This window comes from Sciurus vulgaris, assembly GCF_902686455.1.
Source record: "Sciurus vulgaris genome assembly, chromosome: 14".
Lineage (NCBI taxonomy): Eukaryota > Metazoa > Chordata > Mammalia > Rodentia > Sciuridae > Sciurus > Sciurus vulgaris.
In genome coordinates this window covers 726,796-787,101 of record NC_136475.1, presented here as the reverse complement: position 1 = coordinate 787,101, position 60,306 = coordinate 726,796, and the positions used below count along the sequence as shown (strand labels likewise).

The 60,306-nt window shown below is 57.9% G+C and overlaps 2 protein-coding genes across 3 annotated transcripts; one reads left to right on the top strand and one right to left on the bottom strand.

The window, feature by feature from the left end:
- The first annotated feature begins 4,248 nt into the window (after positions 1-4,248).
- SMYD1 (SET and MYND domain containing 1) lies at positions 4,249-39,344 on the top strand. Of its 2 annotated transcripts, XM_079111269.1 has the most exons (10): positions 4,250-4,448; positions 22,720-22,896; positions 24,470-24,683; positions 25,733-25,863; positions 27,296-27,334; positions 30,823-31,012; positions 34,804-34,896; positions 36,726-36,889; positions 37,601-37,769; positions 38,929-39,344. In XM_079111269.1, exons 1-10 carry the CDS (start codon positions 4,312-4,314, stop codon positions 39,085-39,087), a joined length of 1,473 nt encoding a protein of 490 aa, XP_078967395.1. In that variant the 5' UTR covers positions 4,250-4,311; the 3' UTR covers positions 39,088-39,344. The 2 variants fall into 2 exon arrangements, with proteins under 2 accessions (XP_078967396.1, XP_078967395.1); XM_079111270.1 differs by lacking the exon at positions 27,296-27,334 and having other exon boundaries at positions 4,249-4,448.
- A 5,663-nt stretch (positions 39,345-45,007) lies between these two features.
- FABP1 (fatty acid binding protein 1) lies at positions 45,008-50,094 on the bottom strand. The gene is made up of 4 exons (XM_079110802.1): positions 49,917-50,094; positions 48,338-48,510; positions 46,948-47,040; positions 45,008-45,129 (listed from the first exon to the last, which is right to left on the bottom strand). The coding sequence occupies exons 1-4, from the start codon at positions 49,981-49,983 to the stop codon at positions 45,079-45,081; spliced, it is 384 nt and encodes a 127-aa protein (XP_078966928.1). The 5' UTR covers positions 49,984-50,094; the 3' UTR covers positions 45,008-45,078.
- Positions 50,095-60,306: the final 10,212 nt, after the last annotated feature.

Sequence of the window (60,306 nt, the reverse complement as noted above, 5' to 3'; positions counted from 1 at the left end):
CTTTCCCTGGCGACAAGCAGCAGCCGTTCTCAGAGGAGGCAAGTACACCACAAGGGCAGCGTTCAGAAACGTGGCACGGGTGAGCACAGTGACCCGGGTGCTAGAGGCCCGGCGCTGTCCGGGTCAGGGCCATCGGGAAGGATTTGCCTCCTGGGGAAACACCCCTGGAGGAGCAAGGGGGTCAGCCAGAGCAGGCGGGCACAGACTCTACCGCCAGGTCTGTGTTCACAGGCCGTGTAGCCGGGCCCTGTGCCTCCTTCCCACCGCCGGCCCCGGTGCCGTCCGCTGTCCTGTCTCTGATGGTGGGCAGAGATGCTGGCTATCCTGGAAGCCAGGGCAGCCTTACATGATGGACAACCTCAGCCTGTCCTGCAGAGGCTCAGGTATCCAGATGTGCATCTCCAGCAGGTGAAAACCCTGTTTGTGATTACCCGAGTGGAGAACCCTGCTTAGTATGGAATCATAGAGTAGTTTTTAAAATTCTTAATATGTACCGAACTTTATAGGAAAGTGATTCCTTGTGAAGCAAAGGAAGATTATACCAAGAGACAGTCCCATCTCGGAACTCAGAGACAGGCAGCAGTGCCCCATGTGGCGCTGGTGGCCCCAGATCAGCCAGCACAGGGTCCCTTACAAGTGCAGAGTTCTGACCACTGGGCCGTGTCTCTGCTGCAGCTGGCCGGACCCAAGCACATGGACAGTGAGCAGACCTGCGTCCTACCTACAATCAAGGCAGATTTGTAATAGCTACCGTTCATTTTCTTCCCCCTTTTTAGGGTAGGATAGCAGTTCATCTTTTTTAGGTGTAAGAGCTAGTACATTGTACTGTGTGGGAATCTCACTCTGGAGTAGCAGAGGAGACATTCGGTGACTACCGTGAGGAGAGACCACGAACAGCACTTATATATTAGTTTCCTGATGCTGCTGCAACAAATCGGGACAAACTTAGTGGCTTAGAAACGTAAACGTGTCATCTTACAGTTCTGGAGGTCAGAAGCCGGTCGCGGGTGCGCAGGGCTGGGGGCAGGTGGTGGCAGTGCTGAGCTCCCGGCTGCCTGAGGACCCGCCCCTTTGCCTTTTCCGAGTCTGCCGCTTCGTGGCTCAGGCCGGGCCCTCCATCCTGGAGATCAGGCACAGCACCTCCACATGGCCCTGAGACTCCCGTCTCTGACCCTGACCCTCCTGGCTTGCTCTTACAAGGATCCCCGTGATCACACTGGCCCCACCTGCTAATCTAGGATGAGCCGCTGCCTCGAGATCCTTAATTCAATCACACTTGCCAGGTCCCTTTTGCTGTGTGTCTTGGTCCCTTCTCTGATGCTATCACTGAATGTCACACCCTGAGTCGCTCATGAAGGAAAGTCTTCTGGCCCGTGGTTCTGAAGGCTGGGAAGTTCAAGAGTGGGCGGCTGCCTCTGGTGAGGGCCTGGCGCTGGTGGGGACGCTGCAGAGACCCAGGCGCTGCAGGCGTTGCTCAGTAGTCTCTCCCCTGGCACCTCTCCTCCTACACAGCCACTCATGGATCGGGGCCCCGCCCTGCATCCTCCTTGAGCCCTGGTGGCCCCGGCAGCCCCCTCAGACACCATCGTTGGGCCATTAAGCTTCCATCCTCCACTACCGCACTGTGGGGGTCATGTCGCCACATGGCTTTCTTGTCGGTTTGTGTTCTGTGGTACCTGGGGTTGAACCCAGGGGCACTCTACCACTGGGCCACATCCCCAGCCCTTTTAGAATCTTTAATTTTGAGACAGGGTCTTGCTAAGTGGCCATGAACTTGAATCCTCATGCCTCAGTCTCCCAAACTGCTGGGATTACAGGTGGGCACCACCTGCCTGCCTGGGCATGAAATTCAGGGGAGACGGTCAATCCATGTACATCGCATGTGCAGTAGCATTCGTAGCTCTGGGGTTTAAACCTGGATGCCTTTGGGGCCATTGTTCTGCCCACTGCATTTTAGCCTCGCTCTTGTCTGTTCTGAGAAGGTCACTCCCCCGGATATGACCAGGCTCTGGCCTCGGTCTCCTCTTGCCTTCAGTCTCAGGGCAGGTTGACTTTGTCCTTGACGCTGGCTTGGGCTGCGCCCGTTCCAGTCCCGTGTCTAGAGGAGAGCACAAGGGTCCCTGCCGGGCTGAGCTGCTGGCCTCTGAGGGAGGACCAGCTGTCAGCAGGCCACGCGGGTGTGGGGACTTCACTGGAAGCCCACCAGTCTCCTCTGTAATGTTCTTCTCGTGGGATCTGTGATGTCTCCTTTCGAGGCACCAACTTCCAGTGTCGTGAGTTGCCTTGCCCTTTGGATTCGTCTGGAGTTGCTGGGCTGCTGTCCAGCCGCAGTGGGTTGCGCATGACCTCAAGGTCAGTATATGTGGTCTCAGAGGATCTGGGGGCGCCTTCAAGAATCAAAGGCGTGTGGGGAGATGCCATTTGGTTGAAGGTCCATTAGAACTTCTGACACATCTTGGGAGTCCGGCCAGGAGAACGCGACTGGGTAAATACGACATAGAGCCAGCACCAAATGTCGCGTCAGGAGGGGCCACGAGCCAGGCGGTGTCCTCACACGTAGGCGCTCACTTAACTCCCACAACAAGCTGGCCAGCTAGGAATGGTCACCTTGCTTTTAGGTTCCCCATCAAGGCGACAGTAACAGGCTCAGAATCCAACTCCAGATCTCTCTGGCTCGGAAACCCGTTCTCGTGAGCTACCACACTCAGCAATGCAGGACCCAGAGTCCCATAAGCCCGTGAGTTTTTGTGTTGGTATTACAGAATACCTGAGAGGGGGTAATTTTCTTTGTTTGCTTGTTTTGTGGCACTAGGAATTAAACTGAGGGACCCTTTACTGCTGAGCTACATCCCCAGCCTTTACATATTTTTTTTTAAGATTTTGAGACAGGGTCTCCTAAGTTGCCCAGGCTGGCCTTGAAATTGTGATCCTCATGCCTCAGCCTCCCGAGTAGCTGGGATTACGGCGTGTGTCACCATGCGGGGCTGAGCCTGCCCGTAATCTGTGACAGAAAATGTATTGACTCATGGTGCTGGAGCCTGTGAAGTCCAAGCTTGACGGGCCACGTCTGCTGAGGGCCTTCTTTCTACCCTGTGGCAGGTGGCAGGCATCAGAGAGACAGAAAGAGGGAGAGAGGCCAAGCTTTTATCAAACCTTTCATCAGAAACCCACTCCCCAAATAACCAACCCACTCCCTTGCAAACACAGTGATCTGCTCCCGAGGGCGGAGACTCTGTAAGCCATGCCCTCCTACGAGTCCCGCCTCTGCACACTGTGCATTGGGACCTAGGTGTCCAGCATGGGGACTCTGGGGACACATAGAGACCACAGCAGGACACATCCAGAAACTAAAACTAGTGGGGGAAGGTGAGACAGCTCCAGCCTCCGTGAGGCCTGCCTCTTGGCTGGGGAGAGTGGCATTTAGTGCTGGAGGATTTCAGAGCCGTCCCTCCAAAGCCCTGGGTGAGTGAGAAGGACAGAGCTCGTGGGAGTCCTAGCAGCAGGAGGTGTTTAAGGGGATCTGATGGGAAGATGGAGACAGGGGTTGGTGTTTGTGGAGCCTGCCTTGCCTCCATGTGCCCGCCTGCCTCGGGCACAGCTGCATGGGCAGCAACACAAGAACAGGAAGCCCTTGGCCCTCCCTGTCCCTGGGTGTGGGTGCCCTGAGAGGCCCGGTGACGCTGGAGGGAGCCACCTCTTGGAGCCTAAGCAGTTCTGTTAAGCAGTGCCTGTCGCGTCCTGCCAACATCCAACCATGCGGAGAGATGGGTGGGGGAGAAGCCGTCCGTCTGGCTTGAGAGAACGTGACCTGACAGCTGAGGGGTCCCAGAGCAGCCAGCCACCTGGCCTCTTCTCTGGGCCACTCTGGAGGTCTGCTTCTGATTGACAGAGGCATCTGGCTGCTAAAAATACCCTCCTGACCAGACTCCCTATTCCAACTCCTGCTGAACGCGAGAGCACCCAGGACTCCGCACACGCACCCAGCACCCAGCACCCAGCTTCATTTTGCAAAGGAACTTTGCGAACTCGTCAGGCCCCATCCCAGGGCTGCACTGCCCATGGCCTTCTCTGCCCTCTCCACTTGGCTGGGTGACCAATGAGATCCCTGCCAGGCCGCTGTCCTCTCGCCTGTCCTACCGCTGCCTCCAGGACAGGGGTGGAGGGGGAGGGAGGGCCCGTGGCTGAGGGGGCAGGGAAGGGGAGGTGGCCTGCCCATTTATAGCCCTGCTCTTTGGGATGCCAGAGGTGCTGAAAGAGCAGCAGACAAGAGCTTGGCCAGCGTTAATAGCCGGTGCTGCCCGCAGCTCGGAGATGACAATAGGGAGCATGGAGTACGTGGAGGTCTTCAGCTCCGAGGGCAAGGGCCGGGGGCTGAAAGCCACCAAGGAGTTCTGGGCGGCAGACGTCATCTTCGCCGAGCGGGCGTATTCTGCCGTGGTCTTTGACAGGTATGGGGGTGGGGACTTGCTCCCTCCTCCCCGCTTGCTTTGGTTTCTGCCAAACTTTAAAATACGCGGCTCGCAGTCACCAGGGAGGGGGTGACGTTCATGGGGTCCTTTTTGACGGAGGGGCCCTGCTGCCAGTGACCCGCATCTGGTGGGACCTGTCCTTGCCTGAGATTCGCTGTGGACTGGGGGCTGCGGAGGCCAGCAGAGGCCCTGGGCCCTTCCTCTGACAGCCTGCCCAGGCCCAGCCTGTGCTGTGGAGCAGACTGGGCCTGGCCCTGCCACCGGGGCCTGCTGGCAGAAAAGTCCTCTTTTAAACTTCTCCTGAGACCGCAAACAAGCCAGAAATTCAGAAATATATCCAGGAATAAGGAATCGCTGAGACTTCAAGAAACTAATTAAATGTGGAGGTAACAGGGATCCATGTGCCCTTCAAGAGTCTTGTCCAACTCTGGGTGCCTCTCTCCTTCCTGAGATAACCTGTGTGAAGACTCCCGTGCATTTCTTTCCAGAACGTTCTCGGGTTATCACCTACGGTTGTGGGCACTCACCAAAGTCTCCGTTCTTTTCTTTTTATGGGAATGGTCTCTTCCTTCAGATGGCGTTAGGCAGGCCTCCTTTCCCAGGCGACACAGTTGGTGTCTTTGCAATTCTCTAAGATCTGTTGGCTCCGTGGTGCCCAGGGCTGTCCCTGTGGATCCAGGGGCCTGTGGATCAGCGCTCTTAACCGCCAGGGTCGCTCCTTGCGCAGAGGCACGGCTTTGGGGGCTGTGGTGCCGCGGCACATGTGCGAGACCGGGTTTCTCCTGCGCTCAGGCGGAGGCCTGCGGAGGCCCAAGCGTGCGGGCTGGTGGTTTCTCCAGGGTGTGCGGCCGCTGCTTTCAGTTTTAGTAGCTGCTGCTGAATTCACATTCCCGCCTCCCCACGACCCTGTGTCCACGCGGGTCTACCACTTTTCTTTCTTTCTTTTTCTTTGGTCCTGGGGATTGAACCCAGGGGCACTTGACCACTGAGCCACATCCCCAGCCCTTTTTCTTTATTTTTTATTTTGAGACAGGGTCTCACTAAGTTGCTTAGGGCCTGGATAAATTGCTGAGGCTGGTTTCGAACTTGTGATCCTCCTGCCTCAGCCTCCCAAGTAGCTGGGATTGCAGGTGTGCACCACGCCCAGCACCACTTTTGTTTCTTTCTTTTATCGTTTTTTGTGGTGCTGGGGAGTGAACCCAGGGCCTTAGGCTTGCGAGGACTCTACCAACCGAGCCGCGTCCCCAGCCCCCAGGTCCACCACTTTAAATCAGTTTTGAAATTCGTTTTAAAAAGCCCTGCACGGTAATTAAATGGACATGCCGTGTCTGAGCCCACAGTTGGTCTGACCCGCCTATATGTACCTGGCCCGGCTTCAGCCAGCCGCCGTGATTGGCTGGGGGCACCCGCTGTCCTGGGCACTGCTCTCCAGAGACCTTGCTTGGCATTCAGCCTCTTTTCTCCCTGCTGCAAGCCCTCGGGAAGGCAGAGAGCAGGTGCCCAGCTCCCGGTGCTCTGGGGGGCTCCAGGCGTGGGGCGAGGTGGCAGCGATGGCTGCTGGGGAGCTGCTCTGGCTTCACTGGTCCGTGTGTGAGAGTGAGTGTGTGTGACTGTGTGTGTGTGAGTGTATGTGTGTGAGAGTGTATGAGTGTGTGTGTCAGTGTGTATGAGAATGTGTGAGCGTGTGTGTGAGTGTGTCAGTGTGTGAGTGCATGTGTGTGAGTGTATGAGTATGTGTGTGAATGTGTGTGAGAGTGTGTTTATGTGTGTGTCAGTGTGTATGTGAATGTGTGTGTGTGTCAGTGTGTGTGTGAGAGTGTCAGTGTGTGAATGTGTGACTGAGTGTGTGTATGTGTGAGTGTATGTGTGTGTGAATGTGTGAGTATGTGTGAATGCATGAGTGTGTGAGTGTGAGTATGTGTGAGAGTGTGAGTATGTGTGTGAGTGTGTGTGATGTGAGTGTGTGAGAGTGTATGAGTGTGTGTGAATGTGTGAGAGTGTGTATGTGTGTCAGTGTGTCAGTATACGTGTGAATGTGTGAGTGTGTATGTGTGTGTGAGTGTGTGTGTATGTGTGTATGTGTGTGTCAGTGTGTGAATGTGTGAGTGTGTGTATGTGTGTGTGAGTGTGAGTGTGTGAGTGTGAGTGTGTGTGAGAGTGTGAGTGTGTGGATGTGAGTGTGTGAGTGTATGAGTGTGAGTGTGTGTGATGTGAGTGTGTGAGAGTGTATGAGTGTGAGTGTGTGTGTGTGAGTGTGAGTGTGTGGGTCGATGCAATAGGGAGTCAGCTGCGTCCGCAGTTGAAATGCAGAATCCAGGAGCGCAGGGTCTGGGACGGCTGGTCTTGGTTCTGCTGCCAGGTTGCCCGACCCTAGAAGAGCACCTCATTGGTGCCTCGGGCTCCCCAGCGCCCATCTAGGGATCCGTCTCCTCCCAGGGGCGTTTGGAGCCAAGTGAGTTAAATTGTTCCTCGTTTGGAGAAGTCGGAAAGGAGAGAGCACACGGTCACACCGAGGGCCGCTCCCCGCACGCCGGCATTTCACCGGGCTTGCTGTGGCACTCGGTGTCAGTCATCGCGGCACGGTGGGGCTCTGCCAGCTAGGTGCTGTGATCTTTCCTTCAATGACTTGCGTATACAGCCGTACACTCTTCGTAGACGCAGTGTTTACGGGCTCTGTGTTCACCGTCGCTGCCGTATCTGCTACTATAAAGAAGGCATTTCTAATTCGAAGTAGTAACTGCAAAAACAGCTTTAGTGCAGCTGCAGATAACATGCCACACAGAATATCATGTTGATCTTACAGGAGTAACAGGAGGACGAGGATAAGCGATCTTGAAATGATCAAAAGAGGGGTGGGGCCGAGCTCTGCGGCAGGCACACGGTCAGTGCACACACCGCCCTGAGGTGGATGCCCAGCACCACACACACACACACATACACACAGAATGAAGGGCAAATGTGATAGAGAGAGTGTTCTAGAGCCAGTCACCCAAATTCCTGGCTGCACAGACTAGGGAGCTGTTTCTTTGGGCGTCCTGTGCCCAAGACAGCCTGGAAAGGTGTCAGAGGGAGACTTTGCCCACTTAGGCTCCTGCCGAGGCTGAGAGACTGTAGATGAGGAACTGGGCTGGGCAGTGGGGCTGAGGCACCTGCGGAAGTCCCTCTGCAGAATGAGCTCTTCTAGGCCACAGCATTGCAAGACGGGCTTTCCGCCTTCCCGCTCGGACGTGAGGGAGAGCTTACTTTTAGTTGAGCACTGTGCTGAAGGAAAGTTCATTCCTGTAATATCCTAAAGCGTGACGTGAGCAGAGAGACCACCACCTGCTCAACTGCTACGGCATGCTGCCCCTCCCGCCGTCCTCTGTCCCGTCTGCCGGGCGTCCTCAGCTTTCCTTACGCATTCTCCTGCCTCTCTTTCAGTTTGATCACGGAGCCAGGGAGCTCTAAGCCGCGTGCACCTTGGTTCTATGTTTTGTTTTCAATCAAAGGTTCAGTGGTGCATGTGGCTTTGTGCTGATTGCTTCTTTCACGAGTCTATTTCTTGTCCACGTGGCTTTGCATGCGCAATAAGTAAACGAGCTGTGCGTTGTGTGCACACGAGTCCTCTCCCGTTCTCCCGCGAACGGTCCCGCGGGCCTGTGGGCCTGTCTCTCAGAGGGCAGACACACGAGGGGGGCCCTCGCTGGCTTTCAGGCTGCTGCCTGTGCCTCCACTTTCTGACCCTGGGCCGACGTGCAGGTGCGAAGTGGGTCTCGCGAGAGCGGCTGAGCCTCGCACTCACAGCTGCCCACCAGGTCCTCCACCGCGGTCCTCAGTGTGCCCAGGGTGTCTTCTCTGCTGGCTGGAAACATGGGGGGCTGCTTAGAGGTCAGAGGGCACAGGAAAGCTGGAAGGTTCTTTCAGGCCCAGGCAGTGTGCAGCGCGGTCCCCATGGTCCCTGGCAGGCGTGGCCAAGCCATCAGGCACCGGCCTCCCGCACTTCGGCCTGGTCTCAGAATCCTGGCCAGCAGGAGCTCTGGTGGCCACTGCCTATCATCCCAGGAGTGGGACCGGCTTTGGGGTGAAGTCCACTTGCCCCAAGCCAGGCGCTGGCAGGGAGGGAGGAAGTGGAGGGCGGCGACTCTTGGACCTGCCTCCTTAAACACGGAATTTCAAAGTGGTGAGACGCCCGGTGGGGAAGAGCCAGGAGAGGCCTGTGGCCGTCCCCTCTGAGGACCCCAGGTCTGGGGAGGACAGTGGCCACAAGCCCACGGTAGCTCTGCCCCGAGCTCTTGCTGCTCCGCCACAGGCACATCGGGAATGGGTGATGTGGGATTTGTTGTTACTCTTTAGATCTTTTTCTAGGTCATTTTAGAAAATTTATAAATGGTAGAAAAACCAAAGGAGGGAAATTAAAACGATCTGAGTGGTCACCAACGTTCCGATGTATCTCTTCCTGGTCGCCTTGGGCGTGTGAGACATAGAACATCCTCCTGTTCCCAGTGTGGCGAGGGGCGGGGAGGCGCACGCCCTTGACCGTGGGTACTCAGCGGGAACCTGACGGGAAGGTGTTGCGTTCCAGGTGGTAGAACAGGGGCAGGCGTCCACTCTGGAGTGGAAGGAGTGCGGTAGGCGTGGTCCGCCAACCCCAGGACGGGTACTCATCTTAACATCTCCAGGATCGTGATGTGGGCGGGGGGTGTAGATCAATGACAGAGTGCGCATAGCGAGCCCGAGCCCCGGGTCCAATCATTAAGATCAAGCAAATAAATAGACAAAATTAAGCAAATAAACTCGTGATGTGCACTAAAGCAGGGAGCTCACTATGGTTGAACTGGCAGACTCTTTCTGTTTCTTAGTGGTAAATACTAATGGTGTGTTTAATAATCATTTAATACTTCTAATAACCTAAGACTATTAAATGGTGCACTTAGTAACGTTAGGTTCGATGTAATGAAGTTGTCTCTTTTTTTCTCTCAGAAGGATGAGATAATTTTGTGTCCTGTTTTCTTTCCTTCACGTTATGTGGCGACATTCCACACCATTAACGTCCTTCGACACCGTTTTGCACACCTGGGTAGTATTCTGTTGGTGACTGGTGTTTATTGACGTAAGCAGATGTTGCATTTAGGATATGGAGGGTGTGTCCTACGCTTTCCTGGTAAATCTTTCCAGAGGTGCCTGATTATTTACTGAAGATAAACTCTTAGAAATAGAAATTTTTGACTTCAAAATACATTTTTCAGGCTTCGGATGTAGATTTTCAAGTCACCACCCCAAGGGAGGCCATGCTGTCTGCCTACCACCCCGGTCCTGGTAAGCCCAGTTGTCAGTTACTTTTTCATGTTTTCCAACTTAATCTGGAAAATCTTACCTTACTATTGTTGCAATTTGAATTTTTATTATTAGAGGAATGAACTTCTAAAACGTGTGTTAGTCATGAACATGTGTTCCTTTATGACTTGGTTTTCTTTGGATGTCCTCAAGTTAAGGAGAGGGACCCCAGGACCGTTCTGCTCAGCTTGTCAGCTCTCCATGGTGCGTGGGTAGTGGCACCCAGTGGGAGCTGCACTCTGAGGTTGGACGGGGGCTTCTCCTGGGCTAGTGATGGGCAGCGGCTGGGCAGTGGCAGCTGCCACAGCCTGCAGGCAGCCCAGCTGTCCCTGGGTGAGTGAGGGACACCCCCAGTGCGCAGTGTTGGACGGCCAGGTGTATCACGTGCATCTTTGTCTTTTCTTTTGTGGTGCTGGGGATGGAACCCACCACCAACCACCACCACCAATGGCCACCAGTCACCAATTACTTTCAAACAATGTCCGTCCCTAATAACTCTGGGGCCAAATGGGAATGAGTTCAGGATCGAGCAGGTGAAAATCCGGAACATAATGTACTTCAGATCGTTTTCAAATAATGTTGGAGGATCTCTTCAAATAGCCATCTGCAAATAATGAGCTGCTGTTTGGAAGAAAGAGGGGCTCAGTGTTCTGTTTTATTTTTTAATATGTATTATATGTACTTTGGTTGTCGAGGGACCTGTATTTTATTTGTTTATATGCAGTGCCGAGGATTGAACCCATGCCAGCGCTCCACCCCGAGCCCAGCCCAGCCCTGAATGTCCTCTTTCAGTGGAAGGTCAGGACCTGGCACCACGACTAGAGGTCAGAGGCTTGAGTCAGGCCAGGTGGGAAGGGGAGCAGGTCCTGGAGCCCCACCGAGGCCTGGCGCCTCTGCTATGGGCACCGCCTCACCCCTGTCCAAGGCAGTTTTGCCAGGGGGATGGATTTGCCGAAAGGGTTTTTATAATTTCGATTTTGAAATTGTTATCAATTTCACTTTCTTTTGGTTTGAGTTTCATAGATTAAAAAACTAGCACTACTAAAAGACGCAGGCCGCTAACTTTTTTGCGGGACACCGGGGAGTCCTGGGCCCCTCGGCACCCGGCCTCCCCCGCCCGCGGCCGGAGCGCCTGGCGGAGCCCTGGGAATGCCGGTCGACCTCCGCCTACCTCCCGATGGAGCCGCTGCGGAGCCGCAGAGGGAAAGCAGTGGGGGAGCGCGAGGCGTGGTCTGCGGCTCCCGCAGCGGAGGAGCTCGCAGGAGCTCGGAGGAGCTCGGAGCTCGGAGAAGCGGGGCCTGGGAAGCTCAGGCTCGGGAGAGGGATCCGCAGCGGAGGAGCTCGGAGGAGCTCGGAGCTCGGAGGAGCGGGGCCTGGGAAGCTCAGGCGCGGGAGAGGGACCCGCAGCGGAGGAGCTCGGAGGAGCTCGGAGCTCGGAGGAGCGGGGCCTGGGAAGCTCAGGCGCGGGAGAGGGACCCGCAGCGGAGGAGCTCGGAGGAGCTCGGAGGAGCTCGGAGCTCGGAGGAGCGGGGCCTGGGAGGCTCAGGCTCGGGAGAGGGATCCGCAGCGGAGGAGCTCGGAGGAGCTCGGAGCTCGAAGGAGCTCGGAGCTCGGAGGAGCGGGGCCTGGGAAGCTCAGGCGCGGGAGAGGGACCCGCAGCGGAGGAGCTCGGAGGAGCGCGGCCTGGGAAACTCAGGCGCGGGAGAGGGACCCGCAGCGGAGGAGCTCGGAGGAGCTCGGAGGAGCTGGGAGGAGCGGGGCCTGGGAAGCTCAGGCGCAGGGGAGGGCAGGGCCGTGCTGGGCAGCACTCCGCGACACTCCTCCTGAGCAGTTCCAGCGTCTGGGTCTGGAGTCCGTCTGCTTAGGGGCCCCTGACTGGGATCCATGGATCCTTTGCTAGGAAATACCTAAAACCGGGAGGTCCAGGTTTCTGTGCTGCGCATACGTGCTTCTGTTTCTGGGGGGAAAGTCCACGGCTTTCGTGGGTTAAAAACGGTTCCTACCGGATGAATGTTGAGACTCACGGGCTTCATGCCATCTTTTCTGACATATGGGGAAACTGAGGCTTAGAGAGGGAATGGGTCTCCCCTGGTCCCACAGGAGTGAAGCACAGGACAGGACTGAGCTGTCCAAACCACTGCTTCCCCCCCCCCCCCCCCATCAACCCGCAGGGGGCTTTAGGCACTGCTCACTAAGCTCTCTGGTGTCCTCTTCAATGCAATTAATAGTATTTGCCTTTGGGGTTTGTTTATTTGTTTTGTATTGGGGATTGAGCCCAGGAGGCACTTAACTACTGAACCACATAAGAAGTCTCAACCCTTTTTATATTTTATTTAGAGACATGGTCCCTAAGTTGCTTAGGGCCTCGCTGAATTGCCGAGGTTGGTTTTGAACTCGAGATCCTCCTGCCTCAGCCTCCCTAGCCTCTGGAATTACAGGTGTGTGCCACTGTGCCTGGCCAGTATATAGTTTTAATGAAAGAAAAAAAATCCATCAATTTCAGAAGAAGCAAAGGTGATTATAACCAGGTGCACTGGCACGTGCCTGTAATCCCAACTCAGGAGACTGAGGCAGGAGGATCCCAAGTCCAAGGCCATCACGGACAACTTAGGGAGACCCAGTCTCAAAAATAAAATAAAAGGACAGACTGAGAGTAAAGCACTTGCCTAGCATGTGTAAGGCCCTGAGTTTGATCCCTAGCCTTGTAAAAAGGTCACCTGCTCCCAGGTCCTGGGAATTAGGCCATGAACACCTCGGAAGGCCGATTTTGAACCTACCACAACCAATAATATGAATTTTGTAGGTCAATCAAGTTCATACGAAATGCATTAAGAAGCAGCAAGGAGCCAGGATAATTTGGGGGACTTTTCCATTCATCGTTATGACTATTTTCTGTGCTGGAGATGGAACCCGGGGTCATGTAGGGACTAGACGAGGGCTTGCCACAGAGCTACGTCCTCAGTAGCTTTAAGTTCTTCAGATAAAAATGCGTCTGGGCCTTAAGGGATTCTGGGCGGGAGCTGAACGTGTCCAGGAGAATGTGCGGAGACCTGTGGGTACAGAAAGCGTCAGGGAGAGCGCGCGAGGACAGCTGAGGGCTTTTAAAGGAGTCCTACCAGCCAGGCTGCTTTTGAAAACTGAACCAGTGAGGAGCTGCTTCGGGCCCAGTGGGGACAGCTGGGCCCCTGGCGGGTAATGCTGCGTGAGCCTGTGGGAAAGCCAGGATTAGCCCCGGCAGACGCAGGAACATGTGGCCTTTAATCTGGGAGCAGCTGGTGAGTGGGTGGTGGAGGGTGGATGAGGCTATAAACAGAAACAACTTAATAAAGGGATCGGAGAAATTCCTGGACAATTAGCTCAGAAAATGCAGGTCTTCAGGCTGCAGGCTCCCTGCCTGCGCCTGCCGAGGGTGCAGCCTGCCTGCAGCTGGGCCTTGCAGCTGTGGAGGGCCCTTTCCATGGAGTTCCTCACGGTCCTCACGGGCAGAATCGATCTACTGCTTCCTGACCCAGGCTCCTCGCCTCTCCTGTGCCTCTGAGGGCTGGGCCCGGCCGCAGGTCAGGGCCAGGACCCGCTGAGCAGGTGTGGGCCGTTCGGGGGCCTCGTCTAGGGATGCCATGCTGCCTGACGCTCGCCTGGGCCACGGGGCGGCAGACAGGAGCAGGGACGTCCCATACAGCAGGACGGCCCGGGGAGGCCACAGCGGCCAGCTCTGCCCACGCGGCTCCTTCCTCACACGCCCTGTGTGCCCTTTGCCTGTGGGACGGCGTGTGCCACTGCGAGGGCACCCACCTCCCCTGTCTGCCCGCTCTCCCCGCGTCCCTCCTGTGCAGGGCCTCCTGCCATCTCGCCAGGAGCTACCACTCCTGTGTCCTAGGCACCAACCTCCCGCTTTCCCAGGAGACGCCTGGTGGGCAGACAATGCCTCCTGGCCTCCCAGGCCATGGCCCCCACCCTGGTGGAAGTCAGTCTCCCTTCCGAACCCCCCAGCCTTATCTTCTTCCTGTGTGTTTGTGTCCCAGCCCAGGCTGGGGACGGCAGGAAGGCAAGAGCTGTGTCTTCTCTGTGTTTAGGTCCCGCCATTACCTCTTACTGTGCAGCACATAACAGATGCTCAATAAAGACCTGGGGAGGGGAGGAGGAGGAGGGAGGAGGGAGGAGGACAGGAGACACCCAGGTGTCTGGGCCCTGGCAGGGCCTTCTGTAAGACCCCCCACGTGTCCAGGAGACCTTCCTGCAGGCTGGGTTTGTGAGCAGCCTGCAGGGGCCTGAGGCTCTGGCTGCTTCAGCGGGCTGCCCTGTCCACCTGCAGTCTGTCCCTAACTATTTCCATACAAGGAGCTGAGCCGCAGCTGCCCCTGCATGGCCCCCGACTGACAGATGACAGAGCGCAGGGCAGGCTGCGGGTGAGGACCGAGTGGGGCCAGCCCGCCAGGATGGCCAAGCCGCCCGGCTGAGGAGCATAGGGGGTGGGGGGCAGCAGGCACTCGGAGACCCTCCGGGGGTGGCCACACTGCTCCAAAGGCTCTGGGAGGACTTGAGGAGGAAACACCCTGCACCCTCTGAAGGCCGCTGCTTCCTGTGTGAGGAGAGTCCTGCCCAAGGGCCGCTGGGCAGGCTGGGACCCTCTCCCCGCACCCAGCAGTGGCCTGGGCTTTGTGTCTTTGGGGCACTGTCCTGTGCCAGGGAAGGAATGGGGTGTTTCCGTCCGGAGGGCCCGGCCCCACACAGGGGCTCCCACGCCCCGCGCCCTCCAGGGAGTGTCCACCCAGTGCCAGGCTGTGCTGGCTACTTCACACCCACTTCATTTAATCCTGAAAATTACTCGGAGGGTAGTGGGACTTCAGATTTCTTTGTGATTTTCTTCTTGCTTCAACTTAAAGGCAGTAGTTATGATTCTTTCTAAAGTAACTGTCCTTAGCCTAAAGGATATCAAGGTGTAGGTGTTGCCATTCCCATCTTCACGTATGGAAACAGCTCAGAGAGGTTAGGGGACTTGCTTAAGGTCACACAGCCAAAAGATATTGGAGTCAGGAGTTGAATTCAGCTCTGACTGACTCCAGATTCAACCTTCCACATTACCCATGCCAGCATGGATGAGGAGCGATGAGAACCACAGGGCAGGTGTCTTCTCCTCCTCCTCGTCCCCCTCCCCCACTCCCTCCCCCCCTCCCCCTCCTCGAGTGGTTGGAAGGCTCCCCCAGCTCAGCAGGGTGAAGGGTGAGGGCTTCCTTGCAGCACCCAGGGCTCTGTCTCCCACTTCTCCCAAAGTGGCTGCTCGTGACCTTGAAGCCGCATGGTCCATCCCACTGGGATTTATTTTAGGGACAATCTGGCTACAGTGCATGGCGAATGGCCTATTTTAAACTCAGGCCTTGTGAGAAGCGAAGTAGGTCGGCTCACTGGAGGCTGGGGCCAAGTGCCAGCCGGGAGAGCACACCCTAGGGCACCACGGGCAGGGCGGGGCCGGGCTGCAGTGGCCCGGCGTGGGGGACATGGAGCTGCAGCTCCGCCTGTTTCTCCTCCCACCCAGAACCTGCCATCCTAGACCTCAGCCGCGGACTGTCAGAGACCCATGTTCTGAACAGTGGCTGTTACGAACTTCACAGTAGCACATTTAAGCATTACTTGTCTCTGAGTGGACGTTGTCTTTTGCCCGGGGGTCAGCTGGACAGACTCTCGGTGGTACGGTTGTGCCCTGACACAGCGGGCTGGGCGCCGTGTCTGTTTGGAGAGCTAGCTCGAGCACGGAGGGCCCAGCTCGGACTGGCCACGTCTCTGATCCCTGTGGCACTGTGGAGGTCAGGCCCAGCAGTGACTGTGAACGTCAAAACATAGAACTTCTCTTATTCCAGGAGATCGCCTAGCGCTATTCACTTTTAAGATTCATTTAACTTATTAATTTTTTTTGTACCTGGGATTGAGTTTAGGGGCACTTACCCACTGCTCCACATCCCCAGCCCTTTTAAATATTTTAATTTAGAGACAGGGTCTTGCTGAATTGCTCAGGGTCTTGCTAAGTTACTGAGGCTGACCTCGAACTTGAGGTCCTCCTGCCTCAGCCTCCCGATCCACTGGGATTGCAGGTGTGCACCACCATGCTTGGCTAAAGATTTATTTTTATAAAAAAATTAAGTAAGACTTTGGGGGTTGTTGGGGATGGAACGCATGGTCTCCCTCATGCTGAGCATGTGCTCTGCCATGGAGCTACGCCCCCAGCCGCCAGTATTTAACCTTTAAACAGTGAACACAGTGAGCGCTATGCATTGTAATATTTTAATAGTCTATGTTTTTTAAATTTTGGAATCTTTGTAAATTTTAGTGTATCTGTGAAATATGAACATATATGACTGAAAACGTGAGGCTACACTAGATGCTCTAAAGATGCCCATTTGGGTGAAAGGTGTTCCAGAGTCCCAGAGTGGGGTGCCCTCTGGTGGACATCCCTGGAGGGACAAGCCGCGAAGGCCCAGTGAGGCTGGCAGGCACGACTGCAGCTGCCTAGGTCCTCCGGTCCGGTCCTCTGGGTCCTTTCCTGACTGGCCTCCCTCTCTCCTGCCTGTGTTTCTGTCCTGTCTGGGCCCTGATGCCCCAGGCCTCTGCTGCTGCTCCTTCCCCAGCCTAGGAAAGGCTCTCAGCCGAGCTGATGACGGGAAGCTTGCACACCAGTATGAACCAAGACAGAGAAAAGTTCAGGGTGATCTCCATGGATCGGAACGCCATGCCTGAGACAGCCGGGGGCATAACGGTGACACCTCCGTCACCCGTGAAGCAGTTCCGGCTGGCAGGGAACTAGGGGGTGAGGTGTGTGTCCACCATCTTGGTGATGGTCTTGTGGAGAGATGCGTCCTCAGAACCTGTCTAAGGTACACCCGCAGGGACCGCCTGAGCTCACGGGTGGGCCTGGTCGCACACCCTCGGGCCGACCTAGGCACACTTTGCTTGGGGAGGAGGATGTGAGCCTCTGGGGGCTGGGGTGAGTACTACAGTTTGAATCTTTTTTGGTACTAGAGATTGAACCCAGAGATACTTTATCACTGAGCCACATCCCCGGTCCTTTTTTACTTTTTATTTTGAGACAAGCCTTCAACACATGGTCTTTGGAGGGGCATTCAAAATTCAAGCTATAAGCCAGGCATGGTGGTGCACATCTGTAATCCCAGCAATCTGGGAGGCTGAGGCTGGAGGATTATGACTTTGAGGCCAACATTGCAACTTAGACCCTCAGCAACTTGGTGAGACCCTGTCTCAAAATAAAAAATAAAAAGAGCTGGGGATGTAGCTTTGTGGTTAAGCACTCAGGGTTTGATCCCCAGTATCAAAAAAAATTTAAGTTGGTTATCTCAGGAATATTATTATAGTAACAGAAAGGTGACTAATACATACATTTGGGGGAGGGGTGCTGAAGCTCAAACCCAAGGCCTTTTACATATTAGACATGTGCTCTACCAATAAGCTACACTGGCAGCCCAGAAATAGGTATTTTCAACGTGTGACTGTGTATCAATTCTATCTCCATAAAGAACATTCAGTGCGGTATGGATAGACAGAGATGCAGACTGGGCTGGTAGCTTTGGGAAAGCTTGGGAGGGTCTGGAGACTGTTCATAGTTTGATCTTACACGAACATAAGTATTTTTGTAAAAGAAACGAAGCGCAATGTCGAGATCCAGGAGATGTAAATGGGACCACATTCGGGTACTATTCTCTGTTGTGGACACCGTGATTGCAAAGTGTCCTCACGTGGAGTGGCCAGAAGATGGCATTTGGGGCCTTCTTGGGATCTAATTTGCTTGAGTTCCTCAACAAGCCAGTCCCTAGTAATGAACTTCAAATTCCTGTCAGAGCATGCGATCCTGACTCAGAGAGACGTGGGGACACACAGCTCCCCATCGCCAGGGCTTGGGGATTCCACCCTGTGGCCAGGTCCTGTGTCAGTTCCGGGCTTGGGGATTCCACCCTGTGGCCAGGTCCTGGGTCAGCTCCAGGCTTGGGGATTCCACTCCGTGGCCAGGTCCTGGGTCAGCTCCAGGCTTGGGGATTCCACTCCGTGGCCAGGTCCTGGGTCAGCTCCAGGCTTGGGGATTCCACTCCGTGGCCAGGTCCTGTGTCAGCTCCAGGCTTGGGGATTCCACCCTGTGGCCAGGGTCCTGTGTCAGCTCCAGGCTTGGGGATTCTACTCTGTGGCCAGATCCTGTGTCAGCTCCAGGCTTGGGGATTCCACTCCGTGGCCAGGTCCTGGGTCAGCTCCAGGCTTGGGGATTCCACTCCGTGGCCAGGTCCTGTGTCAGCTCCAGGCTTGGGGATTCCACCCTGTGGCCAGGGTCCTGTGTCAGCTCCAGGCTTGGGGATTCCACTCTGTGGCCAGGTCCTGTGTCAGCTCCAGGCTTGGGGATTCCACTCTGTGGCCAGATCCTGTGTCAGCTCCAGGCTTGGGGATTCCACCCTGTGGCCAGGTCCTGTGTCAGCTCCAGGCTTGGGGATTCCACCCTGTGGCCAGGTCCTGTGTCAGCTCCAGGCTTGGGGATTCTACTCTGTGGCCAGATCCTGTGTCAGCTCCAGGCTTGGGGATTCCACCCTGTGTCCAGGTCCTGTGTCAGCTCCAGGCTTGGGGATTCTACTCTGTGGCCAGATCCTGTGTCAGCTCCAGGCTTGGGGATTCCACCCTGTGGCCAGGTCCTGTGTCAGCTCCAGGCTTGGGGATTCCACCCTGTGGCCAGGTCCTGTGTCAGCTCCAGGCTTGGGGATTCCACCCTGTGGCTAGGGTCCTGTGTCAGCTCCAGGCTTGGGGATTCCACTCCGTGGCCAGGGTCCTGTGTCAGCTCCAGGCTTGGGGATTCCACCTTGTGGCCAGGTCCTGTGTCAGCTCCAGGCTTGGGGATTCCACCCTGTGGCCAGGGTCCTGTGTCAGCTCCAGGCTTGGGGATTCCACCTTGTGGCCAGGTCCTGTGTCAGCTCCAGGCTTGGGGATTCCACCCTGTGGCCAGGGTCCTGTGTCAGCTCCAGGCTTGGGGATTCCACCTTGTGGCCAGGGTCCTGTGTCAGCTCCGGGCTTGGGGATTCCACCCTGTGGCCAGGTCCTGTGTCAGCTCCAGGCTTGGGGATTCCACCCTGTGGCCAGGGTCCTGTGTCAGCTCCAGGCTTGGGGATTCCACCTTGTGGCCAGGTCCCGTGTCAGCTCCAGGTTTGGGGATTCCACTCTGTGGCCAGGGTCCTGTGTCAGCTCCAGGCTTGGGGATTCCACCCTGTGGCCAGGTCCTGTGTCAGCTCCGGGCTTGGGGATTCCACTCCGTGGCTAGGGTCCTGTGTCAGCTCCAGGCTTGGGGATTCCACCTTGTGGCCAGGTCCTGTGTCAGCTCCAGGCTTGGGGATTCCACCTTGTGGCCAGGTCCTGTGTCAGCTCCAGGCTTGGGGATTCCACCTTGTGGCCAGGTCCTGTGTCAGCTCCGGGCTTGGGGATTCCACTCCGTGGCCAGGGTCCTGTGTCAGCTCCAGGCTTGGGGATTCCACCTTGTGGCCAGGTCCTGGGTCAGCTCCAGGCTTGGGGATTCCACCCTGTGGCCAGGTCCTGTGTCAGCTCCAGGCTTGGGGACTCCACCCTGTGGCCAGGTCCTGTGTCAGCTCCAGGCTTGGGGATTCCACCCTGTGGCCAGGTCCTGTGTCAGCTCCAGGCTTGGGGATTCCACTCCGTGGCCAGGGTCCTGTGTCAGCTCCAGGCTTGGGGATTCCACCTTGTGGCCAGGTCCTGTGTCAGCTCCAGGCTTGGGGACTCCACCCTGTGGCCAGGTCCCGTGTCAGCTCCAGGGCTTGGGGATTCCACCCTGTGGCCAGGTCCTGTGTCAGCTCCAGGGCTTGGGGATCCCATCCGTGGCCAGGTCCCGTGTCAGCTCCAGGGCTTGGGGATCCCATCCGTGGCAGGGTCCTGGGTCAGCTCCATGTGCTCTGATCTGCTGGGCACGCAGGCAGACGGCCTCCACCCCAGCATACCCTCTGTGGCTTAGCGACAGAGGGCGTGGATTCTGTGCCATTCTAAGCATGCTGGGGCAATTCTACTCCTTCTGTGTCACTGGGAAGGCTCATGGGGACGCAGTGTCAGCGTAAGGAAGACACTGTCATGGGGTAACCTTGAATCTTCCCTCGAGGTAAATAAGCCCTGACTTTCCACGCCCTGGAGTACTGAGGGTCATTAACAGATGACCAGCAACACACCTCCATGGGTCAGAGCGGTGGGCTGAGTCTGCCGTCCCGAGGCTGGAGATTCCTGCGCTTTGGGGAGCCTGGGTCCTCCCCGCGGCAGATGCCCGTCAGTGCCCTCTGTTGGCGCAGCGTGTGTCTCCCCCTTCCTGATGCCACTGTGGGGCCCCTGGGCCTGGCCCTGGGCTAGACCCCGAATCTGACCCCTAGCAAAGTTCCCTGGACCTTGCTCGATGGCATGGCCATGCCCACCTTCCTCTGCAGGGAACGTCAGAGGCCACCAGAGTGGAGGGAGGATTCCAGAAGCAGGTTGTGCAGTGTCCTGCGAAGGCGCTACAAGTCTTTCCCTCGTAGCAGGGAATCTGGGGAGGCGTGGTGGCCGAGTTCCCATTCTTAAGACCGACCCCAGCAGGCTTGCCTGAGGGGCAAGGACCCAGTGAGCCACCTGAGGAGGCCTGTGGCCGTTTCAGCAGAGGGAGGTTCAGGCTGAATGACTGCTAGACTGGCCCCTGATGGACGGTCCTTTCCTCCTCGGGAACTAGAAGATTCGTGGTCGTGGGGACACAGGATTTCTCACTGGGTCTGTGGAGCTCCTTCCCACTCAAGACGCCCCCAAATGCGCATTTCCTCATCATTTTGAGATCCCAGTGTAGACCACCAACTCCAACCCGAGAGTCCACATCTGCTGCCTACCATCATGGGAGAAGAGGGACCAGAGGAGGGTCCCGGGGGTCTCAGAGAGGGGGGACCCCACCCCGGAGTGGCTGGGTCCTAGACGCACGCCAGGGAAAAGTAGTCCAGCCCATCAGGAAGGCGGGATCCACTTAGGAGGGTGGGGGCACACGCTCAGGGGCAAGCGGGGCGTCCCTAGAGCGAGGGGCGCCTTGGGGGCTCCCGGCTCCTCCGCTAGAGGAAACACGGTGGGGGGTGTGGGCAGCTGGGTGGGCATGGGTCTCCTTGGTGCTCAGCAGACGACACTGGGGTGTGCCCAGGGTGCAGACTTTCCAAGGCATCCCTCTCTCTTAGCGGGGTCTCTTTATTGAAGGGGATGATTTATAGTGTTCACGGTGCTTGTCACAAGTGAGCACCTTATGGTCAACCTCAGGGTTTACAGACTTCCCAAAATGTGGGTGTGACAGGCCTGGAGAGAGGCGGCCGCAGGGGGACAGGGGACAGGCCTAGGCCTGGAGAGAGGTGGCCACAAGGGGACAGGGGGACAGGCCTGGAGAGAGGCGGCCACAGGGGGACAGGGGGACAGGCCTGGAGAGAGGCAGCCACAGGGGGACAGGGGGACAGGCCTGGAGAGAGGCCTCCCTGCCCCCTTGCCTCCTGGAGTCTCCATCAACTGCCCGGGAGTATGCCCTGCCCACGCTGAGCCTGTCCACAGGGGCCCCAGGGGCTCCAGGGCTGCATGCTCCCTGCTGCATGCAGGAAGGTGCCGTTGGGACCCGAGACCCTGGGCATCACACCAGGGCTGCTCACCAGGCATCAGGCATGTCCCACGCGGGTTCTGTGTGGCCTGCGTCCTTCTCTGTTGATGACGGGGCCACAGGGGCAGGAGGCTTTGCAGGGAGCTGAGGCTGGAGGCTGGAGGCTGGGTGGGAAGACTCCTTTGCGCACTCTGCCCTCCCCTCTCCTGGGCCCAGCTGCCATCTTTGTGCCTCGGGCTCTTCCCGGTGCCTGGCAGCCCAGGTACCGAGTTCAAGGAGGGATGCGCCACATCGGCCGGGGGGCCTGTACTGCTGCGTGCGTGTGCGCGTGTGCCACCAGCGGCCCGCTCTCTGTGGTCCTGTGCTGCAGAGGGCAGGGTGCCTCCCACCAGGGCCGCATGAGATGCTTGCTGCCGGGCTGCCGGGCTCGGAGGGACCTCGGGAAGCTCAGGCCTCCTTCTTTTTTGGTCCTGGGGATTGAACTTGGGCACTTGGCCCAGCCCTATTTGGTATTTTATCTAGAGACAGGGTCTCACTGAGTTGCTTAGCGCCTCGATTTTGCTGAGGCTGGCTTTGAACTCATGATCCTCCTGCCTCAGCCTCCCAAGCAACTGGGATCACAGGTGTGCACCCCTGCACCCAGCAAGGCCCCTCGCTCTGAAAAGAGGGAATCTGAAGGTCAGAGTGATAAGGACAGCCCTCCCAGCCAGTTCCTGAGCCCAGGTGGCTCCCGGCCAGCACAGGCCTGCCCTGTGCCCTGATGTGGGTGGGTTTGTTTGAGTGCGCGCCCAGGCTTCCGCGCAGGTGTGACCCCACCCTTGGGGAGGCGAAGGTGGGACAGATGCCGGTGGCGCCGGTGGGGCCCGTGGGGGATTTGAGCCAGGGCGGTGGGTCCCCAGGCAGCAGCTCCTGAGATGAAGTGGTGGCTTTGCAGGACCAGGAAGGGCGCTGATACCGCGAGGACCCTCTGTGTCTCTCAGTGGTGCCCCCTGTGCTGCCGTGCCCAGGGCCACCGAGAGGCGCGGCGCTCGCCTGTAATTCCAGCAGTTTAGAAGGTCGAGGCGCGAGGATCCCAATATGGAGGCCAACCTGCCTCAGAATGCAGAAGTAGAAAGCGCTGGGATGCAGCTCAGGGGCAGAGCACCCTGGCTCATCCCCGACCAAAACCGAACCAGACCAGGCCAAAGCAAAGCCCCCAGGGGAGCCCGCACCCCGACCCCAGCCGCGAGCGGGCGAGGCCTTTCCCGGGCCCCTCCGGCCTGGCCGTGCGCTGCCGCTGCGGCGACAGCCACCCTGACGCTGTGCGCCCTGCAGCCTGGTGAACTTCGTGTGCCACACCTGCTTCAAGCGGCAGGAGAAGCTGCATCGCTGCGGCCAGTGCAAGTTCGCCCACTACTGCGACCGCACCTGCCAGAGGGACGCCTGGCTGAACCACAAGAGCGAGTGCTCGGCCATCAAGAGGCACGGGAAGGCGCCCAACGAGAACATCAGGTAGGGCCCGGCCAGGCCCGGTGTCCAGGGAGGGGCCCGCTCTCTCCTGCCATTCACCCCACCCAGGGCCCAGAGGGAGACCCGCGTGTCCACTGCAGGCCCAGCTGGGCAGGCGGGTCCGAGGTGAGTGTTCAGGCTCAGCTCCATGGACATCGAGGTTTCTGGCTTCTCTAGAAGCAGCGCCTGAAGCTGAGACCTGACAGGAGGCTGGGCGAAGCAGCCGCCGCCGTCCTTTACAGTGGTTCCCGGTCACCTGCTGCGCCCGGGGCCCTGCTCGGCTCTGTGCGCGCCTCACACCTGCTCAGCGCTCTGTGGCCTCCCTGGCGGCACGGCCAGAACCCTGGGGCCACCACGGGAGCCCCGCTGGACCCCGGCGTCCTGGGGGCCCTGCTGGCAGGGCCTGGTGCCAGGCGGGGGCGCAGAGGAGGTGGCAGCTCGGGGAGCACGGGCCCTGCGTGTGGGTGTGAGGTTGGGCCGGCGTCACCCGCCTCCGGGAAGAGCGGGGCAGCGGCCGTGAGCCTCATGGTCCATGCCCCTTCCCGGGGCCCTGCAGGGTGGGAGCCACCCGTCCTGTCCCCACAGCACTGTCCACTGAGTTGAAATCTGCCACCACTGGCCCCTCTTTGCTGGGCCTGTGTCCCTCCCCCAGGTCTTAGAGGCCAGAGACCCTTCCCAGGCCCCTGCTGAGCCAGTTTCCCAGGGCTCCTGGGACTCCTCAGCGGCGCCTGGCCCCGCAGGGGTCTCTGCAGAGCTCACTTAACCCCGACGCGTTGCCCTCCGCCTGTGGACCCCTGTGGGCGGGGGTCTCTCCTCAGGGCAGAGTCTGCCCTGCCATCAGCCCGTCCCAGGCACCTGTACGGCATGTAGGCGGGGGTGGCAGAGATGCCACAGCGTCCCTGGGTCACAGGCTCCTTCTGTGGGGTGGGCCGCCTAATGCACCCTTCGGTCCCTCTCGAAGCCCTGTGCCCTCCAGGGCCCCTCTGGAGGTCTGGCAGACCATCATCCCTTCTGCACAGACCACTGGATGGGTTCAGAGAGGTCAAGCAACTTCCCCGATGTCCCACAGTAAAACACGGAAACAGAGTCAGTCCGGCTCATTAGGCGACCTACTCAGGGCTCATCCAGAAGGCCCCCTGTTCCCTCTCGGGGTCCAAAGGCCTGGTGACCTGGCCCCGCGGCCTCTGCAGCCTTGCTCTCCACTCCTTGCTGCCCCAGCTGCGGCCACTGGGCCTTCCTGCTCTTCTGCACCTGCCCTGCACCTGCCTTCTTCAGGGCCGCACTTGCTCTCTCCCCTGCCTCAGCTGGCTTCTGTCTCTTCCGGACCTCCTTGCTCTGGGGCACCTCCGAATGGCCTTGGCTGCCCTGGCCCAGGCCCTCTAGGGCCAAGCGTTTAGCAGCGTTTAATGACCTGGTCAGCTCATGTCCCCATGCTGCGGAAGCTCCATGATGGAAGGTCCCTCTGTCCCGTTCACGCCAGGCCCAGGGTCGTGTGTCCCCACAGTAGCCGAGGGAACGTGTGAGGGAACGTGTGCTGGGCCGAGCCCGGCGGCGGCTGACGCTGCCCTCCCCGCAGGCTGGCGGCCCGCGTCCTGTGGCGGGTGGAGAGAGAGGGCACTGGGCTCACCGAGGGCTGCCTGGTGTCGGTGGACGACCTGCAGAGCCACGTGGAGCACTTTGGGGAGGAGGAGCAGAAGGAGCTGCGGGCAGACGTGGACGCGTTCCTGCAGTACTGGCCGCCGCAGAGCCAGCAGTTCAGCATGCAGTACATCTCCCACATCTTCGGAGTGGTACGGCTTCGGGCGGGTGGGGGCGGGCCGGCCACCCAGGGCGCCGGGCCCTGGTGAGGGGGCCCCCGGCCTGGCCAGGGGCTCTGCTCCCATCCCAAGGCCCAGGTAGCCTGAGGCGGGGAGCCCCTCTCACCAGCAGCAGGAGCACCTCCTACCCGCCCTCTGGGGGCCCAGGGACAGGCCTCTAAAGAGCCCATGTAAAGCCAGAGACCCTAGAGTGCGAGTTCTCATAAAGGAGGGTTAGGAACTGTCCAACCTAGAAGTTTCCGGAAGGTGCTGGTGCAGAGGCAGGAGGGGAGACCAAGAGGCTGAGGAGGACGGAGGCTGTAGGTGCAGACCTGGCCCTGCTCTCGCTGGCTTCGCTCACTCTGAGACGGTCCTGCCCGGCTGCCCCTGATCCCCCTGCACACTGCGTTTACCATCTCTGGACAGCAGACTGGACCGCAGACTGGACGGCAGCTTATTTTCCTGCTTATCAGCACTTTCTGAATTTTCTCCTGTCTGCACTGAAGACAAAGACCTGGTCCCCATCCCCCCTGCCCAGGGTCACTTTGGGAATCAAGCCCTTCCCCTCCCCAGGCCTGTAGGGCAGGACTGAGGAGAGCTGCGGCAGCCGGCCGGCGAGCGGCGAGGGGAAGGTGGGCTTCCGGAGGGAGCAGCAGAGCTGCGGAGGCCATCAGGGTCCAGGAGTGGAGGCCGGGCCTCCTGGATCAGGAGCTCCTGGTGGGCCGTGTCTCTTACGAGGTCTGGTGGTCAGGATGAGGAGGGGTCCCTGTAATAACAACAGCAAGATCATGCTTGGCATCCCTCCAGCCCTGACCATGCAGATAGGGCAGCATTTATTTTAAGGATCGGCTCATGCAACTCACGTCCATGCTGGACGGCTTGGCAAGCTCGGGCTCTGGATGGTCTGGCCCTGTGGGTCCTGTGGAGTGAGGCGGAGTGGAGGAGGCCCTGGGCGGGGCTCTGGGCCTGGCTCCCACAGCAGCTGGGCTGGCGCTGCCCCGGTGGGTGGCCACTGACCTGCCCTTGGTCTCTTCCTCTGGTAGATCAACTGCAATGGGTTCACGCTCAGTGACCAGAGAGGCCTGCAGGCAGTGGGCGTGGGCATCTTCCCCAACCTGGGCCTGGTGAATCACGACTGCTGGCCCAACTGCACCGTCATCTTCAACAACGGCAAGTGAGTCGGGGACGGGCTCGGGGCCTCCAGCGTCACCTCACCAGGGCGGCCTGTTGGCCTGGCTGGGGTGGAAGGTGATGTGCACGAGTCAGATGACGGGCTGGGAGGGTAGTGAGGAGGGGCAGGGAAGGCCACGGTCAGGTCCTGCTGGGTGAGCCTCTAGCCTCTGTTCTAAAATGCGAAGCTGGAGTGGCCTCCCAGAGGCCATGCGGAACACAGGCCAGGAGAGGCTGGTGGGACCACACCCTACCCGTGGCCCGTCAGGAGTGTGCAGGACATTTGAAGGGCTGACCCAGGGATGCAGGGCCAGGAGCAGAGGCCAGGCAAAGGAGTTCAACCCTGCGCCCTGGGAAGGCACAGACGGGACATGGGCAAAGGTGGGTCTTGGGGTGGGGAACAAATGGAGACGACCTGCCAGTGAGGTGAGCCCGGCCTCCGGACCTGGGGGAGGCTCCCCGAGCCTGCGCCTGCTCTAAGGGGGAGCTCTCCTTACAGGTGCAAGCCACTCTGAGCCTTCAACATCAGGCAGGTTTCCCCAGTAATGTCCCAGAGGCCAGAGACAGTGGTTTTGGGTCCCGGCTGAGAGCTGGGCCTCGCCATCCATGTGACAAGGACTCTGACTTCCTTCTTCCTGCCCGTTTCTGACATCAGTTTCTAAAGCAATTGAGAAAGACCTCAAGAGGAGTTTATTTTGGGCCCCAATGATAATATTTTCCCAGCATCTGTATTTGTCCTCTAAGCCCCTTGGGGTCACTGTGTGCACCTCCTGGAAGCTCCTGAGAGGGCTGGTTGTCCAGGCTGGGCTGGCTGGCTAGGAGATCTCATTCAGCCATGTGCGGGGCCGGCTCTCCAGGTGGCCCTTCCGTAAGCCTGGTGACCCGGGCCCCGCCTGTCACTGTGCAATGGCCAAGGAGCCTGGAACCTTCCTCAGTCTTCTCTGGCTTCTGCTCTGGCTTCCCTGCATCTACTAATTTCGAGCAGCCCTGTGTGTCTGGGCTTCTTGGCTTCTGTGTAAGGGAGGACGACTTTGCATTCCCTGCCTGGCCACCCGTCACTGTGGAGAGACCTGGGCCTGGAGTTGGGCCCCGATTCCGACTCCCACCAGGCTTACCCAGTGCCCACGTGAGTGCACCGGTCTCCAGGGTGTTCACACCCCACCGTGGTTTAGCACTGAACTTCAAGTGCATTCTCAGGACTCTCGCCAGGGTGCGGGTGAGATGCCGACCCTGGGGAGGCAGGCAAGCTGTCAGGGCTTCCACGCCCAGAACTCCTCACTCCAAATCCAGTGCCCTATCCCCCGGGCCAGCCGCGTCTTGCCATGGAACCGGCTGGAAGGGCTAGGACCCAGGCTGCTCGGACTGTGGGTGTCCTTGCCAGCTGGCAGGCCAGCTAGTGGTACTGACTTGCTTTTGGTGTCTGTTTTGTCTTTCAGCCATGAGGCAGTGAAATCCATGTTTCACACCCAGATGAGGTGGGTCAGTCCTTCCAGCAACCCGCTCCTCTGACCCATCTGCCTCCCTTGCCTGGTGTGCTGGGACCACCCACCCAAGACTCCGTGGCTGCTGTCCACCCTGTGTCCTCCGCACGCCAGGGCCCAGCCTCCCTGCATGGCGCGTTTTTAGTGCATCTGAACTAAAATGGCTGCTCAGCCACCCTCTTCCTCTCTCTCTGCTCACTTCTCTCTCTCCCAGCCCAAAGCATGAGTCCTTCAGCCCACATCTTAGCTCAGACCTCCATCACCCCTACACCCTGCTCACCGTGCACAGGCCTGTGGACATCACTGACCCGCAGAAGGACCTGGTTTTCTTATTACCCCCAACTTCTCACCCAGACTGGTTTCTGAAAATAGCACCTACAACTGGGACATCCTCAGTCGATATTTATTCATAGTATTCTGTTTATAGTTTCTGGCCAACTCTGAATTCACAGTTTAGGTTAAATTTGCTTCTGCTTTTTCTTAATGATGATCAAATGACCCTGGAGGGGTCTCTGGCTCAGGCTGAAGTGGTCTTCGGGAATTTGTGCTTTGGGAACGAGAGCAGAGTGGTTTGTGCACCTGTGTCTCTGCTGCTGGGCACGGCATGGGACTCCAGATGAGTCACCATCTCCTGGCTTTGGTTCCATGTCAGGGGAGCAAAGGTCAGGAGGAGGGCGTCTCTGGGGACCTCCCTGTCCTAAGTCTCTGTGCCTCTGGCTCTGGCTCTGTTCCTAAGCTCTGCAAGAAACACTAAATAAGTTGCCAGCAGCCAGCTGGATGACGGAACGGCAGCGTGCTGGAGGTACAGGGGCCAGGTCAAGGCGGGCAGTGACGGGTGCAGGGCAGCTGGCTGCAGGAAGAGAAGCCTGCAACCCTCGGCTCCTGCGTCTTCCTCAGCGCTTATTTCAATTCCCATTTGCCCCCAGCGCCCAATTCCAAGTCCCCTGCTTGTGATGACCTGGCTCAAAGCAGAGTGTGCCCTACCAACGTTCTGTGGTTCACTGTCAGGCCCACGGTCGCCAGGCCAGGTGGCCCATGCAGTGCCTCATCACACAATGGCTGGGTGTGAGATGATCTCACCCTCAAGGCCAGGCCTGTGCTCTGGGCACACTGAAGGCCGGCCGGCCGGGCTGCGGTGCTGGGCAGGTTGGGGGATGGACGGCATTCTTCTGAGGGTCTGGACGTTTTATTACCTGCATGCTCCTCCGTGGGGGCAAGCCTGCCTGTGCTTTTGCCTCTCAATATTTTCACGTTACCGTGGGTTCATTTGGATGTGACCCCGGAAGTCAAGGTGCATCTGTGACATCAGACAGGGTGGAACATATGTGTGGTTTTGGAATTTAAGTGATACAAAATTAATTTGTTTTTGAAAATTCTTAAATACTGATCAAACCAGCTGCTGGGTCGCTGTTGGATTATGACATGCCACCACAGTGAGCTGCCTCTGAAAGGACTGGTGTGAGCAGAGTGGCTTCCTCATCCACGGGCAGAACACCAGTGATCTGCCGCCACCAGCGCGAACAAACTCTCGGGTCCCGCAAGGGGGACGGGGGATTGGAAAGCAAGGACTGGCAGACACAGGCCTTGAAGGTGGCGCTGGGAGCAGGTGGCGCCTGCTCTCTGATGGAGACGCGGGTCTTTGTTCACGCCTGTCTCACCAGGTTGAAGACGGTGCAGGCCTCGTTCTCCGTGCCAGGAAGCTGCAGAACCAGGACACCTGTGCAGCTTTCCCGCAGTTGCAAAGTGCAGTGTTAGGAGCTGGTGTGGCTCTCAGGAAAGCCACAGTTCACAGTCACTGCGAGGCGGCAGGAGCCCGGGAAGCGGAGCTGGGGAGTCCCTTCCTTCCCGGAGCTGCGAGCCCGAGCTCAAGGTCGGCGCTAGCAGGACTCCTGCACAGCCTCCTCCTGCAGGGGACTGCCAGCAGCTGAGCCTCCTGTGCCCTTGCACAGAACATCCCCAGGCACCCGTCCTGCCGCAGCATGGAGAGCCCTGTCCCAGTCACTGCTCTCCCCTACTCTGTCTCCGCTCTCCACAGCGATCCACCCTACACGCTGGCCCTGGATGGCTCACTTAGGACACCTTGCCCAGCAAAGGAGTCCTAAAAAGCCAGGGTGGTGAGGCATCTCGTTTCCCAGGCAACTGCGCTGGCCGCAAGGCAGCCTCACGTGAGCCGGTACCCAGTGGCAGCACCAGGGCACCAGTTCTAGTCTCAGCTCTGCCACCCTGTGCTGTGGGACCTGGGAGGAGGACACTTGCTCTCTTGGTCAGCTGCAGAGAGGCCCTGCAGCTCGGGCAGGCCAGGGCTATCAGCAGAGCTGTGAGCGCAGCCACCCGCCTTCCGCCCACCCGCCTTCGTCACTGCCAGGAACCGGGCTGGGGAGAAAGGAAAGAAGGAAGAGGAGGCGCGCGGGTCCAGGCTCTTCCAGGCTCCCGTCAGCTGTTCACGACAGCAGAGTCCACTCTGGGGGAGTTTCTGCCTTCAGTGGTGACCTCAGGTGCCAGACGGGCATGTATCTGCCACTCTCCTTGGAAGACAGGGAAGGGGCTGCTTTGCCAGAGCCCTTGGGGTGCTGGAGTCCCGTCCTGCCTGTCACGCAGCGTCTGACGCCTTTCTGGGTGGTGAGGATGTGGGCACCTCTGCAGTCCCGTCCCCAGCCCTCTGCATCCTGCCCTTACTTTCTGGACGATGGTTTCCTGCTGGGCCATGAGGCCCACTTGGGATCCAGCTCGCTCAGCTGGGGCCAGTTCTGCAGAGGGCTTTTTCCTCGAGCGCCTTCCTTCCGTACTGTTGCTCAGGAGGTGGGTCGCGCTGTGGGTGTTTCCCAGGCTGGAGGGAAATTCCAAATCCACCTACCATTGCAACCACCTTCGACCAACACGCCACGTGTCCCAGTAAACGCTGAAGCCAGCAATGAGCAGGCGGCAGACCTGGCCTTTGTTCCTCTGCCTCCAGTGACCACAGTGGGTATAAGTCCCCATGCGATGTAGGCCCGCACCCCTGGACCAAGGTTGAAGGTCCTGGGCCTTATTTAGACACAGAGTGGCAGGTTGTGGTAGCGGAATGCATTTGTTTTTAAGAGAGTGTCTCCAAATTAGCCAGAAATCATTTCGGGGTCTTTTCTTCCTTGGGGTTTTGTCGTATTCTTTCTGCCTTCCCTCGTCACAGACAACCAGTAGCTAAGCGTGCACGGTGACTGAGAAATGCCAGCTGTGCCTGGTTTCCTGACCCAGCCCCGCCTTCTGGGCCTACGGGAGCTTACTCCAGAGCAGTCGACTGAGCAGAGCAGACTGGCCGTTAGAGCATCGAGTGGCCTGACTGCCGTGCGCCAGGCACCCTTCCCTTCCTGGAGGGGACGGGAGCTTTCTCAGGGTGCTCGTGGAAGTTGCCGTCGCCAGGACTCGACCCCGTGAAGCCGAGCAGAGCACAGTCCTGTTCTGGTGGCCTGGGTTCTCCTGACTCCTCTCCTTCCATCCTGCTCTAGGATTGAGCTCCGGGCCCTGGGCAAGATCTCGGAAGGAGAGGAGCTGACGGTGTCCTACATCGACTTCCTCAATGTCAGCGAGGAGCGCAGGAGGCAGCTGAAGAGGCAGTACTACTTTGACTGCACCTGTGACCACTGCCAGAAAGGGCTGAAGGACGACCTCTTCCTGGGGGTGAAGGAGGACCCCAAGGTACAGCAGCCTGCTGCTGGGCGCAGGCCAGGCGACCTCACAGCCAGGCCCAGCCCACAGCCCTTGGGGAGGTGGCAGGCATGGTAGGAACCAGCTGGTGTCCTGACCGGTGTTTGAGGAGGAGTCGCTCAGTCTTCCCATCTGCAAAATGGGAATGAAGGTTGCTTTGCCGACCAACCAAGATGCTGTAGGTAAAGGGAGCAGCCCAGAGGCCCTCAGCACGTTCCGGTTCCACCCTCTGCTCCTGTATGGCCAATAAATCCGAGCCGTTCAGATACGGAGGTCTGATGGGCAAGGAGATTTGGTACTGAGTAATCCCAGAGGGATCCCTAGTCTCATGGGATGGACAGCATGCAGATGGGGCAGGCTCGCGGAGGGCTCGGGAGCTCAGCCGAAGCGGGAGAGGGCCAGGCGCCAGGTGTCTGAGGAGCTGGGTGAAGCCACAAGCCGAGAGTGACAGTGAGGTTGTATGGATCTGTGGTCAAGGGGCTGGGAGCTGAGTCCCAGAGGGGAAAGTGTCGTGTCAGGAGGGGTCCCTGAAGGGCCTGTCCCAAGGTCTCAAACGGACCCAACAACGAAGAAGGAAATCCACCACAGCACTGTCGGCAACCGTAGGTATCGAATAAAACCCAGTCGGCCACAGACAGAAAGGTTCCCTGAGGAACGAGGAGACATTCAGGTGTGGACAGGAGTGAGCTGTTTGTTGAGGGAGAGAATCAGGGCCGGGCAGTGCTGTGCATGCCAGTCTTCAGGAAGTGTGCTGACAGACTGGTCCTTAAACCAGAGGAATGGGTCTTACCGCTCCGAAAGCAAGGGGTCCACATCCGACTGTGGATGGGGTGGGTTCCTCCGTGGGCTGAGGGGGGTTCCAGATCTTTCTCCTGGGCTTGTGGATGGCCATTTTTCATCTCTTCAGGTTGTTTTCCCTCTCTCTTTCCTTGGCATTCTTTTTATAAGGACATACTGGATTTTATATCTTTTTATCATCACATTGGATCAGGGACCCACCCTATTTCATCCAGTGTGATCTCAACTTAATGGGTTGCGTCTGCAGTGATTCTCTTTCCAACTAAGGCCACATTCTGAGGTCCTCGGGTTAGGACTTCAGTGTATGAACTTTGAACCCATCACACTGTGTACGCCTCTCTTTATAAAAATTACAAGGGACGCACACCCCCTCAGACCACGCACACCCACACACAGCAGGAACAGCCTGTCTCCACACAGGCAGAGAAGGGAGCAGTGACCAAGCGTCAGGGGTGCCCAGGGTGGACAGATGGAGAGTCACCCGTCCAGGAAGGAGTTAGGGTAGCCGGACCCCAGGATGATGTGCCCCTTGTACAACCTCCTTTCACAGAATCAGTAGTTCTGCGTCCCAGGAAATGCATGTGGGCACATGTGTGTGTGCGCGCGCAGCCTTGAGGGCGCCATGGGAGAACACGCCAGGCATCCAGCTCGCCTTGATGACATGGGGGCCCCGTGTTTTCCGAGCCAGGACTCCCTCCAGCACGAGGCTTGTTTCATAACTTGCTCCAACCACCGCTAAACTGTTTCCTTAACAGGCAGGATCCTCTTTCCTCCCTTCCAAAATCAATGCAGCACATTGTCATTTTTCTAACTCTTGATGCTCAACAGCGGCTGCAATACTCGTTAGGTGGAGCGCAGACTCTGGTTCCTTCACTGAGGATGGTCAGGTACGGGTGAAGCTGTGCCCGTGTCTTCCAGTCCAGACTGCAGAGCTGGTGTCCCTCTTGACATCGAGCATTGGTGTTTTCTGCTCTACCCTCCCTGGATTCAAAGCAAAATATTTCTGTTAGTTTTAAAAAATATCAAATTGGGTTTCTCTATTAAAATAAATAAACTCAAAATAAAAATAATGCAACCTAAATAATTAAGCAGGGGGGGAAAAAAACCAAGTATATCTGCTTAAAAGCAAGGGTGTCCTAAGCCATGAAAGAGTCCAGTGTAGTGTAGTGAGCGCATAGAAAGAGTACTGGCAAGAGAAAAGGAGGCCTGTCCAGTTCTGGGTATGGCCTGTGATGCCCGAGCTTGTGCCAGTCTCTTCCTTCTGGGCCTTAGTTTCCTCATCTGTAAAGCGGGGCATTGGACTAACTTAGTAATGGTCCTTAAGTTGAACTAACTGTTCCTGATGTCAGTGCAGTTGTTTTTTTTTCTTACAATGTGTCATCGCAGCCCAGTTAGCACCACCCAGCTCAGGACACCAAACTCAGCCCTTCCATTGCGTCAAGATCTTTCCTGGCCCTTTAACAGGAGTATATGTAAGCCTATACAGAAATCAAACCAAATGCACATGTGTGTGTGTGTGTATGTGTGTGTTTATACATTCTGAACTGGGGATGGAACCCAGAGTCTCCTAAGTGCCTTACCCCCAGCTTCATCCCCAGCCCTTTGGAGTTTATGTTGAGACCGGACTTGCTAAGTTGCTGAAGCTGGCCTGGAACTTGCGGTCCTCCTGACTCAGCTGCCCAAATGGCCGAGATTACAAGTGTGCACCACTATGCTCAGCTCCACTGATTATTTTTTAAATGAGAAAATAACAACAAAATATACAGCATTTTCCTCCGATGTACCATTGAGTGCTCTTCATTTAGGCTCCCTAGGTTGTTCTCGTTCTCTCCACAGCCTTCGCGCTTGGTTTCCACAATTGGAACGTACCACTTCTTCAGAGTGGGGAACCTGCATCCCACTTTCTCCATCCCATGCTCATCTGGCTCCTCCCCTCTCCCCTGGCCCCTCCCCTGGCTCCCTCCCCTTCTCTCTGGCTCCACCCCTCTCTCCTGACCCCTCCCCTCTCCCCTGGCCCCTCCCCTGGCTCCCTTCCTTCTCTCTGGCCCCACCCCTCTCTCCTGACCCCGCCCCTCTCCCCTGGCCCCTCCCCTGGCTCCCTTCCTTCTCTCTGGCTCCGCCCTTCTACTTGGACCCTCCCCTCTGATCCTGCCCTCTTCACTGGCTCCTCCCCTCTTCGCTGGCTCCTCCCCTCTTCACTGGCTCCTTCCACTCCTCCTTTGGACTTTGACAAACTTGGCTTTTTTCCTTCAAAATCATGGTGTCGGGCTGGGGTTGTGGCTCAGTGGTAGAGCGCCTGCCTAGCATGTGTGAGGCCCTGGGTTCTATCCTCAGCACCACGTAAAAATAAAAAAAGGCACTGTGTCCACCTACAACTAAAACAAACACACAAAAATTTTAAAAAATTACTGCGTCCTCGCGGGATCCGGCTTCTTAATCATGGTACTTTCACGCCTCAAGTCTGACTAGGCAAATGTGGTAAGCCAAGTGAGTCCGGGTTTCACAGAGCAGCTGACAAACTCCCTCTGACCTCTGGGGATGCTGGCCCTGCGGGTCGCTGCGAGGGCTGAATGAGCGCAAGCGGGAGCTGGCGTCCCAGGAGTGGGTGTCTGGATCCGGCCGCAGGCTGGGCCCTGAACCTGGGCTGCTCTCTGCAGCCTGCGGACTTGGTGGGAGAAGTGAGGCTGGCACCTGAGTGGCCGATGCTTTGAGTGACAGATCGGAATCCAAAGGGCAGAGAGAACCCGACAGGGACCAGGCCGGGCTCTGCTCCTGGTCCAAACCCGCGGGGAGCCCGGACGGGACGGCTGGCAGGAAGGCCAAGCCAGAGGAGCGCGGGGCGCCGCTGGAGAGGCCGCAGGCATCCCGGGCGCCTTCAGACCAGGAGGGCCCTGCTCCCGCTCGGCACCCACGGCCCGCGGAGGCAGCTGCCAGCAGTGGCTTTCTCCTGGAGGGGCCTCCGACGCCGCGTCCCTCTTTTCCAGCCGTCTCCGGAAGTCGTGAAGGAGATGATACAGTTCTCCAAGGACATGCTGGAGAAAATAGACAAGGCTCGCTCCGAGGGTCTGTACCACGAGGTGAGGGGGCACTGCTCCTGGGGATGGTGGGCGGAGGCCCCTTGGAGAACCGCGGCTTTTCCCACTCTCAGACCTTCAGCCTGGTAGGGGTGTGTTCTCAGCACCCTGTGGCTCACCAGAACTGGGTGTGAGCTGAGCAGTGGCAGCTGGGCAGACGTGGGTGGGGCTGGCGGCTGGCGAGGCAGCTGGGCTCTGGAGTGGCCTCTTGCTCTGAGTAACCGGAGCACCAGTCACCACAGTTTCTAGTCTCCGCCAACCCAACATTCAACCTTGGCTCTCAAGGCGCGGGGGGACTCTCATCTGGCTGGGCACTAGTCACCTTCAAAAAGTCCTCATGTCCAGACCCTGGCTTTGAATTATCCTGGGCAGCCCAGCTCCCCCGCAAGGTGTGATCCACCCAGTCTGCAGCAGAACACAGAGACTGGGAGGAAGGTTTTCCCGAGCTCTTTGAGCCCTGGCCGGTGGGCAGGTTTGCGTGTGACTGGCAGGCACGGTGGGGATGGAGTCTCTTCATTTCCTTCCGCTCCTACCCCCTCTCCCCTCCACCTCCGCTAACTCAGTCACTGCAGGCATGGAGCCCTCCCTGGGGAGGCCAGCACAACACTCTGCCTCCCCGGAATCCAATCCGGTGGGGAGAGAGTTGGGTGATCCTTGTTGCTGTACAGTCGGGGAAACCGAGTCGAGGGCGTGAGCCAGGAGCTGGAGCAGCAGGCAGGGTGCGGTTTCCCTCCCTGGCTTCTCTCCTCCTCCTCTTTTCTTTCATACTTGGCAGAGCCAAATGCGGGTGCACCACTGCCACTCAGACTGGCTGGACCCTTACTGTGCCACGCCCCAACCCTTTGCTCCTGGGCTCTGGGAAAACCTCAGAGCACAGCTGGCTTTGAAATGGAGAAAGTCGGGGTGTCCCCATGACAGCAGTGGGGAGGAGAGGAGGGGAAGAGAACTGCACTCTGGAGACCTTTGGTCTGTAAGGTGCAGCCTCAGCCCGTGTCCGCACCAGCCCATTGGAAAGCCGCCTTCGATCCGCTGCGTTTCTCCCCAGACCTGAGGCAGCCACCGCCTGCTGGTTCTTCCAGCCTGGGGAGCCTCCTTCTCTGCCCATCCATCTTGTCCACATCTATCAGGGTCAACTTGTCCAGCCCCACTGTGCAGAAGGACCCATCAGGGGCTCCCACAAACTACATACTCCACATCTCTCTCCCAGATATTTGGTTTCAGTTAGTCTGGGGTAGAATCTTTTTTTTTTTTTTTTTTTCTTTTCTGGACATCAGCATTTTCAAAAGCTTTCCAGATATTCCAAAGCACAACCAGTGTTAAGGGTTGTGAAGATGGAGCTCAACTGCTTGGCTTGAATCTTTGATCTCAGTCCCTGTGTGACTTTGGCCAAGTACTTACCCTCTCTGTGCTTCAGTTTCTTCCTCTAGTAAGAAGGGGATTCCAGTAGTACCTATGTCATTGCACTGTTGTGAGACAAATCTGTCATCTGTATTTGCATATGTGTGCATATTTACATATGGATGTCTCTGCATGCGTGCACATGTATGCGTATACACACATACACACATACCCAGCTTGCACAGCTCTCTGCTGCCCACAGACTTTAAATGCTGCCCACTGCTGTATTATTGGTGTGTCCCCTCTTTACACTTCCCATCCCCGCATCTTAGCCAAACAGAAACATTTTGCTCTTCAGATCACAAACTCTGCTGCCCCACATCTGTCAGCAGCTTCCCCACCTTCAGAGTGAGGCCCAGTGTCCTCGGGATGCACCCCGTGTGACCGAGGGCCTGCTCGGGGCGCGGTGACGGACCGGCGGTGTCTCGCTCCAGGTGGTGAAGTTGTGCCGAGAGAGTCTGCAGAAGCAGGAGCCAGTGTTTGCCGACACCAACCTCTACACACTAAGGATGCTGAGCATCGTTTCCGAGGTCCTCTCCTACCTCCAGGCCTTCGGGGAGGCCTCCCACTACGCCAGGAGGATGGTGGATGGCTACATGTAGGTCACGTCACCGCCCTCAGACGGCTGAGAGCCTCTTCCGAGGGGGCACACAGGGCGCACATGCCACCCCACCCCCTCCTCCCCCACATCTGCCTCTGTGGTGCCCACCCGCACAAGCCCGACACCCGGGCCTTTCTATCACGGCTCTGAGCAGTAGTGACCACTCTTCACCTCTGCATCCCCTGAGCCTGTGGATTTGCATTTCTGGACAAATGAATGACTTGGAACAAAAAGGTCTGTGCTCCAGGGGAGCCGCCCACTGCCCAGCGAGCTGGGCAGAGCCCTCCCAGAGAGTGTGAGCGCAAGCTGTCCCAGAAGATGCTCAAGTTATTCCTGCCGCTTTCCTGGGAGAGGCTGGGTGCTCCCTGGGCTCCAACTCCCTGGGCTCCATCTCCCTGGGCTCCATCTCCCTGGGCTCCATCTCCCTGGGCTCTAGCTCCTTGGGCTCCATCTCCCTGGGCTCCAGTTCCTTGGGCCCAGGGCACTATCCTGGCCCCTTCCAGGGAGGACTTGGCTTGGGGACTCAGGCTGGAGTCCCAGCTCCCTCAGCTCCCTGTGTGGACTGTTTGCCAATTCTGTGCCCCTCAGCCCCCCGCCAGCTGGCCGCAGATGGCCTGACCCCTGAAGGCTCTTTCTAAGCCGCTCAGAGGTGGGCGGTTGTTGGGTGGCTGGGACGCTGTGTCATAGTTATCTTCTGTGGCCCTGCAGGAAGCTCTACCACCCCAACAATGCCCAACTGGGCATGGCCGTGATGCGGGCAGGCCTGACAAACTGGCATGCTGGTCACATCGAGGTGGGGCACGGGATGATCTGCAAAGCCTATGCCATCCTCCTGGTGACTCACGGGCCCTCCCACCCCATCACCAAGGACCTGGAGGCAAGTAGCACCTGGGGCTGGGCCTCTGGCCTTGTCTGAGCTCTCCGAGGGTGGGAGTCCTAGGCCAGGTGGACCCGGCCCTAGGGGAGTCCTGATAGCCAGCTGGACCAGAAAGGGAGGGGCTCAGAAATGCTTTATCACCCCTGGTTTCACATCCAAAAACACTGGGGCCCCGGAAGGGGGCTCTGTCTGTAGGGACCTAGGGGTTGAGGGCTGGCCTGTTGGACCTTGAGCCTGAGGCTGGACTGAGGAAGCCTTGGCCAGGGTGTGTGCACAGTCCTTTATACACGGAGCTGGAGTCCGGCTCCGGAGTCAGACTCTGGGACTGAGCCTCTGCTCTCTCCAGCTGTGTTATGCTGTGTGTCCTGTCTCCTCCTCCACAGGATGGGGGACCAGGATGGCATCGTGGTGCGGGGTCAAGGGTTAGTGCTTGAGGCAGATAGAACGAGGGTGCGATTTCCCTACTGCTGCATCCCTGTGTTTATTTGAATGACAGGACCGTCCTCAGAGGACTTGGTCCAGGGAAGCCGGTGCACCTCACGTCTGAACACCAAGTGACCTCAGTCTTGCAGGATGGCCTTGACATTAGGACTAGAGCGACCTCGTGTGGGGATGTTCTTGACCTCTCAGACCCCCAGGTCCCTCATAGATCCCTCATCTGTAAGAGAGAAATGACATGCGAGCCCCGAAAACTGATTGGAGGACCAAGTGATGAGCAGAGAGGGCAGGCGCCGGTTTCCAGTGAGACCACGTCTGTCCAGGCACATTCGGGGGACAAGGGCTTTTTCACATGTCACACAATGATCTTCCAAACCTACCATGAGGCACGAAGGGGTCTCACTCGTTTCTCGGTGACAAGATTGAGGGCTGAAGTGGTCCTGTCACTTGTCCCAGTGTACGTGTGGGACCAGGGTCCAAATCCTGGTCCCTGCTTGATGGTTCCCAAAGGCAGACAGTCTCCAGCTGAGGGAGTCCCTCCAACTGCGCCCTCAGGATCTGACTCCCTCTCCCCAACAAACCGCCAACTGCTAAGATGGGTGTGCGCGTGTCCGAGGGACAGACTTGATCTCAGGAACTGAGTCGTTTGCCTCAAGCTAGGTCAGGAGCCAGGGTGTCGGGTGCCCGTCTCCACTGGTCACCATGTCTGCGTATCCCACAGGGCATGCGGGTGCAGACGGAGATGGAGCTGCGCATGTTCCGCCAGAACGAATTCATGTACCACAAGATGCGCGAAGCTGCCCTGAACAACCAGCCCATGCAGGTCATGGCTGAGCCCAGCAACGAGCCAGCCCCCACTCTGTTCCATAAGAAGCCATGAGGACCTGGGGCGGCCCGGCCGGGGAGGGATCCTGGAGGCAGTGGGTCTTCGCGGAGGCCCTTGAGGAGCAAGCCCAGGGAGTGCTCAGCCTCGCGGCTGGGGGCGTCGTGCCCTGGGTTTGCCTCAGTGTAACACTGTCCTCCCAGCCTGACTCCGGTGGCCCTGCATTGGTGCTGGGCCCTGGCACCTAATAACGGAGCTCCCGGTGTAGGAGGGAGACCAGAGTGAACGATCCATTAAAGCGAGTGTAACCCTGACGCAGTGGTGACCTACATGGAGAGGGTGCGGGAGGGCCTGCGTCTGGTGTGTGTGCACGTGGGCTGTCCTGGAGGCGCCATGCCCGTGCCCAGGCTGAGGGTGGCAGCTGCCTGGTGTCTCCTGGTGGCTCACCTGTTTGCGCGGTCTCTCCGGGGCTGCTGGGCTCACCCATGGGCTGCGTATTCAGGATCTGGCTGACCAAGATGAGTGATGTCTGGCTTCATCAGGCCAGTGGGGCTAGGAGGAGGGGCTGCTTCAGGCCCTCAGAGAACCAAGACCCCTTCAGCACGTGCCTCCTTGTGAGATGGGCACTGCTTGGACAGTACCTGGGATTCTTCTGGCCATGGACCTGGTAGGATTGACCAGGGTGCAGCTGGGAGTGAAGCCACACACCCGCCGCTCCTGGTCCAGCAGATCGTCTCTGGGGTTGTGTGTGGTTACACGCCCGGGTCTCTTCAGCTCAGGCGTCTTCGCTGGTCCCCGTGAGCCTCCCTCATAGCACTGAATGATCACTTCCTTTGCTTAATGTTTTTTTCCTGTCCATGCCGGGGGATTTTGCCCTTCTCACCAGAAGGAACACCTTGTACACCTCTTCAGAGGTGTGACCAAGTGTCCTGACTTCCTGGGAACCTTGTTATTCCCATCAAACAGTGAGGGACCTGAGAATTGACCCATTCCAACTATGGTCTATTATCTTCTGAGATTCCCCAAATTTCTCACCAGTGTTTTCTGAGACCCCAGAACAAAGTTCTCCAGCGGGGATGTCACCAAGACTTCCTTGCAACCTCCGACTTCTACCCTTGACCCCAGAGCTCTACCTAGCACCATGAGGGCCAGTGAGCTCAGCGAGCCCACGATTGCCCCCAGAGTGGCCTGTTGCCTCCCTTGGAACCCTGTCTGGTGGCTGGCAAAAGCCCGCTCTGCAGAATCTCAGTCCCTAGCATTGGGCTCTTCTTTGAGGACACTCCCTTCTCCAGAGGGTTCTACAGGAAGACCGGCAGTTCTTTCAGTCCTGCTCCACTGGCCAAGAGACACGCCGACATTCTCCCTGGGCTCCACTGGCACCTTCAAATGCCCCCTCGTCCTCGGAATGGGAAGCCCCCCAAGCCCTCTTCCCGTCTCTGTCCCCGCTGACTGCCCACCCGAGGTCCCTCTCCCACGTCCGAGGTCACGTTTCCCTGCCCCTCCTCCTGGAAGCCGTTGTCCTCGGTGACTTCTGCTGCCTGTGCTCCTCCTTCTGCTGGTCCCCCGAGCTGGGCTGCACCTGTGCTCTGGAGGCCTCGAGCCCTCGCTGTGTCCTGGGCCCCTCCACCCTGGGTCCTGACCCTTCTCCACCACCGCCCTTCTGCACGTCAGCCGACAGAAGGCCCAGGACTTGGGGTCTTGTGGCTGAGTGTTCTTTTTAGTCCTGTAGCTATTTCTGCTTTTCCTCGCTTTTCGTTTCTTCCTGAACCCACTGCCGAGGGGCTGCACCCCTGCCCCACTGACACGGCTCTGCCAACCCTAGTGTGAGCTGTTTAGTCCTTGGATGATTCGCCCTCCCCGACCTTGCTTTCCAGGACCCCGCGTCCTTGGGAGGAGCCTCTGATGTGGCTGCTCTGGCTCCTTCCTGGTCTCTCCACCTGCCCCCGGCCCGTCGGCGTTCGCGGACAGCGTAGCCTCGGTCTCCTCTCACTCTGCACATGCTCCCTGCTCCTGCCCAGCAGGCCCTTGGGTGGGGACTGCCCAGAGGTGGGTGCTTGTCAAGTCTGCTCCCTGGCCTTGAGCTCCCACTCCACACCCTCCTGGCTGTTCTGCAGGCCCGGCAGGCCAGCAGGTCCCCGAGCAGACTTCACCCTTCCTCCCTTTCCTCAGCTCCGCTCCTCCTCAGAACACCCCCTCGAACGTCCCCCTCAGACTGAGGGCTCCTGGAGGCCAGGGCTGTCCTAGCCCCAGAACCGGCCCCAGGTCCTGGAGCAGGGCAGTGCCCAGGAACCGTGCATCGAACAAATGCATGAAAAACGAAGGAACGTGCTTGCGTCAGAGCTCAAGAGACCCTGAACCATGTGCTTGAGCTTTTGTGTTACGGCAGTTGACAAGCCCATTAAACCCTCTGCATTTCCAAACAAACAAGTCTGGCTTCTTTCTCTCCAAAAACCTTCTTGGAGCAACGATCTCATAGCGCTTCCTGTGGTGACGAACCTGAACACATTTGTACCGCCCCAAACAGCCATCATTAGCAACTCAAGACTGCTGAGCTCTTGAGTCTGACTCAGGAACCGAATCTTTTATTTGATTTAATTTCTATTAGTTTATGTTTAAATAGCCAAAGCAATCAGCGGCTGCCATACTAGATTGTGCAATTTTAGAGGACTACTTAAGGGTAGCTTTTGTTTTTTTGTACTGGGGATTTAACCCACAGGTGATTTACCACTGAGCCACATTCCCAGTCCATTTTTAAAAATTTTGTTTTGACACAGGGTTTCACTAAGTTGCTTAGGGCCTGGCTGAATTGCTGAGGGTGGCCTTGAACTTGTGATCTTCCTGTCTCAGTGTCTCAAGCTGCTGGGATTACAAACGTGGGCCGCCACACCTGGCTCAGGGTAGTTTTTGTGAACATGGACTCAGGCAGGTATGGTGGCACACGCCTGTAACCCCAGTGGCTCAGGAGACTGAGGCAGGAGGATGCAAAGTTCAAAGGCAGCCTCAGCAACCTAACAGGGCCCCAAGTCACTTAGTGAGACCCTGTCCCTAAATAAAATATAAAAAGGGGTGTTGAGGCCAGAACGATATCCTACAGTCCTGTTGTTTTACTCTGAGCTGAACCCCTCATGGATCACCAGTGTCTGGTGGACCACCCAGAGCCAAGGGCTTTCCACCATCGAGACTGGCTTCTCTGCCTCCTCTCTGGCCTCGCCCGGCAGACTCCTGCCAGGTTTTCTGTAAGGAATCCTAGAATGCCAGGGCTGCTCGTGGGGTGTGGAGAAGTGCCCCACACAGCGAGCATGGACGAAGCAGACGACCCCTCCTCCCCACCCCACAGATCGTTTCCTTTACCCGACTGGCAACCAGTTTTTTGGGAAGGAGAAGGGCCGTTTGCAGGTGTAGGCCGTGCCGCTGGGGGGTACCTGCAACAGCGCCTGCAGCGAGCGCCCCCTGTCGGTGGGAGGCCGACGCGCAGACGTGGGGAGGAGACGTTGCAAAACAACCCTCACAACCCTCACCAGCTGTTGAGCCAATTCGTGTGAAGCAGATTTCCTGCCCAGAGTCTGCTGGTCACCTGGTCAAATTCAGCTTCTAAAATTAATCCTCCTTTTCAGTCCAAAGCATACTAGTGATCTTCCCCCAAACCAGAGTTGTTCCCATGGAAGAGCCTGGATAGGAGTCTGGGAATTGTCTGATCCTGGAGGCTTGCCTAGGGTGCTTGGCTGCTTTGTCTTCCTGTGGCTGGAGAGTCTAGAACCTTAGTGCCACCGTTTCTCAGGGTTGTGGGCCAAGCCAGCCTCTACTCTCTGCCTCTGCTTCTGCTCTCAGAGGTGAAGTTGTCTGGTTGGGACAGCTGTTGCGAATGCTCATCAAACCCAGCTGACATTCCCGAGGAATCTGGTAGCAATAATGACGTGCTTTACTCTGATGGCATTTGGTTTGCTCCAATTCACTGACTCCTCGCAAAAGCACTAGTGAAGGCATTGTATTGCCATTTCACAGATGAGAATACTGAGGCCTAAAATCATGGAGTAGTTAGCTACAGTCACATCTTCCTTTCTTTAAAGGCATATGCTTGTTACATTCATTGTTCATTTAAAAAATAGTTCCACAAAATTGGTTACTTGCAAAAGTTTCAAACAATGTAAGTCATGCAAAAAGCTTTTGACCTCCGAATACTGTTCCGCACTGGAGATAACACTTTTATCCAGTGTTCCAGCCATCTAGACCTTGTCCTGTGTTCACACATAGCTTTGTTTCTCCTTTTAGCAAATGTTACATGAATGATATCATACTGTCAACATTGCTACCAAGCTTGCTTTTTAAACAATGTGCTTTATCTTAGGGACATTTCCAGGTGGACACTTAGAGCTACCTCATGCATTTAACGTAGTTTATTCCCAGCGTGCAGGACCACAGTTCTGCTCTTGTTTAGCAATGAGCTCTTAGTACAGCTTCAGGCTCGTGACTCTTCACTCCTGTGTGCGGACACGTCTGTAGGAAGCTCTACGACAGTGGCCTTGCTGGGTGTTATGGAGCACATTGAAAATGCTGGGGATTCCGTCAGGAGCTGCCGTGGAAGGCAGGGCCATCGCCCGCATCCTAGCAAACCTCGGGTGCTACTTTTGACTGTTGATTTTTATTTGGGTCCCTCATCTTACATTCCTCCTCCATAGCTGCCATGAAAGCAGACAGGTCTCGTGTTGTGAGCAGCCTACTAGTGTCCTCCAGCCACCTCCCTGCTGACGGCCGGTCTTGTTGCTTGTTGTGTCTATCAGCCATTGTTGGGTAAGCCACAGACGTCCCCTCTACATGCTGGTTTTTGGGGAAACTGTTTTCAGTGTCTTTGTTCATATACGACTTCAGATGTTCACAGTGGGCTGGTTTATCAGTCTCCTTCGAGGCCTCTGCACCTTATGCACAGAAGCCTTCTCTATTGGAAGCTTTTTATCTCTGTCGTATTCCTTGTGACATTCCGTATTTACTTGTTCGGCTCTTTAGTTTGGGATTTATTTTGCGGGTGGCCGGTGCAGCGGGCCTGTCTCTGTCACACCTCACCATGGCTGGGGACATTCCGGGTGTCGAAGGACCCCGGGAGTGGCAGGTGGAGTGTGGGGCTCTCACACGCGGCTTCGCCAGGGCCGCCACTGTGCCACAGACTGGGCGGCTCAGACAGTAGACGTCGGCTAATAATTCGGGAGAGCCTGAAGCCTGCAGTCACCTGTCGGCAGCAGCGGGAAGGACCGTCCAGCCTTGCTCACTCTGGGCAGCTTCTTGACTGGGTAGTGTACCTGCCTCTCTCCACACTGTGTCCCCAGGCGGCCTGCGCCCACATTTTCCCTCGCACGTGAGGACGCTCGCCATCTGGACTTAGGCCCCGCCCTGCTCCGGTAGGATCTCATTTTAACCACTTACGCCTGCAGTGACTGTTTTCAAATAAGCCATGCTCTGCCATGCTGGGCTGAGGACTTCATTGTGGGAGCTGGGGGGGCCATCCAACCTACAGCAAGGGCCTAACCAACAGTCCAGCACACAGTAGGACCGGGGGCTCCTTCCTTCTCTGCACTGCCTCTGCCCATAGCACGGGGGGGCTCCCACCAAGCTCTCTGTCCAGCCCGGCACCCCTCACTGAGTCCCTCACTCGGCTCTCCCACAGGAGGAGAAGCTGTTCAGCTGTGGAGACGTGCCTGTCCCTGCGTCTCCCCTGTCCCTGGGGGGCCACCCTCAGGACCAGCCCACTGCGCACCCTGTTGCCCCAGCTCTTGCTGGTGAGGCTGACTGGGGAAGGGTGTGCCAGGGCCACCCGCAGACCCGGCCACGCCTGGTGTTCCTTCAGGAACACCTGAGAGGGCAGGCTGAGGTCTAAACTCAGGGTGAGGACTGCCCTTTGGACCCGAGCAGGTGGGGCGGACGGCGAGGATTATGGCCGTGGGTGGATCAAGGTGGCCAGGAGTCATCCAAATCACCAAGAGGAAAATCATGTTTAAAACAAACCTCACTTTATTACATTAATTTTACACAGTAAAAGAATACAAAATGCAGACTCGTCTAAATTCTCTTGCTGATTCTCTTGAAGACAATGTCTCCCAAAGTCATGGTCTGAAAGCCAAAAAAGAAAACGTGAACTCTTCACCCGATGCTGGATTGTAAGAAAGCAAAGCAAAACGAAAACCAAGTCCCCACAGAGCCATGGCTATGCCAACACGTGAGACAAAGACCCCGCTGCTTTCTGTGGACTGGAGGAAAACTGCCCGTTTGTCCTAAAGCTCCATGCCAGGTCTCCATTGCTTCCCTCCCTGGAGTGGAGGTTTGTCCTGACATTTACTGAATTCTTTTCTACATCAATGGCTGCTATAGCAAGACCGCCCAAACCAGCCTGATCCCATCCAATTTCGTGAGGTTTCATCGAGCACCTATTATGTCCCAAATACCTGCTCTGAGCACCGAGGACCCCTGTACACAGACTCATGGAGCAACGAGCTGGAGCCCAGAGGCTCCTGCCCCCTGTCCGCCCAGAGCTGTGGGTGAAGCGTGCGAATACCCTGATCCCGAGGCTGGGTCGTGGAGGGGTGTGCCCTCTGCCCTGCTGGCTCGGTAGTGACACAGAGGTGACAAAAGGAGTCCCTGAGCTTGGCAGCAGGGAGGGGCAGCTGCTGAATGGACTGAAGCCCTGGCGGAATGTCGCTGGACAGGTCAGCCTGACTGTGCGTCCCTGATCCTGCCTCCCCACAGGAGACTCCAGGCTGAGGCCGGACAGAGCTTCTGGAAGGCTGCTGGCGGGACGCAGCCCTGCCGCCCCCTGCCCTGCTGTGCCAGGCCTGCTTGAGGGCCTTGCTCTGGACGGGGCAGAACGGCCTCCGGCGGGCTCTGCCTCTGCCGCTCCCTGAACCTGGGGCAACAGGTGGTTCTCTCCCACCCCGGGGACAGGCTGGCCAACAGCCGGCGGCTGGAGGGGGCCCCTCGTCAGCCGCATGGGCGCTATGGCCTGCTGCTCTGGTAAGCACCAAATGGACAAAGGCTTGGTCAGGTGCCAGGGCTCCCAGGGCAGACCAGCCCCGGTGGCTCATTGGTCAGTGCCCCCCAGAAGGCAGGGTTGTGGCCCTGAGCCACTGAGGCGTCATGAGACAGAAAGGGCAGTGGGGGAGCCTGACTCGCCACCGCCTCCCTAGTGTGTGGATGCTGTGTCCACTGGCAGGCTTGCTGCAGGAGCCATGGAGGGCCCCAGAGGGGACATTGCAGATTGAGTGCATTTCTGTCCTCCGGTCTGAGCGGAGGCTCCCAGCGACCTCCCAGCAGGGACAGAGGAGGTCAGCTGTGCCAGTGGCTGCTCACCCCTGCACCTCTGTCCCCAGCTCCTCCCTCCCTGGTGGGGGAGCTGGGAGAGGCCACAGGAGAGGGCAGGGAGCGAGGGAGGCTGTGGGAGTGGCGGCCGACAGGGTGTTTGGAAGGAGCAGGGTGGTGTCACCAGGCAGGTCCTCGCCAGCACCCGGTGCCCGTGGTGAGTTAGGAAGGGCGCCTCCCTGGGACTCTGGCACTGGAAGCCATTCTGAGGAGCCACCTGGCTGGGCTGGAACAAGGCTCTGCAGGATATGCGGGGCGCAAATCCAGGGCCATGCCAGGGGGAGTGGCCCCCAGGCCATGAGTGGACAGCAGTGGCCTGTGGCCCAGAGGGCAGGCCAGTTCCACAACTGTGCCTGCCATCCCCAGCTGACCGCTGCCTCAGTCTCCCTGTCTAGAAACGCAGCTGCTGAGACTGTGTGTGGACCACCCGGTGCAGCTGGTCCTCAGGGATGAAGGTGACGTTGGCGACAGCAGGCCTGGAGCGTGGCCGCGGGCAGTGGAGGGGACTGGAGCACTCCTGGCCCTTCGCCTCTCCTCTCCCCCCAGCACTGCCGCCAGCCCCGAGTGCCAACTTACGTTGGTGATGGTGTCACCGTTGAGTTCGGTCACAGACTTGATGTTTTTGAGAGTGGTCACCAGTTTGTTGTTACCTTCCATGTTGACCACTGTCTGCAGGAGACAAGAGGGCCTGTGCAGAGGGTCTGGGCGGGAGCCTGGCTCCCCTGCACAGGATCAGCTTCCCAACCCAAAGGCCCGACCCTGGGCCCCCAGCCCGGTTCGGGTTTAAGCAGAAGTGAGATGCACTTCAGGAGGAAGCCAGCACTTTGTGGGTCGGAACTTCTGACCCACATGTGATCCAGAAACGATCGTGGGGCCTAAATGTTCCTAAACACAAATGCAAAAATAAAATCAAGTAAGATCCCCATTTTCCAAGGTGGTCGGGGAGGCAGTGGCAAAATTCGAACACGGACCAGCTGAGAGAGTGTGTGGTTTGCTTTGGCATGTATCAGTCCTTCCAGAACATTCCTCTTTCCTACTGCAGCCCCCTTCTGAGCCCCTTCTAAAACCTGGCCAGGAGCAGGAGACTCTGGCCAGGGTTAGAATTGGCCTCCAAATCATCATGATGGAAAGGCCGGTGGGAGGCTCAGGAGGCCTGCAGATCTACAGAGTCCCCTCCTGGAAACACCAGATCCAAGAGCAGACACGGAGGGAGGCCAGGAGCAGAAGAGACTGAGCGTGACTGCAGCTCCAGTCACTGGGGCAGAGGGGCTCAGTGGCTTCGGCTGCACTGGGTGCACGTGGTCCTCGGGGAGCCCCAGAGGCTGTAGGTGGGCACCCACAGCGCCTGCACCACAGCACCCACACGGCCCTCACCCCAGCTCCGTGGCCCAGGGCCGCTGCCCAGGGCAGGTGTGGCTGCCTGCCCACCCCAGTCAGGCAGCTGACTCCTCCCACTGTGCCCATGAGGGAGCCGAGGTCAGGGGCCCAGTGACCACTCAGAAAGCTTGGTCTGAATTCCTGCCTGAGCCTGTGATTCTGGAAACTTCTCCTCAACACCATCAGCTCTGGGCTTATTAAGGGCTTTGGCTGACGCCTGCTTGCCCAGTGCTGGCCCTTCTCCAAGGCCTTTGAGAGCCAGGAATGTTGGCCCAGGAGAACTTGAGACTCAGAATTCTGCTTCGTGCTGGTCTTCCCCGTGGAAGAGCCGGGGTTTGGGGGCCAGCGCACCCCGAGAGGTTCCAAGGGAACACCAATCGGCCCCCCAGGGTGCATAGCAGTGGGAACCTGAGCTCAGGAGGAAGACTGGGTCAGGCTCCAGGAAGTGCAGGAGCGGGGTTGCGGGGGGGGGCAATGTCCAGGAAGCAGGGGTGCGGGGAGAGGCCCCTGTCCAGGAAGCGGGGTGCGGGGTGCTGTCCAGGAAGTGGGGGTGCGGGCCGCTGTCCAGGAAGCTGTGTGGCCGTCCTACCTTGATCTTCTCCCCTGTCATGGTCTCCAGCTCGCACTCCTCGCCCAGGGTGAACTCGTTCTGGATCACCTTGGACCCAGTGGTGATGGTGAGCTTGAAGTGCTTCCCGTTCTGCACCACCTCCGACACCCCCTTCAGGTCCTTCCCCTTCTGGATGAGCTCGTCCGGCAGACCTGGGGGACCGGGAGGCTTAGGGATGGCAGGGTGGGCTGCCAGGCTGGGGAGAGACTGGCGCTGGGGTGAGGGCGGCCGGCCCCTGGCCTCTCCGGTCTTGCCTGTTGATTCATGAGGGACGCTCCCCTGCTGGAACCCTCCTCTGGGCTCCCTGCCTCTTGTCACTGTCCCCCTGCTGCCAGGCTCTGCTCTGGGCGTGTAAGCCATTCATCCTCCTCACCCAGAGGACCAGAGCGCTTATCCTCCAAGCGGGTCACCCCTGAAGTGACCGGCAGCTGTGGACAACCAGGCTGGGTCCCTGCACACGGGCAGCAGCCCAGGCAAACCTGCCCTTCACAGAGTGGGCATTTGGACATGGGTGTGCGACTGCTGCAGGCCTGTGGGGCTCTGGGCCTCTCTGGAGGCCTCCTTGCCCTGCCCGCCACCCCCTCCCATCCCGCTGACCCTCCGTCCAGGCTCCTCTCCTGGAGCCTGTGCCCCTCCCCAGCCCCCCGGGGCACCGGCTTGTCCTCCAAGGCCCAGCTCCCTTCACCCCTCCTGGACCTGGGAGGCTCCTGAGGACCAGCCCCTGCCTCCAGTCCCAGCCCAAACACTTCCCACCCTGCCACCCTGCCACGCACGGCTTCTTAGCCTTTCTCAGCCTCAGTCCCCTCAGTCATAAGCAGGGAGATCACGGTGCCCAGCTTCGCGGTTTGTGAGGATTCCGGCTTGGCATGGTCCAACAAGCAGCCCTCCCTGCACGGCCGGCGCACCTGCCTACCTTCTTCTCTTGCTAAGCTGACTTGGAAATGGGCTCATCGTTATCTGTCTCCTTGGTTATCTGTCCAGGACAGAGCTCGATTGTGGTTGGCCTGGATGTTGGAATGAAGGAACGAAGGGATGGGTGGGTGCACGGGCAGGTGGACGGGTGGATGGACAGGTGGATGGGTGGATGGACAGGTGGACAGGTGGGTGGGTGGATGGACAGGTGGACGGGTGGATGGTAGGGTGGATGGGTGGGATGAGTGGATGAGTGGATGGATGGATGGATAGACGGGTGGATGGGGATGGATGGGTGGATGGGTGGATAGGTGGATGGATGGATGGATGGATGGATGGGTGGATGGGTGGATGGGTGGATAGGTGGATGGATGGGTGGATGGGTGGATGGGTGGATAGGTGGATGGAAGGACAGATGGAGAGGCTCACAGTGAAGTTCCACTGGACACAAGCTTCAGTCCACATCAGCTCTCTTTTCCCTGGTCTCGAGTGGCCTCATCCAGTGAGTCACAGCACAAGTGGCAAGAGCCCCCAGAGCCAGCTAATGCTCCCTGGCTCAGTGTGTCCTCAGCCTCTCCTCCCTCTCCAGCTCAGACCCGGGAGCCCCCGCCGGCAGGGCCAGGCTCCCTGCCAGTCCAGCACTCACCAATTGCCTTCATGAACGGCTCGAAGTTCTCCTGGCTCTGCAGCTGGTACTTGCCAGAGAAGTTCATGGTGGCGACAAAGCTCCTGCTCCACACTGACACTGCTGACCGGGCTGCCCACTGCTGCGTTTTATAGGGGGCTTCTTCCCTTTCCAATATCGGCCACAGGTCAGTAGCCGTTGATTTCTTTATGGCCAGGTTCAAACATTAACTTCCAAGAGCAATGGTCAATGATAAAGACCAGGATGGGCAGCGTAGAGGATTTCTCTAACTCAGCAAACAGTAGTGGATGCCAATCAGGTACAAAGCTGCAGGGCCCTGGGGCCTTCCATGAAGTGTGCATGTCTGTGTGCACATGCATGCACACATGTGGGTGTGTGTGCACTCATACACGTGTGTGCGTGTTCGCACGTGTGCTGCACGTGTATGCCACACAGATGAGCATGCTTGCTCTCAGACCTTACCTCGTTTACATGCCCTTAGGATCGTTCCCACCGTTACCTCGCCACACAAACTTGATGTCCGGGACTGTTACTGCTGCAGCAACTCCACCATCCCAGTCTCCTTTGTCAGGTGCCAAAGCGGCCCTCACCACAGGGCGGGGTAGGCACTTCAACCTGGGTGTGCGACCTGGTCTGCATTTCTTTGGCAGGAACAAGGCCAGGGCAGGCAGAAGGTAGGATCTGCTGACTCTCCATCCGTGCCCACAGGGGACGGGAGAGTGGGGAGCTTGCTGCTGCCCCTGTGGAGAACTGAGGACGCTCTTGCGGTCGTGAGCGCAGGCTCCACATCCTGCTGGGTGATCATCCGGCCCCGCTCCCTCCTCTGCCTGGACTTGGGTACCAGCCTCCTCATTAGCAGCATCTCATCTTCGTCCCCCTCTTGGCTAAACAGGCCACCCCAAAGTGCAGCCTGAGTGGAGCACTGGTCTGCTTCAGGACTCCAGGGTGCCAGTCACTCAGCGGCCACCAGCCCTGACATTCGAGGGCACTGGTGTCCCCGTGTCCCGGCCAGGACAACCAGCCAGGCAGCACTTGAACTTCACTGACATGAGCTCTAACTTTCACTTGGACAGTGATGGCCATTGGTGAACTTCCAGCAGGGCGGCCGTCTTGGGATGCCCAGCCCTGGCCCACCTTCCACCCCTGCCCTCCTCCTCTGTGGGCCACGGTCCCGGGCAGGTGCTCTCGTGGGGCGGCGTGCCTCTCTGCCCTCCGGACTGCAGCTCTGCGAGCACCTGCGTTCCGGCCCCTGCCGCTTGAGGTCCCCTGCGTTCTGTCCATGTGCTTTTGCTTTGGTTTTGCCAATACTTGGCACGTAGTAGGACCTCATCAGAGACGGATCAGCAAATAAGAATCATCAAAAGCCCCTGAGGCCGTGCTCTCCTGGCTGAGGCAGGAGGAGTGGTCAGCGGCCTCTAGTCTTGCCAGCCAGGAGCCTGGGGGTGGTCTTTCCTGACTGCGTGTGTGTTTGAATGGGGTGCAGCTTGGCTGAGAGTCCAGGGGGATAGGTGTGGATGGGGCGGGCAAGCTGAGAGCTTTCCACCCGGCGTGCTCTTTCTCCTTCCTCTGCCGTCCGGGCTTGGCCGCTCTGGCCTGTGCTGAGCAGAAGGCTTGAGGGTCCAGATGCACCTGCTGAGCTCCTCCGTCCCGGGGGACCCCACCTGTCCCTCCTAGCAGCACTAAATGCTTGTGGCCCAGGCACAGGGCCCTGCTTGCACCAGCAGCTGGCTGGGTGGTGGGCTGTCGAGGTCTGGTCAGGCAGGGAAGTGTGCATGGATAAGAGCTCATGGGACCTGATGCCCTAGGAGGAGCCCAGGGAGCTCGGGGTGGGGGACACAGCCACACCCGCCCACGGCCGCCCTGTGCTTGTCATCCTCCACCCACCCCAGCCTCTTGCCTCTCCAGGATTTACCAGCAAGGCACTTTGGAAATCCTTCCTTGCACCCCCGTGCCCAGTGCCAGGCCCTCCTCCGGCATCCCGGCCAGGTGGTGTTGGCACGCACCCTGTCATCTGCTGACAGTGTTGGGGACGCAGGTCAAGTTGGGGCATCCTGTGCACGCTGCCTGCTGAGAACTCTGGCCATCCACAGGCACCACGGCCGCCGGGGCACAAGGATGGAAGGCACAGAGGGCCTCCAGGGACGATGGGCATGTAAGTGGCCCCCTCACCTGCTTTGCCTCGATGGTGTGTCTTCTAACATGACTCATTGTCCTGAGGGGACCCGTTTGTACTCATCTCCAAGTGGGACACTGACCTTTCATTTTTCTCTACGTGAGGAAGTAAAAAAACCCATTATCTCAGGAAGTGGCCGAGAATTCCTCTTGGAGAGGAACTTCGTGTGTGTGTGTGTGTGTGTGTGTGTGTGTGTGTGCGCGCGAGACTCAAGGTCACAGGCACTAGCAGTCATTTCAAAAATTGGCCCTTGCGAGTGGTTTTCCATAAAATGAGGAGAGGGTGATGACGTCTTCCACCCACTGGCTGAGCAAACACAAGGAGAGATAAGCTAAATCGAATGGCAAAGTTCAAGCGGCTTTCAGAAAAAAGCGATTCCAACTCCAAGGGCGCAGCCCTGGAGGCTGTCCACCCAGACTGGGCACAGCCCCCTCTGGTTCTGCTTGGCTTCCCCTCGCCTCACGCCACCTACTCAGATGGGAAGGGGGGCTGGCGCTGGCCAGCAGGTGACCTGCATTCATTTCAGAACAGGCAGGTGTATCTGACCCTGGGTGCCCACCCGCCATGCCAGCTTGCCCATGTTCTGGGTGTTTTGGATGCAGACTGTGCCCCAGGGCCCAGGGCTGCAGAGCAGAAGGAGGTGGGCCCAGGCTGCGTGGTCTGGAGTCTCCTGGCCTCCACTTCCTTGTGGTTAGACGGTCATAGCTTTCTTTGTCTTGTCAAGTCCTTCGAGAACACAGAGCTCATATCACAAGGGAGCAGAGCACCTCACATCTGTCTCCCGGAGGTCCTAGGGACATCCCTGGCCCGGAAACCATTTTTAAGTCCATGCCCTGGCTTGGGGACAAGCTTTCTTCCCATCTCCCTGGGCCAGTCCCGGCTTGCTGCTGGTGCAGCTGGGTCTTCTGCAGGCTAGAGGCCTTTCTCAGATCCCGCAGGTGGGGACTCAAGCTCCTGGTCATCTGGGCCTAATTCTGGGTCTGCCCAGTCTGCACTGGCTGCTGCCTGCTCTGTCCCCGGCGCCTGGGGCTTCGCGTGTTGTTTTTCCCTGTGACTTTGGCCGTCTGTGCCCCACACTCCGCCTGCAGCCGCTGCCGTGCGGGAAAGGCTCGACCACTCACCTCTCCATCCTGGAGACTTGGGCTTCCACGGGCTGTTCTGAACCCTTTTGAAGGATTCCTGGATGTGCGAGCATTAATAAAAACATGTTGCAGACATTGTAAAGCGTCCCTTGGTGTCTGTCTGTTTTGTCCCTACAGTTCTGGTGGGTTTCCTGCCACAACTGCACCCGCCTGGGACGGGACTGGCTCAGCATGTTTCAGAGACCTGCCTGCTTGGAGAACAGAGGACTCAAGGGTAAAGACGTGCCAGGCCGCGGTCTGCCCGGGGAAAGGGTCGCGCACAGAACCGCCAGAGTGAGCGCTCCACGGGCTACTTCCCTGACGCAGTGACTTTCAGGAAAGTCTTGGTTAGAGTGGAACCTTCCTGTGACCTGCTCTGGGGTCCCAGCGAGCTCGTCATGTGGCGGGATGTGCAAGGCTGTGCAGGTGGTGGGGCGAGGTGCCAGCTGACCGAGTCCAGCAGGGCTGCACACTCGTCCGCACTGGGCACCTCAGGCCCTATTTTGACTGTGAAAGCTGGTGCTGTTTATTTTCCTGTGTCCTTTGTCCCCGTGGGGTCATAAGCTAGCCTAGTTGGCTTCCAAGTTAGCAGGACACTTCAAAGCAGACCTTCACCAACTGGCCACCCCCGCAGTGGCCCAAGATCCCCCTGCCTTGGGGCCATGGCACCCTGCAAGGCTCAGAGCCACGTCCCTCCCAGGAAGCCCTCCTGGGGCCTCTGCCCTCTCTGCAGTCCTAGAAAACCACCCAGTAGCAATTTCTAGTCCATTAATTCTATTACATTAATAGTGTAATGTAATAGCCTCAGGAAATTGAGTGCTTTCTCTCTCATTGACCTCTCAAAACGATTTCTTAAAAAATTATTTTTGTCTATTTTTACATGGTGCTGGGATTGAACCCAGTGCTTCACATGTGCAAGGCAAGCGCTCTACCACTGAGCCCCAGCCCAGCCCCATCAAAACAGTTTATAAGGTCTGTATTATTCAGAGCAGGGAGATAAGCTGCCCGATTCTACTCAATGAACACACTCTGACCTACAGTGTGAAATTTGTGCTGGGATTCACTTTAAATCTACAAAGGAACTCTCTCCCTAGCAGGGGACCTGAGGGACTTAGAGCTGCCTTGTGGGTAGAATGAAGTTCGAAGAAACCTTGGAAATGCAGACGTGACTGAACTAGGGTAGGGGCCAGGCGTGGTGGGGCACACCTGTAACACCAGCTGCCCGGGAGGCTGAAGCAGGAGGTGGCGGTTCAAGGTCAGCCTCAGCAGTTCAGCTATTCCTGTCTCAAAATACAACATGCAAAGGGCTGGGGTGGAGTGCAGCCAGAGAGAGCACCTGGGCTCAGTCACCAGCAGAAAACAGAGGAATGGACAGAAATGAATAGATAATAAATGAGAGCAGGAAGGACCATTCTGGTCAGTGAAAGGGCTGAGATCCTGCCCTGAGAACAGAAGAGAGCATGAAGCCATCCCTCTGCAAAAAGGCCCATGATGCAGAGTGGAGGCAGAGGAGGACGGAGAGGCTAGGCAGGGCCCTGGGGCTGGGAAGGCCTCACAAGGCAGGGAGAAGAGGCCAACAGAGGGGCCACCGCCCCCCACAACCGAGCTGTGATCTTCAGAGGGCACGCAGATGGACGTTGCTAACGTGAATGATTATGCATTTTGTCTAATGTGTTCTAGAAAATATAGACCAACCTATGACCTTAAGGTTATGATTGTTTAGGAGAAGCTCAAGGCTTTCTTTTATTCCTTCAGGGAGTATCTTAGAGAAAAAGAGCCCACACCCAGGACGGAGCATAGCGGTCAGAGTCTGGTGTGGAGAAGAGCCCACAACCCAGGACGGAGCATAGCGGTCAGAGTCTGGTGTGGAGAGGAGCCCACAACCCAGGACGGAGCATAGCGGTCAGAGTCTGGTGTGGAGAGGAGCCCACAACCCAGGACGGAGCATAGCGGTCAGAGTCTGGTGTGGAGAAGAGCCCACAACCCAGGACGGAAGCTTAGCGGTCAGAGTCTGGTGTGGAGAAGAGCCCACAACCCAGGACGGAGCATAGCGGTCAGAGTCTGGTGTGGAGAAGAGCCCACAACCCAGGACGGAGCATAGCGGTCAGAGTCTGGTGTGGAGAGGAGCCCACAACCCAGGACGGAGCATAGCGGTCAGAGTCTGGTGTGGAGAGGAGCCCACAACCCAGGACGGAAGCTTAGCGGTCAGAGTCTGGTGTGGAGAAGAGCCCACAACCCAGGACGGAGCATAGCGGTCAGAGTCTGGTGTGGAGAAGAGCCCACAACCCAGGACGGAGCATAGCGGTCAGAGTCTGGTGTGGAGAAGAGCCCACAACCCAGGACGGAGCATAGTGGTCAGAGTCTGGTGTGGAGAAGAGCCCACAACCCAGGACGGAGCATAGCGGTCAGAGTCTGGTGTGGAGAAGAGCCCACAACCCAGGATGGAGCATAGCGGTCAGAGTCTGGTGTGGAGAAGAGCCCACAACCCAGGACGGAAGCTTAGCGGTCAGAGTCTGGTGTGGAGAAGAGCCCACAACCCAGGACGGAGCATAGCGGTCAGAGTCTGGTGTGGAGAAGAGCCCACAACCCAGGATGGAGCATAGTGGTCAGAGTCTGGTGTGGAGAAGAGCCCACAACCCAGGACGGAGCATAGCGGTCAGAGTCTGGTGTGGAGAAGAGCCCACAACCCAGGACAGAAGATAGCAGTCAGAGTCTGGTGTGGAGAAGAGCCCACAACCCAGGATGGAGCATAGTGGTCAGAGTCTGGTGTGGAGAAGAGCCCACAACCCAGGACGGAGCATAGCGGTCAGAGTCTGGTGTGGAGAAGAGCCCACAACCCAGGATGGAGCATAGCGGTCAGAGTCTGGTGTGGAGAAGAGCCCACAACCCAGGATAGAAGATAGCAGTCAGAGTCTGGTGTGGAAAACTGGCAATAACCTGGCATTTCCAGGGAGTGATTTCTCCTTGGGACTGGTTTCCAAGGTGTGGGAGGAGCTGGAAGAGGACGGGGAGGAAGGATCTGAGTCCAGGGTCCCACCTGCTTCCACTCAACCGGAGGCACTGGTGCCTTTAGCTCTGGTTCAGAAGGTGGTACCACCACGACCAGAACTCGATGCACCGAACAGGAAGAGATGCTGAGGGACTGAGGGGCACAAGGGCCACAGAGGAAGTAGTGAAGCCAAGACCCCGGTGACGAACTTCTGGACGTGCTTTCTAAGCGAGGGAAAGTCAGGGCACACTCCTAGGCAGACAGTGACGTGATCAGGTCTGTGATCTTGGAAGCCTACTCTCGAGGGAGCAGGGAGACGTGATGGAGGGAGGCTTGGAGGCAGGGAAATGGATCAGGAGCTCTCCAGAGGTCCTGGCAAGTGATGTGAGGCCCTGAACCCGGGGGCAGGAGGCAGGGGGGACCGAGGCTCTGCCGTGGCAGCAGAGAGCATTCGGGGAGCCCGCTAGGCGGGCACGGGGATGGAGGGCTTGGAGATGCGTGGTCACCGGGGGCTCGTGCCGTCCCCAGGGGGCCACAGGAACAAACGGCGTCCTGGCCCTCCCTCTGCCCGCTCTCCTGAGGGGGCGCGTCCTCCTCGTGAGACCCCCGTGCAGACCCAGTGTTCAGACCCGCTCCCTCCCATCTCCCTCTGCGTCTGCCTTATTTTCCCTCTGGAGACAAGGAGCTGGTTGTAGGGCACAAGGACTCCTTCGTGTCCCCGCCAGACTTCCGTGTCCCTGGCGGAGAAACAGGCTCCATGCCGCGAGGAGGACCATCCTGGAGCGCCGCAGGCCGCCTGCTGCCCGCACGCCCTTTGCCTCTGGTTCACTGCTGGCACCTTGTCTGTGTCCCTGGCATCTTTAAAACTCAAGGGCAGACCCAGCATCTGGGTCATCATCCAGGTGGCCGCAGGGCCCTTCTGATGGGAGTCCTGGCTTCTGAACTTGAACTTGGCGGTTAAACTTTTAAATATTGGGACAATTTGGCGAGAAATTAAATTTCTTGCGAATCACAAAAGGTAAACAAATTTCTCTTCCTTACTTTCTGCTTCCTGACGTATGATTGGAAGAGTTCAATGTTTAGGAAATGACATTCATTAAGTGGAGGGTCCAGTGATGAAATCGGACGCCTGGGTTTTGGAAAGACGCTTCTGTCTCCTTTTGCTTATTAATTGTGGGTTTGGGGAGGGCAGACGGTGCTTTTTCTGCATCTCAGGAGCGTGGAGTTGCTGAGACAGGTTTCAGGAAACTGAAGGTTTCAGCCACTTACCGAGTGGCTGAGTAAATGCATACGAATAAGACGGATGCCACCCACTTCCCCTACAAGTGCCTCCTGGCAGGACCTTTGATTTCTTATGGGGAAAACGCTTTGTGCAGATGAGACAGGAGAAGAGCGTGGAGCTGCGTGGGTAACGGGCTGGAGTCTGTGGCAATGTCCTGACATGATGACCCTACAGCTCTCGCCTGGGGACTCTTGGCTCCATGTGACGTGCAAAAGCTTACCAAGCGCGTGTCCCGGGACCGTGGTGGGGTGGAGAGCCCAGCGGCTGCTAGGAGCAGGCATGTGGGGTGTGGAGAGCCACCTTACGGCTCTGGCCCCTCTCCTCCTCCCCCAGAGCTTCTGACAGTCCAGTTATATTCCAACTAAATACGATCTGACTAAATGAATCCCGATTGCTGGGGGGATGGAGGTGTCAGCCTCTTCAGCTGTCCTGTGACAAGAGCTCTGATGGGACTTGTTTTCCAAAGTCGGAGCAAAGGAAGGACCAGTGTCTTGAGCAAGACCCGGAGTAGCAGAGATAAGAGGGATCCAAACCTGAACCCACAAAGACGCCCGGCCCCATGGGAAGAGCGGGAGTCTGAGACCACCCTCAGCTGCTTCTCCCGCAGCCCCCTTTGTCCCCACGAGACTCCAGGTCCTGAGGACTGGACTACGATGAGGAGCTTTGTTCTGCGTAGCTCATACCGAGGGCTCCGCAGCCCCCAGTTGGGCAGGGCCGTGCTCCGTTCCCATCCGCCACCCCCATCCCCAGCTGAGCCTCCTAGGCGCCTCGAGGCAAGGGTCCCACCTGAGCCACGCCTCCAGGACACCAGCAGGGCAGGCCCTTAGAGCGCACTCTGGAACCTGCCCTCCCCCAGGTCGGCGTCCTGCCCATCTCCTCCTAAGTCAAGGAAGTCTGTGTCTAGTGGAGGCGACATACTAGGATTTGGAGATTCCTCCTTTAGTGCATCACTAGCGAGTTTGGCTGTGAGACCAGAGAGCCAGAGAAATCACCGCCAGGCACATCGCGGGTTCCCAAGGCGAGGGCTGAGGTTGCCAAGAAGAAATCTCAGCAGATCGGGGCCGGGGCTGTGCAGGGAAGACTGGACTTTCTCCAGGACTTTTTAAAGGCCCAGAGACCTCTTCTCGCTCTACATCCATCGAATGACTTGATTTGTGGAGCAAGGTCCATCTTCAACTCTCTTCACGACCATTCAGACACGATGCTCTGGACGGAACTCCTGTCCAGCAGCAGCGCTTGGAGAGCCAGCTCCCGGCGGCCCTCCAGGACCAATACCTCGGCATCCAGCTTGAGTGATTTTATCCCTTTTTGGCTTAAAACCTGCCTCGGCTTTTCCATGGCACATGGACCCCCATGGCCGTGCCCTGCTATGGTGTCCTCGCTCCCCAGTCTCCCTCTGGTGGCCTGGAGGTTGGCATAGGTAAGAACTTAGTGGATGGATGGAGAGAGGGGGCTCTGCTAATGCCTCAGAAGCCCTGAGCAGCCCCCTCTGGCCCACCGGAGCCGAGGAGGGGCCTGGGGAGGAGCAGGCTCCTTCGAGCTCAGGCCCAGGGCCACCCAGTCCCCTCGGGCACCTCTCACCACCGAGTCTCGCTGGGCTGTTCTCTCGGGGCAGGGCTGAGTGCCAGACCCCTGTTGAGCCCAGCACTGAGCCTCCAAGGCAGCCGGTGCTTCTCAGCCTCGAACACCAGCAGCAGCGCTGCCTGCACACACCGCCCCTTCCTTTCCCCACCCATCACATCGGGACCACGGAACGAGTGTCAGGTGGTCATACAAAGAAGCCCGAATCCACTTTACCAGGGAAATGAGAACAAGCCAACCAGGACAAGATGCAGGCCTTCACAGTGACGCCAGTCTGGACCCGCCTGGGCGGGCTCTGCGGAGGAGCTGGCTGTGGGCGGGCCGCGCCAGCTCCCAGCTCTCCAGGGGGCTTCCTTCCACCTCTCCAGCCTCAGGAGCCCCTGTGTCCTGGCGGAGAGGTGCAGGCCTCCGCCTCTCCTCCATCCACTGGCATCCGCGCCCGGGCTCGGGATGCGCCCGGCCACTCAGCCCGGCCCTGCCAGACCGTGGTCAGGGCACCTGAATCCAGCTGCGGGCTCCAGCATCCATGTGGGGGCTCTCGGAGAGCGTCCTGCTCCCTGCTCCCAGTCCACTCCCGATCTCAACCGGCCCAGAAATTGGCATCGTGGTAACCGAAGACAGTGAAGGATTTGTAGTCGAATTTTTATGCCACGGAGTCCTGGCTACTCAATTCTGGGTCTGCAGTGGTCTCTCTGACCACGATTCTTCTATTCAGAGAATTTTATGGAAATTTATTTATTTGCTCATGAACACATCTTTATTAAACCATTAGCAGGGGACCAGGAATTTGCTCATCCCTTGTCACCCTAGTTAATGTCCCGGGCATTCACCAGTCACTGTGCTGGAGAAGTCTGCAGAGCTACAACCCTCGAGAGCCAACTCCAGCTGTCCCTGGAGGTTGCTGGGAGGGTCGAAGGAGATCAACCACATGTGAACCTTCCTGCAGGACAGACTGGGGTCCCTGGGCTAGGGACACCTCCTCGCCTCATGTGAAGGGGTTGTTGAGGGGTAGGAACAGGGAGGCCAGGGAGCAGGCCGCTCACTCCAGCTTCCAGAGCCTGGTACCTCAGAGGTGAACGCTGGGCTAAGTGTGTCCTAGAGACCAGGGCCCACTGCTGCTCTCCTGGAGGCCGAAGACCAGGCCCAAAGGAGCAGCTCCTGAGTGCTGGAGCTGGTAGCTCACCCAGGTCCACGGCCCTGCCCAAGACTGGCCCCACAACCTCACATTGCCGCAGACCTTCCTG

Bases quoted from the DNA above. Each gene is read 5' to 3' on its own strand.
- SMYD1 (XM_079111269.1), top strand. From the start codon at position 4,312: ATGACAATAGGGAGCATGGAGTACGTGGAGGTCTTCAGCTCCGAGGGC. The intron at 22,897-24,469 runs GTAGGGCCCGGC...CCCTCCCCGCAG, and splicing joins GCGCCCAACGAGAACATCAG to GCTGGCGGCCCGCGTCCTGT. The intron at 31,013-34,803 runs GTACAGCAGCCT...CCTCTTTTCCAG, and splicing joins GGGTGAAGGAGGACCCCAAG to CCGTCTCCGGAAGTCGTGAA.
- FABP1 (XM_079110802.1), bottom strand. From the start codon at position 49,983: ATGAACTTCTCTGGCAAGTACCAGCTGCAGAGCCAGGAGAACTTCGAG. The intron at 48,511-49,916 runs GTGAGTGCTGGA...CCGGTCCCCCAG, and splicing joins GCCGTTCATGAAGGCAATTG to GTCTGCCGGACGAGCTCATC. The intron at 45,130-46,947 runs GTAAGTTGGCAC...TTTGGCTTTCAG, and splicing joins ACGGTGACACCATCACCAAC to ACCATGACTTTGGGAGACAT.